Source organism: Salmo salar, chromosome ssa10 (genome assembly GCF_905237065.1).
Source record: "Salmo salar chromosome ssa10, Ssal_v3.1, whole genome shotgun sequence".
NCBI lineage: Eukaryota > Metazoa > Chordata > Actinopteri > Salmoniformes > Salmonidae > Salmo > Salmo salar.
The window spans coordinates 106050351-106122439 of NC_059451.1; the positions used below are offsets into that span (position 1 = coordinate 106050351).

A 72089-nucleotide genomic window follows, 5' to 3' on the forward strand; every position below is an offset into this window, starting at 1 on the left:
AGCTTGGTTGCAAATGGGTCTTCCAAATGGACAATGACCCGAAGCATACTTCCAAAGTTGTGGCAAAATGGCTTAAGGACAACAAAGTCAAGGTATTGGAGTGGCCATCACAAAGCCCTGACCTCAATCCCATAGAAAATTTGTAGGCATAACTGAAAAAGCGTGTGCGAGCAAGGAGGCCTACAAACCTGACTCAGTTACACCAGCTCTGTCAGGAGGAATGGGCCAAAATTCACACAACTTATTGTGGGAAGCTTGTGGAAGGCTACCCGAAACGTTTGACCCAAGTTAAACAATTTAAAGGCAATGCTACCAAATACTAATTGAGTGCATGTAAACTTCTGACCCACTGGGAATGTGATGAAAGAAATAAAAGCTGAAATAAATCATTCAATCTACTATTATTCTGACATTTCACATTCTTAAAATAAAGTGGTGATCCTAACTGACCTAAGACAGAGAATGTTTACTAGGATTAAATGTCAGGAATTGTGAAAAACTGAGTTTAAATGTATTTGGCTAAGGTGTATGTAAACTTCCGACTTCAACTGCATTGTGCTATAGATCCTTGAGTTCCTAAGGACCGGAGGTTAAAATGTACAGTGAACATCTGAACAGGTACACATGAGTACACTATGGTGTTGTGAAGGCAGTAACTAATAGCCATTTTGTTGCTAGCAGCAGGACCTCTTCTTCTGTGAAGGGCTGTTCACCAGATGGATCGTCTTCTCTTTCTCTCTGTCCTCCTGCTCTTTCAGAATTCTAGAAGACACAGCAGAAGAGATTTCACTCAGAAATGCGCCAGTCACACACATACTTTAGGTTAATTGTTTATTATTGAGAGTAAGAACTCAACCTCTATTACAGTGACTTGACTAGAGAGAAATTGCACACAATATAAGATTCTGACCCTATTATTGAAGTTCTAGGATAAAGTTATGTACTACGTGTCTAAAGTGTATATTTAGGAATGATAAGATTGGTCATTGTTTTCTTAATCTTGCCGTGACACATTTGGCTTAATGTGAGTCACTGCAGACCTCATAAAGCCCAGTTTGGACTATGTCCAAGCAGACAGTTATTACATGTTTGGCCTGACAGTATTACATTTGTTTCCCGTCATATATAGCCTTGTTAATTAATGGCCTAAATTAAAATGACAAATAGTGTTAAGACAATAGTAATGTAGGAATTATGTCCTGTTAAAAATCCCTCACAGCACTTTACTCAACTCACCTTGCCAAATGTACCATTGAGTCTACCACGTTTTGTCCAGAGCAAGCACTGCACTCGTAGAAAATCAACTGGCAGTCCTGCAAAGGAGATTTGATAAGTCTTTACCGGATGACAAACATGAAGTCAATGGTATGTACAGTACAGCGCTGTGATTGGAAGCGGCTGTAGAAGGTCTATCAGTCTCCTCTCCCACACAGTCATCTCCTAGTACTCAGGACTCTTTAGTAGCATTAAGGTAAACATCGTCTGGACTAATGGCCATAGGAGCAAAATGAAAAAGAAGAGCAGCTCTTGACTGATCTGAGGCACTTAGCAATTATCTATCACCATAGAAACTACAGACCCAAAGAAAGGAAAAAGAAAACAGATGAAATAAGGATGTAGGAAGTAGAAAAAAATCCTGGGCCTATTAATAAGATCACACACACGTCTCGTTAAAGAGCCTAATTTTGTTGCTTTTACTTATTCAATGAGAAGATCTGTGAATCCTGTGGGTTGAAGACTGGACCATTAACAACGCCCAGGGAATGGCTGATAGACAGACCTTGGCAAATTTTTCGCCCACTCTTGTCTGAACCTTCCGCTCACTCCCCTTGTCCATTTTGTTCCCCAGCAGCATGATAGGAATGTCCTCGCCAGCCCCCTCCTGTGAAGAGAGACAGAGATGATGGACACAGAAGCATTACATTGGGGCTAGATCTCGCTCTCTCAGGTAGTACTGAGAGCTGGCTTTATCAGTATAGTGGACATGATGTACTCTGAACTGTGTCACCGAATGCGTAACGATATTGAATGGTAACATGTATCGTGCCTCTACAGAGATCCAGTATGAATTACAATAAGTAGTGCATTTGATCTGGTATTGTATATCAATGTTATGTAGGCATACAGTGAATGTGCTATGGAGGAGGCCCTCGGTGCAATCTACATTTCTATGAGCTACAGTGGCAAGAAAAAGTACGTGAACCCTTTGGAAATACCTGGATTTCTGCATTAATTGGTCATAAAATGTGTGTGTTATTGCTTAAACTAATAACACACAAACAATTATACGTTTTCATGTCTTTATTGAACACACCATGTAAACATTCACAGTGCAGGGTGGGAAAAGTATGTGAACCCTTGGATTTAATAACTCCTTTGGCAGCAATAACATCAACCAACTGTTTTCTGTAGTTGCGGATCAGACCTGCATAACTGTCAGGAGGAATTTTGAACCATTCCTCTTTACAAAACTGTTCCAGTTCAGCAATATTCTTGGGATGTCTGGTGTGAACTCTCTTGATGTCATGCCACAGCATCTCAATCGGGTTGAGGTCAGTACTCTGACTGAGCCACTCCAGAAGGCGTATTTTCTTCTGTTGAAGCCATTCTGTTGTTGATTTACTTCTGTGTTTTGGGTCGTTGTCCTGTTGCATCACCCAACTTCTGTTGAGCTTCAATTGGCGGACAGATAGCCTAACATTCTCCTGCAAAATGTCTTGATAAACTTAGGAATTCATTTTTCTGTCGATGATAGCAAGCTGTCTAGGCCCTGAGGCAGCCCCAAACCATGATGCTCCCTCCACCATACTTTACAGTTGGGATGGGGTTTTGATGTTGGTGTGCTGTGCCTTTTTTCTCCACACATAGTGTTGTGTGTTCCTTCTAAACAACTCAACTGTAGTATCATCTGTCCACAGAATATTTTGCCAGTAGCGCTGTGGAACATCCAGGTGCACTTTTGCAAACTTCAGACGTACAGCAATGTTTTTTTTGGACAGCAGTGGCTTCTTCCGTGGTGTCCTCCCATGAACACCATTCTTGTTTAGTGTTTTACGTATCGTAGACTCGTCAACAGAGATGTTAGCATGTTCCAGGGATTTCTGTAAGTCTTTAGCTGACACTCTAGGATTCTTCTTAACCTCATTGAGCATTCTGTGCTGTGCTCTTGCAGTCATCTTTGCAGGACAGCCACTCCTAGGGAGAGTAGCAACAGTGCTGAACTTTATCCATTTATATACAATTTGTCTTACCGTAGACAGATGAACAGCAAGGCTTTTCGAGATACTTTTGTAACCCTTTCCAGCTTTATGCAAGTCAACAATTCTTAGTCTTAGGTCTTGTGAGATCTCTTTTGTTCGAGCCATGGTTCACATCAGGCAATGATTCTTGTGAATAGCAAACTCAAATGTTGTGAGTGTTTTTTATAGGGCAGGGCAGCTCTAACCAACATCTCCAATCTCATCTCATTGATTGGACTCCAGGTTAGCTGACTCCTGACTCCAATTAGCTTTTGGAGAAGTCATTAGCCTAGGGGTTCACATACTTTTTCCAACCTACACTGTGAATGTTTAAATGCTGTATTCAATATAGACAAGAAAAATACCATTTGTGTGTTAGTGTGCTTAAACAAATATGTTTGTCTATTGTTGTGACTTAGATGAAGATCCGATCAAATTTGATGACCAATTTATGCAGAAATCCAGGTAATTCCAAAGGGTTCACATACTTTTTCTTGCCACTGTATGTATGTCAAAGGTGAGCAGTAAAGTGTTTGGGCACTTCCTACCTGTACACTGGTCAGCCACTGCCTCACCGCGGTAAAACTCTGCTCAGCAGTGATGTCATACATGACTACCACACCATCAGCCTTGCGAAAGAACTGCTTGGTGATGCTGCGATACCTGAAATCAAATAAAATAGTATTCGTCATAATGCTTCTTAGACTAAGACTGAAATTCTTACTAACGGGCCCTTTCCAACAATAAAGACAGAAAGAAAATAGAGAAATAAAAGTAAATACACAAAGAGTAATGATAACTTAGCTATATATACCATCTGACACCCCAGTACCAATATGGAGTCGATGTGCAGCGGTAAGAGGTAATTGAGGTAGATATGTACACTACCCTTCAAAAGTTTGGGGTCACTTAGAAATGTACTTGAAAGAAAAGCACATTTTTTGGTCCATTAAAATAACATCAAATTGATCAGAAATACAGCGTAGACATTGTAAATGTCGTAAATGACTATTGTAGCTGGAAACGGAAGATTTTTTTAATGGAATATCTACATAGGGGTACAGATGCCCATTATCAGAAACCATCACTCCTGTGTTCCAATGGCACGTTGTGTTAGCTAATCCAAGTTTATCATTTTAAAAGGCTGATTGATCATTAGGCAGGGAGCTCAGCCCAGTGATGCACTGGTCAGTACGCACTACCCTCTGTAATGCCTTGCGGTCAGATGTCAAGCAGTTGCCATTCCAAGCAGTGATGCAGCCAATCAACATGCTGTCCATGGTGCAGCTGAGGGCCCATGCCAAATCTTTTCAGCCTCCCAAGGGGGAAGAGGCGTTGTTGTGCCCTCTTCACGACTGTGTTGGTGTGTGTGGACCATGAGAGATCCTTAGTGGACACCAAGGAACTTGAAGGTTTTAACCCACTCCACTACAGCCCCGTCGATTTGAATGCGGGTGTGCTCATCCCTCCGTTTCCTGTAGTCCTCGATTAGCTCCTTTGTCTTGCTGAAGTTGAGGGACAGGTTGTTGTCATGGCACCACACTGCCAGGTCTCTGACCTCCTCCCTATAGGCTGTCTCTTCGTCATCGGTGATCAGGCCTACCACCGTTGTGTCGTCTGCAAACTTAATGATGGTTTTGGAGTCGTGCACGGCCACACAGTTGTGGGTGAACAGGGCGTACAGGAGGGGACTAAGCACGTGTTGAGGGTCTGCATGGCGGATGTGTTGTTGCCTAACCTCACCACCTAGGGTTGGTCCGTCAGGAAGTCCAGAACCCAGTGCACAGGGCAGAGTTCAGAACCAGGGCCCTGAGCTTAGTGATGAGCTTGGAGGGTACTATGGTTTTGAAAGCTGAGCTGTATTCAATGGAATGCATTCTTACACAGGTATTCCTCTTGTCCAGATGGGATAGGGCAGTGTGGAGTGCAATTGAGACTGCGTCATCTGAGGATTTGTTGGGGCGGTATGTGAATTGGAGTGGGTCCAGGGTGTCAAGATATGATGTGAGCCATGACCAGCCTTTCAAAGCATTTCATGGCTACAGATGTGAGTGCTACGGTGCACAAGTCATCTAGACAGGTTACTTTGGCGTTCTGGGGCACAGGGACTATGGTGGCTGCTTGAAACATGTAGATATTACAGACTGGGTCAGGGAGAGGTTGAAAATCTCATTGAAAACGCTTGCCTGTTTAAAGGTCTTACTCACATCGGCTACAGTGAGCGTGATCACACAGTCATCTGGAACGGCTGGTGCTCTCATGCATGGATCAGTGTTGCTTGCCTCGAAGTGAGCATAGAAGGCATTCAGCTCATCTGGTAGGCTTGCATCACTGGGCAGCTCGTGGCTGGGTTTCCCTTTGTAATCCGTGATAGTTTGCAAGCCCTGCCACATCCGACGAACGTCTGAGCTGATGTAGTAGGATTCGATCTTAGTCCTGTATTGACTCTTTGCCTGTTTGATGGCTCGTCGATGTCGTCGATGCACATATTAATGAAGCCGGTGACTGATGTGGTACCATCCTCAATGCCATCAGATGAATGGCGGAACATATTCCACTCTGTGTTAGTGAAACAGTCCTGTATCTTAGCATCTGCTTCATTGGACCACTTCTGTATTGGACCACTTCTGGTACTTCATTTGAGTTTTTGCTTGTTAGCATGAATCAGGAGGATAGAGTTATGGTGAGGGAGAGCTTTATATGCGTTTTTGTGTGTGGAGTAAAGATGATCTATAGTTTTTTCACCTCTCGTTGCACAGGTGACATGCTGGTAGAAATGAGGTTGGACGGATTTCAGTTTTCCTGCATTAAAATCACAGGCCACTAGGAGCGCCGCTTCTGGATGAACATTTTTCTGTTTGCTTATGGCCCCTATACAGCTCATTGAGTGCAGTCTTAGTGCCAGCATCGGTTTGTGATTCTAAAAAGACTGCTATGAAAAATATAGATTAAAACTATCTTGGTAAATAGTATGGTCTATATATAGCTTATCATTAGGTAAGCTAACTCAGGCGAGCAGAACCTCGAGATTGCACACCAGCTGTTGTTAACAAAGAGACACCTCCCCTCTCGAGATTACCTGACGCTGCTGTTCTGTCCTGCCGATGCATGGAAAAACCAGCTAGATGTACACAACATTAGGAACACCTTCTCTTTCCATGACTGACCAGGTGAAAGCTACGATCCCTTATTGATGTCACCTTTTAAATCCACTTCAATCAGTGTAAATGAAGGGTAGGATTTTTAAGCTTTGAGACATGGATTGTGTGTGTGCCGTTTAGAGCGTGAATGGGCAAGACAAAAGATTTAAGTGCCTTTGAACTGGGTATGGTAGTAGGTGCCAGGTGCACTGGTTTGAGTGTGTCAAGAACTGCAATGCTACTGGGTTTTCCACGCTCAACAGTTTCCTGTGTGTATCAAGAATGGTCCCCCACCCAAAGGACATCCAGCCAACTGTGGGAAGCATTGGAGTCAACATGGGCAGCATCCATGTGGAACGCTGTCGACACCTTGTAGAGTCCATGCCCCAATGAATTGAGGATGTTCTGAGGGCAAAAGGGTTTTGTACACTCAGTGTATACTACCCTTGTCCTTGTTCAGCCACAACTCTGAGAAACATAAGATATTACAGTTCTTCAGGTCCCGTTGATAGGATAGTCTTGAACAGAGCTCGTCCAGTTTGTTCTCTATTGATTGTAGAGGCGGTTTATGTACTCGCCAATTTTGTCAGGGTGCCCACATGCCAGCCTCTCTTTTCTCTGGGATTAGGGTCTGGTCCGGGATGAGCAGTATGTCCTGTGCCTACGACTTGTTGAAGTAGAAATCTTCATCCAAATCAAATCAAATTCTGGGGTCCAGAAGCCCTTTTCGATCATAGGAAACGATGGCAGAAACATTATGTACAAAAAAAGTTACGATCAACACAAAAAAACACTAAATAGTAGAATTGTTCAGGAGCCTGTAAAACGTCTGCTATCTATAGCAGGACGATTCTGAGTCATCTCCAGAAGTGGTGATGAAGGGAGCAATCGTAAGACTGAGAATTCCCCCATTTGTACTTTATCCTCATGCACAACATTACATGTCATTTGATCTTTTAAAACTTTTGTCTCATTATTAAAATATGTAAATACTGACATTTAACCATAGTAGCAGTAGTGTGCCATATAGCCTAATTGCATGTAGCGAAACAAAAGCTGCTGAGGCAAAAGGTTGAACATGTGTAAATCCACCTAGTAGAGTTCCCACCTCTCCTGTCCTGCTGTATCCCACATCTGCAGCGCCACCTGGCTGTTGTCCACCAGTATCGTCTTCACACTGTAGTCTATGCCTGTTGATGATGCAGGACGGACAAGATATCATTAATGTCACTTATGGTCATTTACTATCTTTTGCCTTACAATACTATTTTGTTCCTGTAATTGTTTTTATCCATATTCATTTTCAAAAGCAAACCAATTTTCAGAAATGATGGGCACGTAATAAGATACAAAAATTATGAAAGGTACCAACAATTGATTTCCGGGCTAAATCTGGATAAAACGTAGAACTTTATATGGCAATGTCCTTCTCTGAGTTTCTGAAATGTTACTTATCCATTGATGATTCCAATCGACTACATTTGTCCCCAGTGCTCAAATAGAAACGGAGGAACAACATGTTTTTTTGTCAATGCTTGCGTCAACAGGAGTTAATCGGATATTGTATATTGTTCTAAAGGGACCACACAATTCAAAATCCATCTGACTTTCTCAACAAAAATACATTCTCAGAATCGTATGACTATTTTGAGAATCAAATGCTTCCAAACAGGGCCTAAATAGAGAGGATATTAAGAAATCTGGAGCTGTTTGTACCAGGCTGCAGAATGACAGGAGAGGAACACTGTGACTTCACAAGCTGTTTCATGTGGCGCTGTTTGGTCTGCCCAGCTCTACTGGTTTAAAACTACAAGATCCCCAATACACTTACAGTGCACTTGATTCATGTGTACAGAATGGTGCACTGACTTACGATGGGGTTGCACAGCACTGTATGACTGAAAAAAATTAATTTAATTAAACCAATATAAAATGGTATGGTGAGTCAGTTGAGTGGTGACATAATTGAGTATGCTCTCAGTCACACACAGAACAAACTCATTTTGGGTGTACAACATTAACCTATAGTACAACAGAAAGGCCAGTGGGAAGAATACAAGTCATGGTCGGTGTGAGTCAAGTCAGTCAATATAAAGCACCACAATATGGTTTCTCTGCTTATTAGGCTGTAGAGGGAGGGTGAGGTCAACCAGCCACAGGACTGGGGCTCGGCTCTGGGTCTGAAGAGGCCTCTGGCCTTTCTGTTGTACTATAGGTTAATGTTGGGCACAACGTAGCGCACAACGTAGTGCACACCGTAGCGAAACATTTTTCAATGTAAAATAAAATGAGAGATTCTTATACAACAATTCCAGGTAGTTCCTGTTTCAGTCGGTTTGCTCCGTTGGTGCCTAATGAACACAACCCTGCTCTGCTGTAGAAAAGGAAGCCTGGAAAGGCCACTCACCGACGGTGGCAGAGGTGCCTGGGTAAAAGCAGTCATCACAGAACCTCCTGAGGAGGGAGGTCTTCCCCACACTAGAGTTGCCCACCAGGACAATCTTAAACAGGCGGTCTGGGGACAACGCTGCACCCTCCTCCTGGAAACACTACACAGAGTGATAGAGGGATGTGTGTGTTAAGAGTTCATATTATAAGTTCATCCAACTCTTCCAAACTCACTATGTACTCAAGTCTACTTTTCCTCAAGTAATTACCTCGACAACTACTATGATTATTATTATTTGACCATGCTGGTCATTTATGAACATTTTAACATTTTAACATCTTGACCATGTTCTGTTATAATATCCACCCTGCACAGCCAGAAGAGGACTGGCCACCCCTCATAGCCTGGTTCCTCTCTAGGTTTCTTCCTAGGTTTTTGGCCTTTCTAGGGAGTTTTTCCTAGCCACCGTGCTTCTTTCACATGCTTTGCTTGCTGTTTGGGGTTTTAGGCTGGGTTTCTGTACAGCACTTTGAGAATATCAGCTGATGTACGAAGGGCTATATAAATACATTTGATTTGATTTGATTTGACATTTCAGATTGCAAGTATCCAATTCGATATATACTGGGAGAGAGTACACTACAAACAATGACATGGCAACAAATATTTGAGCATTGAGCAGCATATTTGAACATATTATGAACACTGCATAGAATCTCCACAACTATTATCCTAGTATATTATTCTGTTATAGTAAAACAAAGTTGCACAAAGTTCTTGAAATAGTCATTTTCTAAAATTGACAGTAAATCATGGAAACACTCAACAAACACTAATACAAGTAACTAATCCTGTTTGCGAGGTTCACTGCGGGGTCAACTCACTCAAAGTGAGAAACCCAACACCTGTAACTGTTTTGTTCCTATCTCAGGTCTGGTGTGTTGGAAAAACAGGGCTTTGAACACACTGTGCTGTATATCCACCTGCACTCCTCCCCCACACCTCTCTTTACGGGGTCAGGAGAACAAACAAAAACCTGGTGACCTACAAACGACCCTGGAGGGAACAAAGTGAAAATGCTGAACAATCTCTTTCACTTCAAATGGAGGATAATTATGCCAAGCCAACTGAATCCTTCTAGTCTATTCAGTAGACGGACGACAATGTCTCTCCACATAATTTCATACCAACACTGATGTTGTGTCTCTATCTGAGCCCTGGTCCTACATGCTTACATTCCCCATAGTCTCCTTTCCGACAGGCTGGCCCCTGGGGGATGTAGGCATCTCTGTCTCTCTGGTGTCAACTGGCTGCTGCTCCATCGTTGGAGAACTGGGAGGATTTATAGAGGTCATCTGTAGCTCTATGTGCTCTTCCTCCTCAGCCTCCTCATGCCACTCCCAGAGCTGAGTCTGGTAGTTATCCTGTAGGAGCTGGGGTAGGTGGTCCTCCTCTATGGAGATGATCCTCTGGAGGGGTCTGTGGAGGGGTCTGGAATCCACCACATCCTCCAGGCTGTAGCCATTCACTCCACCTGGACTCTTCCTCTTAGAGTGGGGGAGCACTACCTCCTCATCCTCACTGGAGAGACAGGGATGAGATGGAAATTGATGGGGAAATTGGCTCACAAATGCTTTTTTTGGAGTACAATGGCATGGATGTCGAATGTGAATTGACTTACAGGCGTTTGCATATATTAAGAACAATGTAAATACTGTACAGACACGTTCTACACAGAGCTAAAACTGCAGCCCTATTGAGCAGCTTTCTGTCCAACATGTCAATTCTGTTTCATGTGCTTTGTTTGACTTTTTGCAATGCCACCTACTTAGAAAATATGAATCATTCACTATTAATAACTATTCAAACAGCAGTCATATTCATACTGAACAAGAGTGTATTGTAGGTGAATTGAACGTTTGTATCAATTAAGGCTTCCGTGACAGCACCAGGCACTATCCATTCAATTTGTATTAAAAGCCTTTCTAAGCAAATAGTATACCTAAAGGCCTTTCTGTCAAAGGGATTCAGAGTATTTGATCCAGGCCTCAGGTTGCAAGCAGGATTTTTAACAGTATTCCTCAGTTTCTGCAAAAAAAACAAAACAAAAACAAATGAATCTGCAATTTGATTGAAAATGTTTTCTAGATTCCATGCTTTTCAAAGAATCATGTTTTTAGGTTAGTATCTATCAAACTTGATAGAGACAGACAGACAGATACTGTAGATAGATAGAAGGGGATTTCACGAAAAGAGAATGATTAATACATTGCACATGTGTATACTTACTTGATAAGAGCACATGTCTCGCTCATCTCGTAAGTGCTTGTTCATTTCCCTGAAGATAATATAACAAGGAAGGGGTTCATTGCAACAGAAATACATACTTTCTAAGCACTATTATAAACTGGATGGTTCGAGCACTGAATGCTGATTGGCTGAAAGCCATGGTATACGAGACTGTATACCACAGGTATGGCAAAATATTTAGTTTTACTGTTCTAATTACATTTGTAAGCAGTTTATAATAGCAATAATGCACCTCGGGGGTTTGTGGTATATGACTAATTTCCCACTGCTAAGAGCTGTTTCCAGGCACTCCGCATTGCGTCGTGGTTAAGAACAGCCCTTAGCTGTGGTATATTGGCCATGTACCACACCCCTCGTGCCTCATTGCTTTAGTATAAAACAGCTTGAGGAGTTTGCCTGAGGTCAATGTTATCTGTTGGATTGATGTGTGGCCTTGGTTTGTAGTGAATATAACATAACCTTCAGTATTGTACAGTATGATCATTGCTCCTTGATTTGGAGAGTAGTGGCTCTGAACTGATATACAGTAACCCACTGCCTTTCTCCTAGTGTGTGTGTGTGTGTTTGTCTGTTCCATCTCCACTTTTACCTCAGCAGGTCAAGTTGTTTCAGCAGGCTCGCTCGCTCCCTCTGCAATCCCTCTGTGACCCGGTACATCTCCCTGTGTTGGACAACAAATACACATATTCATGTTATCATATCAATGTTTCATTAGGATCCCAATTAGCTAGCAGCTGCTACTCTTCCTGGGGTCCAAACAGAACATAAAACATGATATAATACAGAACATTAACAGACAAGTACATCACAAGGACAGAACTACATCAACGTAAATTAGTTATAGAGGCTTTTATACATTTATGCCTTCAGTATCATGATTTATAGACGCTACTGAATGTTCCCAACTCCGGTCCTTGAGTACCCCAAACAGTACACATTTTTATTGTAGCCATGGACAAGCACACCTGATTCAACTAATTATCAGGCCCTCAATGAGTTGAATCAGGTATGCTTGTCCGGGGCTTTTGGGGTACTCAAGGAGCGGAGTTGGGAACCACTTGTCTAAGATGTGGACTCACAAGGAGAATGAAGCACCCAAACAGGATCCCAGACACAGCCAGCCATCCAGCCAGCCAGATAGACTTACATCTCCCTCTCCTGGTTCAGGTGTGAGGACTGCTCCTGCAGGAGGACCAGCTGCTCCTGGGCAAGGCTCAGCTCCTGACTGGTGTGCTCCAGCTCCTGGGCTAGCTCCTCATTGGTCTGCTTCAGCGCCACATTCTCCACCTTGGTCACGTGCTGCTCGCTGTGCAGCTCCTGGAACTGATGCTCCCACTGGGTAGGGGACATGGTCACACAGAGGTGACAAGCAGAGGTGACAACACACAAAACAACACTACAGCCTAAAGCAGACGCACTACAATAACCTGCACTTTCATTTCATTCATATCTGTGTTGAAGAATGGCAAGGCCAGTTGATCTGGGGTCACCATATCCCAGATGCTACTATGCAGTAACAATCATGGTCTGGGGTCTATGATTGGTAGAGTATGATCAATGTGCTATGATACACCAAGCACTAATGAATCAAAGGGTGAAACAAGTGATATCTTCTAAACACATACTGGTCTGGTCTGACACGCACGCATCCATTGAAGCCAGGGGTTGCATGAGGACACGCAGATAAGGCTATTGTCTGAATGCAGCCTCAAACACCACTATCACTGTTCTAAATATATAAGCCCAAGTGTCACAACGGATCCAACACAACATAACAGACGTTTTATCTAGCGACACTGTGATTAGGCTAGCCAGCATAGCGCCTGGATGCCTGCTCTACAGAGACGTGTTGGCACCATAGAAATAGAATATCTACAACGGACATTCCCAATCCAGTCAATGTTCTGCCATTCAATTTCTGGTTGGCAGAGAGGAATGTGGATGGTGCCAGGGAGGTCTGAGTGAAGGCTTTGGTGACTTGGACACAGTACGAATTATGGCCTTGTTTCCTTTTGTAAAGCAAATTAAGACGCATTGGTAAGACTCCTTTCCATTTGATTAATTTGTTTTAAAAGCTTCCGTGGAGTTCTGTTTTTGATAGTGTTATTGTTGCGTATTATTATCATTTAATTTCCATTTGAGAGTAAGCTGCAGACACTCAGGGACAGCTCTTAGGCTTCAAGTCTACTAAAAAGGCTGGTCACAATTCATTCCAGATCAATCAGAGTTGATATTTCACATTGTTCCAAACACTTTCAGGAAAATGTGATTTAACTTGTTATGGATAGGGGGCAGTATTTTCACGGCCGGATAAAAAACGTACCCGATTTAATCTGGTTATTACTCCTGCCCAGAAACTAGAATATGCATAGAATTATTAGCTTTGGATAGAAAACACTCCAAAGTTTCTAAAACTGTTTGAATGGTGTATGTGAGTATAACAGAACTCAAATGGCAGGCCAAAACCTGAGAAGATTCTGTACAGGAAGTACCCTGTCTGACCATTTCTTGGCCTTCTTTGCTATCTCAATCCAAAACAGGGGATCTCTGCTGTAACGTGACATTTTCTAATGCTCCCATAGGCTCTCAGAAGGCGGCAGAACATTGAATGATGACTCTGCTGTCTCTGGCTGAAAAACAGTAGCGCATTTGGTAAGTGGTCGATCTGAGAACAATGAGACGGGGGCGCGCGTGCACGAGACGACTCCATGTTTACATTTTCAGTCTTTGAACGAAAACAACGACTCCCGGTCGGAATATTATCGCTTTTTTACGAGAAAAATCGCATAAAAATTGATTTTAAACAGCGTTTGACATGCTTCGAAGTACGGTAATGGAATATTTAGAATTTTTTTGTCACGATATGCGCCGGGCGCGTCACCCTTCATTACCCTTCGGATAGTGTCTTGAACGCTATTAGGATATAACTATGGATTATTTGGAACCAAAACAACATTGGGTGATGAAGTAGAAGTCCTGGGAGTGCATTCTGACGAAGAACAGCAAAGGTAATCCAATTTTTCTTATAGTAAATCTGAGTTTGGCGAGTGCCAAACTTGGTGGGTGTCAAAATAGCTAGCCATGATGGCCGGGCTATCTACTCAGAATATTGCAAAATGTGCTTTCACCGAAAAGCTATTTTAAAATCGGACACCGCGATTGCATAAAGGAGTTCTGTATCTATAATTCTTAAAATAATTGTTATGTTTTTTGTGAACGTTTATCGTGAGTAATTTAGTAAATTCACCGGAAGTGTTCGGTGGGAATGCTAGTTCTGAACGTCACATGCTAATGTAAAAAGCTGGTTTTTGATATAAATATGAACTTGATTGAACAAAACATGCATGTATTGTATAACATAGTGTCCTAGGAGTGTCATCTGATGAAGATCAAAGGTTAGTGCTGCATTTAGCTGTGGTTTTGTTTTTTGTGACATTATATGCTAGCTTGAAAAATGGGTGTCTGATTATTTCTGGCTGGGTACTCTGCTGACATAATCTAATGTTTTGCTTTCGCTGTAAAGCCTTTTTGAAATCGGACAGTGTGGTTAGATAAAGGAGAGTCTTGTCTTTAAAATGGTGTAAAATAGTCATATGTTTGAAAAATTGAAGTTTTCGGATTTTCGAGGAGTTTGTATTTCGCGCCACGCCCGTCATTGGATATTGGAGCAGGTGTTCCGCTAGCGGAACGTCTAGATGTAAGAGGTTTTTAATAAATAATAATAATACGTTCTGTACAGTAGAATTCTATCCTTTACTGTGATGCCAGTGATGATCAATTTGGTGTCCCGACTCACCCTCCTCTGTTTCTGAAAGATCCGATCCAGCTCCCTTTCCTTACTGGACAGCTGATGCTCCAGATCCTGACTCCTAGACAGGAAGCGCTCAGAGTCCTGCAGTGGAGAGATAGATAGTGTGAGAGAAAGAGTGTGTGAGACGGAGAGTGTGAGACAGAGCGTGAGAGAAAGTGTGTGAGAGAGAAAGAGAGATCTCAGAAAACTGAAGTTACTAACAAGTGTGTTGTATTCAGTGGGGGATCTCTTTACCTGCAGTAAGATCCTGTCCTTCTCACTTTTGATTTGCTGTTCCATTTCTTCATATAAGCGATGGATCTCATCGTCATGTGTTACTGATTTTCTGTTCGGATTTAGAAATATTGTCATCTTGTTAATGCTAATACAGCATATTCTGTTAGTTTGGTGAATCACATGCATAGGCATAGAATCACATGCATAGGCATAGAATCACATGCACAGGCATAGAATCACATGCACAGGCATAGAATCACATGCACAGGCATAGAATCACATGCACAGGCATAGAATCACATGCACAGGCAGCACATAAATGCCGTACTTGAGATCTTACATGAGCTTCCAGTTTGCCATTTCAATCATACAGTAGGTATTTGTAACCTATTGTGATGCATTCCAAACAGGCACAGCAACAAATAGATTTTCAAGGGAGTACCATGAAAGAAGAACACTTATTATCAGTCTAGCATTACATGTAGTTCACATCTGAAGATAAAAGGGATAACTGTAATTACTGAACCATTCCACGCCTGACTACTCTGATCAGCTTTAATCAAACATCCCTGCGTGTCTACAGCTCAGAATACAGCAAGAAAGACATTGACAATACATTTTGAAACAGCTGCAAAGTGTGAGCCACATAGCAGCCTTATGCAACATTTGCATTCATTTCTGTCAGAAACAGCCCACCGAACTAGATGCTGTTCAACTATGTGAAACTGTGATAATGGACCACTGTGGTACAAAAGCTGTGCTCAGTTGAAACGTGACATAATAAACAAGTACTGTAGGTAGAGATTGTGGAGTAGTATTCCTTGTGTAAAATTGCCATACATATTGCCCAACATGATTTCAAGAAAGTTGGTGTTTAGGGAGAACATTCACAAACACTTAATATGGCTTTGGAACTGGAAGGTTGAGTAAATGTGTCTCTTGAAGTAAATGTTTGTTGCGCCCACACTGTAAAACTTTAACACTTCTACCCTCCCAAGGCAGGACTAACACTCAATGTGTGGAATTTAGCTGGCTTAACTAAGGACTACAAATCTGAAAGAAAAAGTGATGCTTTTAGTAATAGAATGAAAAAACGGGGAAAAAACAGATACATACCTGGGGACGACCATTCTGTAGATGCCCTCATGCCATAAAGGTCTAACTGGCACACATAGCAAGTACATGCAGTAGGCTACTTCACCCTTCATTACTCAGGCAATGAGGTTTTCTGTAAAGGAATATTTTGAGCTAGCCTGGTCCCAGATCTGTTGGTGCTGCCTTGCCAATGACCATAGGAGTTGGCAAGACAGCCCAAACAGATCTGGGACCAGGCAACAGTGGGCTGCGAATTGCCTAAATCCACAATGTGCACCAATATCTGATGAATGAAGTAGTAGGCTACTAACCTTTTAAGGGCGCTCTCCATCTCCATCCTCTCCTGGTTGGCCCCTGTGATCTGTAAAATTACCCTGGCCAGGAACTCCTCAAAGTTGGACAGGAGGTGCGGCTCGTCCCTCCTCAGCTGGGCCCAAAGACTACGCACCTCGCCAGGGCTGATGGGAAACGGGTCAGAACAAAGATTAGCCTGAATGACAGGACCTGGAATACAGTCTGTATACTGCAGTTAGATTTCTGTAGAAGAACTGTACTGAGGTTCTTCTTGGAGGAAAGAAATTGAATTATACTTGAAGTAGAATTATATGGAGACACGGACATAGAAATAGAGCCATGAATAGATTTTATTTTAAGACAAGGTCAATGTGAACAATTATGACAATGGGTGGCTATGGGCAGGCAGGCAGTGGGTGGCTGTAGGTAGGCAGTGGGTGGCTGTGAGCAGGCAGTGGGTGGCTGTGGGAAGGCAGGCAGTGGGTGGCTGTGGGCAGGCAGGCAGTGGGTGGCTGTGGGCAGGCAGGCAGTGGGTGGCTGTGGGCAGGCAGGCAGTGGGTGGCTGTGGACAGGCAGGCAGTGGGTGGCTGTGGACAGGCAGGCAGTGGGTGGCTGTGGGCTGCCTGCAACCATGCTTACATATTTGTTTAAAATGTACACTTGGACTAGATGATCTTGGCCTTGAAAATCCCCTTTCCGGTTAGTAGAAAACAACTATTTTGACAGTTTAAAGCCAACTTTGTCTGTGCCCAGGTATTCACGTCAGTGTTCAGATAACGACTGCTATTGAACATTGTATTGTAAAATGCAGGTGAATGTGTGGAAAGACAAAACAATCATCCTCCGCCATGCAATGCATATGTTTGATGGATCCGTTCATAGAAATGTGGACTTGTTGACTTGACTCGCAGACCTCTGGAAGACTCCTTACAGTAGACTTCTACGCCATGTCAACTTCAGGAAGACACACCAGAGGTTGGTGCACAAACCGATCTGATGTAAATGATCAGCATTCCTCTCTGGTTCTAACCCAGGTTTACACAGTCAACAGGATGTCCTTATCAAATGTACATCCTCCACTACTACTGTTTAACTTTATTGAGCTGTACTTGTTTGCTAAAGGTGAGTCTAGTCATGCGTTATACGAGGCCTGACATTTACTTCCATAGACATGAATGTCGTCGACTGTAATGATTTGTTGAAGGTTAAGCAAGCCAAATCAATTTTGATGAACTTTTCGTATGTCTGATGTTTTTGAGGAAGAAGACAGTACACTTCAGGATTTAATCTATGTTCTATGCTTGGTTGTTAAGCTCAGAATTTCCAGAGAAATATCAAAGCAAGTAGAATGAAACAGCAAGTAGAATGGCTAGCACTACTAAGGAGTGGCAACTTACAGTGCTTTTTGTTTTGCACAGCTGACCAATCTAATGGAATAGACAAATAGGTCATTTGAGGGCATTGTTGAGGGGTGGACAAAGGATTGCATAATATGGATGTCAAAGAGAAAAACAAACACTCACTCCTCAAAGACGTTGCTGTCTCCCAAGCTCCCCATTAGCATGCAGAAGTGCTTCTCCTCCTCATCCTCGCTGCCCACCAACCGCTCCTCCCACTGGGTCTGGTACAGGGAGTCTGAAGGGCCCTGAGTGGGTTCCTTGGCAATGGGGCTGGCCTCCCCCATCCCCTCTGTTGCAGAGTTCCTCTGGCCAAACAGGAACTCACCTAGAGAAACAAGAGTCCAGGAGATGATTCATAATATTCTTTACTCTCACTCTCCACTCTTTCCCTTCTCTTTCTCTCTACTTGCACCTGCACCTACGCTGAGCTACCATACTCCGTTTGCACGGTGCACTAGCACTGTTGATATTATTATGTGGAAATGGAAGACACTAAGATTGACATCAAAATGGAACAATCACAGCACATAAACATACAGTGGATAGTAGAAAGTGAGAAGGGAACATAGTCAACCTACTAAAGCCCAAGGAGAATTCCTCCAGGGTGAGGTATCCATTGCCGTCAGAGTCCAGGGTGTCAAAGACGTTCTCCAGCTCCTCGGCACTGAGGGGCAGCTCTCCATGGAGCCTCTGTGGAGCAGGACACACTGTCAGGTGCCATTGACACAACTGCGGACCTGAAGGATTCTGGAGTATTTACATTAACAATACAGTACATGGTACAACAGCTGCCAGCCAGGCATAAGCCCCTGGGAAAACACTCAACACTATGATTAGCATCAGAAGACATTTGTATCCAAGTACAGGACTTTGTAAGAACTTCATGTTCATAAGGAGTAGGATAGTGTATTATTTGCACTCACACAACTGATCTAATGGATGTAAACCTGTTCATGATGAAGGAATCGTAAATAACTACTCTATTTGTTTTATAAAATGTTTATATTAATGAACCTGTGACATCTTTATTCGGATTCAACCCAAACATTTTAGAAATTAACACGTCTGCCCAGTCAACAAAAACAGCAAAAAAAAGTAAACAACATAAACCTTAATCTTAATCTGTGTTAATACATAGCCCAAACCACCATGTACACACCAAGGCCAAGCAGAGTGTAAAAACTGTAAATAGACTTAAAACTGAAAATAAACAGTAAAGACCAGAATGATTCTGAAAAGCCAAATGCTGCCACACCTCTGTGAGCTGTGCATGTCAATGTTTACACTGAAACCACTTGTGAAATTCATAGTAGGAACTCTATGAGACCTAGTCTGCTGTCCACTGCTTGTACATTCTGTTATCTGGACTGAACACATCCCTTATGTCAGCAAACAGAGTTCACAGCCTGAGACACACCACTGCCAACCTTTAGGTCATGGTGTGAAAAGCATTGTACAGGCTGTACAGTATGTGCATCAGCACAAAATGCTACATGTGCACATCTATGGCAATGCTGGCATTTACTAGAATACGTTATGAAAGTAAATGAAACATATTTTAAAAAAGGGTTCTTGTGCCACTTAACCAGATTCTTAACCCTTGTGGATATTATCAGGCATAGTAAATGCCTGACTAAATCAAAATGACTTTCCTGTACCACCTGCTCTGGTTGTATATAGTGGATTCGGAAAGTATTCAGACCCCTTGACTTTTCCCACATTTTGTAAGGTTACAGCCTTATTCTAAAATGGATTAAGTAGTTTTTTTCCCTCGTCAATCTACACACAATGACAAAGCAAAAACAGGTTTTTGAAATTTTTGCAAATTTATTAAAAAAAAAACATCTATCACATTTACATAAGCATTCAGACCCTTTACTCAGTACTTTGTTGAAGCCCCTTTAGCAGCGATTAAAGCCTCGAGTCTTCTTGGGTATGACGACAAGCTTGGCACACCTGTTTTGGAAGTTTCTACAACTCTTCTTTGCAGATCATCTCAAGCTCTGTCAGGTTGGATGGGGAGCGTCGATGCACAGCTATTTTCAGGTCTTTCCAGAGATGTTTGATCGGGTTCAAGTCCGGGCTCTGGCTGGACCACTCAAGGACATTCAGAGACTTATCCCGAAGCCACTCCTACGTTGTCTTGGCTGTGTGCTTAGGGTCAGTCTGAGTTCCTGAGCACTCTGGAGCAGGTTTTCATCAAGGATCTCTCTGTACTTTGCTCCGTTCATCTTTCGCACAATCCTGAATAGTCAAATCAAACCACATGTGCTGAATACAACAGGTGTGTAGACCTTAAAGTGAAATGCTTACTTACGAGCCCCTAACCAACAATGCAGTTAAAAAAATACGGATAAGTACAAGAAATAAAAGTAACAAGTAATTAAAGAGCAGCAGTAAAATAACAATATCGAGACTATATACAGAGGGGTACCGGTACTGAGTCAATGTGCGGGGGCACCGGTTAGCTGAAGTAATATGTACATGTAGGTAGAGTTATTAAAGTGACTATGCGTAGATGATAACAACAGAGAGTAGCAGAGGTGTAAAAAAAAAGGGGGGGGTGGCAATCCAAATAGTCTGAGTAGCCATTTGATTAGGTGTTCAGAAGTCTTATGGCTTGGGGGTAGAAGCTGTTTAGAAGCCTCTTGGACCTAGACTTGGCACTTCGGTAACGCTTGCCATGCGGTAGCAGAGAGAACAGTCTATGACTGTTGTGGCTAGAGTCTTTGACAAGGGCTTTCCTCTGCCTGGTATAGAGGTCCTGGATGGCAGGAAGCTTGGCCCCAGTGATGTACTGGGCCGTTTGCACTACTTTCTGTAGTGCCTTGCGGTCGGAGGCCGAACAGTTGCCGTACCAGGCAGTGATGCAACCAGTCAGGATTCTCTCGATGGCGCAGCTTTAGAACCTTTTGAAGATCTGAGGACCCATGACAAATCTTTTCAGTCTCCTGAGGGGGAATAGGTTTTGTCGTGCCCTCTTCACGACTGTCTTGGTGTGCGTGGACCAAGTTAGTTTTTTGGTGCTGTGGACACCAAGGAACTTGGAGCTCTCAACCTGCTCCAATGCAGCCCTGTCGATGAGAATGGGGGCATGCTCGGTCCTCTTTTTCCTGTAGTTCACAATCATCTCCTTTGTCTTGATCACGATGAGGGAGAGGTTGTTGTCCTGGCACCACCTGGCCAGGTCTCTGTCCTCCTCCCTATAGGCTGTCTCGTCGTTGTCGGTGACCAGGCCTACCACTGTTGTGTCATCGGCAAACTTAATGGTGTTGGAGTCGTGCCTGGCCATGCAGTCATGAGTGAACAGGGAGTACAGGATGGGGCTGAGCAAGCACCCCTGAGGGGCCTCTGTGTTGAGGATCAGCGTGGCGGATGTGTTGTTACCTACCCTTACCACCTGGGGGTGGCCCGTCAGGAAGTCCAGGATCCAGTTGCAGAGGGAGGTGTTTAGTCCCAGGGTCCTTACCTTATTGATGAGCTTTGAGGACACTATGGTGTTGAACGCTGAGCTGTAGTCAATGAATAGCATTCTCACATAAGTGTTTCTTTTGTCCAGGTGGGAAAGGGCAGTGTGGAGAGCAATAGATTGCATCATCTGTGGATCTGTTGGGGCGGTATGCAAATTGGAGTGGGTCTAGGGTTTCTGGGATAATGGTGTTGATGTGAACCATGACCAGCCTTTCAAAGCACTTCATGGCTACAGACGTGAGTGCTATGGGTCGGTAGTCATTTAGGCAGGTTACCTTAGTGCTCTTGGGCATAGCGACTATGGTGGTCTGCTTAATACATGTTGGTATTACAGACTCAGACAGGGAGAGGTTGAAAATGTCAGTGAAGACACTTGCCAGTTGGTCAGCGCATGCTTGCAGTACACATCCTGGTAATCCGTCTGGCCCTACGGCCTTATGAATGTTGACCTGTTTAAAGGTCTTACTCACATCGGCTGCTGAGAGCGTGATCACACAGTCTTCCAGAAGAGCTGGTGCTGTCATGCATGTTTCAGTGCCATTTGCCTCGAAGCGAGCATAGAAGTAGTTTAGCTTATCCGGTATGCTCGTGTCACTGGGCAGCTCTCGGCTGTGCTTCCCTTTGTAGTCTGTAATGGTTTGCAAGCTCTGCCACATACGACGAGCGTCAGAGCCGGTGTTGTACGATTCAATCTTAGTCCTGTATTGACGCTTTGCCTGTTTGATGGTTCGTCGGAGGGCATAGCGGGATTTCTTATAAGCTTCTGGGATAGAGTCCCGCTCCTTGAAAGCGGCAGCTCTAGCCTTTAGCTCAGTGTGGATGTTGCCTATAATCCATGGCTTCTGGTTGGGGTATGTACGTATGGTCACTGTGGGGACGACTTCATCGATGCACTTATTGATGAAGCCAATGACTGATGTGGTGTACTCCTCAATGCCATCAGAGGAATCCCAGAACATATTCCAGTCTGTGCTAGCAAAACAGTCTTGTAGCTTAGCATCTGCTTCATCTGACCACTTTTTTATTGATTTAGCCACTGGTGCTTCCTGCTTTAATTTTTGCTTGTAAGCAGGAATCAGGAGGATAGAATTACGGTCAGATTTGCCAAATGGAGGGCGAGGGAGCGCTTTGTATGCGTCTCTGTGTGTGGAGTAAAGGTGGTCCTGGTTGCACATTTAACATGGTGATAGAAATTTGGTAAAACAGATTTGAGTTTCCCTGCATTAAAGTCCCTGGCTACTAAGAGTGCCGCCTCTGGGTGAGTGTTTTCTTGTTTGCTTATGGGTGGAATACAGCTCATTCAATGCTGTCTTAGTGCCAGCCTCTGACTGTGGTGGTATGTAAAACAGCTATGACAAATACAGATGAAAACTAAGTAGATAGTGTGGTCTACAGCTTATCATGATATACTCTACCTCAGGTGAGCAATAGCTCGAGACTTCCTTAGATATCGTGCACCAGCTGTTATATAGAAAAATACATAGCCCGCCGCCCCTTGTCTTACCAGACGCCGCTGTTCTATCCTGCCGGTACAGCGTATAACCAGCCAGCTGTATGTTGATAGTGTCGTCATTGAGCCACGACTCCGTGAAGCATAAGATATTACAGTTTTGAATGTCCCGTTGGTAGTTTAATCTTCCGCGTAGGTCATCTATTTTCTTCTCCAAAGATCGCACGTGTACTAGCAGAATGGAAGGAAGTGGGGGTTTATTGGATCGCCTACGAATTCTCATTAGGCAGCCCGCCCTTTGGCCCCTTTTTCTCCACCTCCTCTTCACGCAAACACAGGGATCTGGGCCTGTTCCCAAGAAAGCAGTATATCATTCGCGTCGGGCTTGTCAGACTCATTAAAGGAAAAAAGGATTCTGCTAGTCTGTGGTGAGTAATCGCAGTCCTGATGTCCAGAAGTTATTTTCGGTCATAAGAGACGGTAGCGGCAACATTATGTACAAAATAAGTAACAAAAAAACGCAAATAAACAAACAAAAAAACACAATCGGAAATGTTTTGGTACCCTCCCCAGATCTGTGCCTCGACACAATCCTGTCTCGGAGCTCTACAGACAATTCCTTTGACCTCATGGCTTTGTTTTTGCTCTGACAGGCACTGTCAACTGTGGGACATTATATAGACAGGTGTTTGCCTTTCCAAATCATGTCCAATCAACTGAATTCCAAGTTGTAGAAACATGATCAATGGAAACAGGATGCACCTGAGCTCAATTTCGAGTCTCATAGCAAAGGCTCTGAAAACGTATGGGTATAAGGTAATTTTCTATATATTCCCGTAAGCAATGATCAAAGGAACCCATCCATTCTATTGAGAGACCCTTGTCACGGTGTCGGCTCACAAGTGCTCCATCAAAATAATACTGCCATGGATGAATGTGAAAGGCTTCTGGATCTGCACAATAACGCAGCTGAAGGAGATGTATGACAAAGCGTGGATCCGCTTGGCTCTTTGCTGCTCGTAGGTGTTGTGGGTTCCTGGCACTCTTTTCACATACTCTCCTGAATTAGAATGATAGAGACTATGTCCTCAGAAACATCTCTAATGAGCACACCACAGAGATATAGAAGTGTTCTAGCTAATTCTAAGGAGCACACACAGTCTCTGTCCTCCATGTGCAGCCTAATGAAATTACCATATATTCGTCTCCAAATCTAACATAAACATCTATGGAGGATTTGTTGCAGTTGTTAGATTGCTATAATTTCCTCATTGTTTTGTGTATTCTATTGTTAACAGCAGTCATTCAGATGCCCTTACAAAAGCCTGAATGATAACAATAGTGAGATACGGGACCAGGTGTGTAGGCTAGAATACATCTACAGATATCCATCACAACTCCAACCAACCGACTACAACTCAGAATTATTTTGAACCTTCAGAGCGGCAAAACAACATTCAGCATGAATCACAGTTCAAAACAAAACGGTCATAACTTATTGCATTGTAAAAATCAGTATCAAAAGTTGGAGCTTTGAAATATTTGGTACTCTTGACATAACAGTAACATCGACACATGACTAGGTAACTACACAGTAGGGATTGGAACATACATAATGCATGTCTGGTGTAGCCTAAACATTTCAATAACTTCCCATGAGATGATTCTGTCAGACTCGGTGATCCCATATAGGTGATCTTACCTGCATGTCCCGGCGGGTGATGAAGCCCTTGTCCTCAATGTCACAGGTCTGGAAGAAGTCATGGGTCTTCTCCAGCATGGTGCAGTGTCCTCTAGACCTCTCGCTGCCTCCAGTGTCACAGTCCTTCCAGTCACACTCCGCTGGGCTCTCCTCCCTGAACCCGTGGCGTGGAGCACTCCCGGAACTCACTTTCGGGGTACTGGTGAAAGCTGCCATGGCGTGTGGTATGGCTCCGCTTTCTCTCTCTCTCCCCCTACTCCTTCACATGGGTCAGGTGCACTCAGGTCTAGATGGGGGTTGAGAGAAGAGACCCAGAGTAGAGATGCAGGTTCAGGCTGCAGCACATCAGAGGCTCTCAGCAGCGATGTCACTGCTTGTTATCTCTTAGCAACCGCCTCTTTAATTAGTAGATGAAGCCTAGTCTGAGAGAGATAGACAAGAAGGAAGCAGAGGTAAAATAGATCCCTTTAAATAACCCTCTCTGAATGAAGGAGCATGTCAGACTATTGTCTTTCTATACATAGCATTTTTATGTTGTTCATTTTCTCTAGATAACATAACCTAGATCTCATTAGAATATAATGACATGTAGCCTAACAATTAGTGATGAGGGCAAAAAAAATCGATACAGTTACATATCGGATATTATTTTTGACGATATATCGTATCATTTCGACAAAATCACAATATAATTTTTTCTCTAGTTGGCTGTACCGGCACCGAAACTCCAGTATTTTTCCTTCCTAGCTTGTTCTTCATCTTCTTTTTAAAAAGGGAGCCAATTGTTTTCAACACTTTTATATCCATGACTGATCAAAACAAATTTTCTCATGGCTCTCTGTCCCTCTGCTGCAGACATATGTTGAGCAATATGTTTGGAACATCGAATTGGAATAAAATCACAGTATCGAATCACAATACATATAGAATCGTGATAATCGCAATTAGGGTTGCACATTTTGGGGACTATTCAGAGGTGGAAACTTTCCGTGGAAATATATGGGAATTAACGGAAATATATGCAAATTAATACCATTTAAATGTAATGTTTTTTGCATTGTTATATTTATCATATCATATGGAGACAGAAACATAAACCTTTTACCTTATCATAAGTAGACATAATTGCAAATTATTAAATCCTTCCAATAGAAATTAAAAAAAACATTTAGTTACGAATTGAACTTTAATTAAATGAGTTGACTCTTCACATGGGATTACTTCACTGAACAACAAAAGAAAGGGAATATTGAATGATCCCCAACGATCAATTGCATCTCCCAAAAACGTTTTCAACATACATCTGTAAAAAGTCTAGAAACTAAAGCTTTGGTTGTGTTCCTCTCAGGCTTCCATGTCTTCTCCCTGGACCTCCTCAATGTCCACCTCTTGAACATCAGACTCTGAGGCCTATTCTTCACTGTCACTTTCCAACCTTGTTGAGGATGGCTTGTTGTCAGGCTCAAAAAGCCTCAAATTTGCCCAGATGGCCACCAATGTTTCAACCCTTGTATTGGTCAGCCTGTTGCGTGCTTTGGTGTGTGTGTGTTCCCAAACAAGGACCAGTTGCGCTCTGCGGTGGCTGATGTTGGTGGGATTTGGAGGATGATGGAGGCAACAGGGGAGAGCCTCAGATCCACAAATCCCTTCCACTAGGTTAGCTGATGAGATATGTTGGCACGACTGCCATTTTGCATCTCCATCCCAAAGCCCTTGCTTGGAAGTGTACTTCGCCAGACTGCCAAGAACCTTGCCCTCATCCAGGCCAAGGTGGCGAGACACCGTAGTGATAACACCATAGGCCTTGTTGATCTCTGCACCAGACAGGATGCTCTTGCCAGTATACTTGGGGTCCATCATGTACGCTGCGGCGTGTATGGGCTTCAGCCAGAAGTCTTCACGCTTTTTTATGTATTTCAGAACTGCAATTTCCTCTGCTTGGAGCAACAGTGAAGTGGGCAGGGCAGTACGGATTTCTTCTCTTACATCTGCAAGCAGAGTCTGAACATCAGACAGGATGGCATTGTCTCCCTCAAGCCGTACAATGGCTACTGCTATAGGTTTCAGGAGTTTCAAGCTGCTTACCACTCTCTCTCAAATACATCATCCAGGAGGATCCTCTTGATGGGGCAGTCCATATCGGCAGACTGTGAAATGGCCATTTCTTGGAGAGACTCCTCCCCTCCAGGAGACTGTCAAACATGATGACAACACCACCCCAATGGGTGTTGATGGGCAGCTTCAATGTGGTGCTCTTATTCTTCTCACTTTGCTTGGTGAGGTAGATTGCTGCTATAACTTGATGACCCTTCAGATACTTAACTATTTCTTTGGCTCTCTTGTAGAGTGTATCCATTGTTTTCAGTGCCATGATGTCCTTGAGGAGCAGATTCAATGCATGAGCAGCACAGCCAATGGGTGCCTGTTTGGCCCTGTCCGGGGGTATCATCGGATGGGGCCACAGTGTCTTCTGATCCCTCCTGTCTCAGCCTCCAGTATTTATGCTGCAGTAGTTTATGTGTCGGGGGGCTAGGGTCAGTCTGTTACATCTGGAGTATTTCTCTTGTCTTATCCGGTGTCCTGTGTGAATTTAAATATGCTCTCTCTAATTCTCTCTGTCTTTCTCTCGGAGGACCTGAGCCCTAGGACCATGCCTCAGGACTACCTGGCATGATGACTCCTTGCTGTCCCCAGTCCACCTGGCCGTGCTGCTGCTCCAGTTTCAACTGTTCTGCCTGCGGCTATGGAACCCTGACCTGTTCACCGGACGTGCTTGTTGCACCCTCAACAACTACTATGATTATTATTATTTGACCATGCTGGTCATTTAATGAACATCTTAACATCTTGACCATGTTCTGTTATAATATCCACCCTGCACAGACAGAAGAGGACTGGCCACCCCTCATAGCCTGGTTCCTCTCTAGGTTTCTTCCTAGGTTTTTGGCCTTTCTAGGGAGTTTTTCCTAGCGAGTTTTTCCTAGCCACCGTGCTTCTTTCACATGCATTGCTTGCTGTTTGGGGTTTTAGGCTGGGTTTCTGTACAGCACTTTGAGATATCAGCTGATGTACGAAGGGCTATATAAATAAATTTGATTTGATTTGAGGGTAGGACTCCTCCACTTTAGACCAAGCTGACTTCATGTTTGCAGCATTGTCTGTCACCAGTGCAAATACCTTCTGTGGTCCAAGGTCATTGATGACTTCCTTCAGCTCATCTGAAATGTATAGACCGGTGTGTCTGTTATCCCTTGTGTCTGTGCTCTTGCAGAATACCCGTTGAGGGGTGGAGATGATATAGTTAATTATTCCTTGGCCACGAGCATTCGACCACCCATCAGAGATGATTGCAATACAGTCTGCTTTATCTATGATTTGCTTGACCTTTACTTGAACTCTGTTGAACTCTGCATCTAGCAAATGAGTAGATAAAGCATGTCTGGTTGGAGGGGTGTATGTTGGGCGAAGAACATTCAGAAATCTCTTCCAATACACATTGCCTGTGAGCATCAGAGGTGAACCAGTTGCATACACAGCTCGAGCAAGACATTCATCAGCATTTATCTGATTCCAGGAGGGCCATGAGCTGTTGCTATCGATAAGGTGTCTGATTCATCATTTTCACCTCGAATAGAAGTAGAGGGACTTTTGTCAGAGGTTGCTTGCTGTGAGCGCTGAGGGAACTTTATGCACTTGGCCTGATGATTCTGCATCTTTGTTGCATTCTTCACATATAATTTGGCACAGTATTTGCAAATGTACACAGCTTTTCGTTCAACATTAGCTGCAGTGAAATGTCTCCACACATCAGATTTTCCTGGAAAGATTACATTTTTAAAATCAAATACAATTCCATGTACAGATAAATTTACATTTACATTTTAGTCATTTAGCAGACGCTCTTATCCAGAGCGACTTACAGTAGTGAATGCATACAATTTCATACATTTCATACATTTTTTTTTTTCTGTGCTGGCCCCCCGTGGGAATCGAACCCACAACCCTGGCGTTGCAAACACCATGCTCTACCAACTGAGCCACAGGGAAGGCTAAATAATAAATAGTTAAGCAGTTAGATTAAACAACTCCTTTGTAAGATAAAATGAAACATGTATAGAAACAGGTGAATTAACACTCCTCAGTTAGCAAGCTAAACCTACACGGTAGCAAAAACTAACTAGCAGAAATTGTTAACAAGTTATAACTGATTTAAAAATACTTTGCTGTTGGCTACTAAACTCAGCAAAAAAAGAAACGTCCACTCACTGTCAACTGCGTTTATTTTCAGCAAACTTAACGGGGTGGCAGGTAGCCAAGTGGTTTGAGCGTTGGGTCAGTAACCGAAAGGTTGCTAGATCGAATACCTAACTGACAAGGTAAAAATCTGTCATTCTGCCCCTGAACAAGGCAGTTAACCCACTGTTCCTAGGCTGTCATTGTAAATAAGAATTTGTTCTTAACCGACTTGCTTAGTTAAATAAAGGTAAAAAAAATAAAATGTGTAAATATGTGTATGAACATAACGTGATTCAACAACTGAGACACAAACTGAACAAGTTCCACAGAAATTGAATAATGTGTCCCTGAACAAGGGGGGAATCAAAATCAAAAATAACAGTCAGTATCTGGTGTGGCCAACAGCTGCATTTAAGTACTGCAGTGCACCTCCTCCTCATGGACTGCATCATCTTTGCCAGTTCTTGCTGTGAGATGTTGCCCCACTCTTCCACCAAGGCACCTGCAAGGGTGCCACATGAGGGAGGAGGATGTCTTCCCTGTAACGCACAGCGTTGAGATTGCCTGCAATGACAACAAGCTCAGTCCGATGATGCTGTGACACACCGCCCAGACCATGACGGACCCTCCACCTCGAAATCGATCCCGCTCCAGAGTACAGGCCTTGGTGTAACGCTCATTCCTTCGACGATAAACGCGAATCCGACCATCACCCCTGGTGAGACAAAACTACGACTTGTCAGAAAAGAGCACTTTTTGCCAGTCCTGTCTGGTCCAGAGATGGTGGGTTTGTGCCCATAGGCGACGTTGTTGCCAGTGATGTCTGGTGAGGACCTGCCTTACAACAGGCCTACAAGCCCTCAGTCCAGCCTCTCTCAGCCTATTGCAGACAGTCTGAGCACTGATGGAGGGATTGTGCGTTCCTGGTGTAACTCGGGCAGTTGTTGTTGTCATCCTGTACCTGTCCCGCAGGTGTGATGTTCGGATGTACCTATCCTGTGCAGGTGTTGTTACACGTGATCTGCCAATGCGAGGACGATCAGCTGTCCGTCCTGTCGCCCTGTAGTGCTGTCTTAGGCCTCTCACAGTACGGACATTGCAATTTATTGCCCTGGCCACATCTGCAGTCCTCATGCCTTCTTGTAGCATGCCTAAAGCACGTTCACGCAGATGAGCAGGCCCTCTGGGCATCTTTCTTTTGGTGTTTTTCAGAGTCAGTAGAAAGGCCTCTTTAGTGTTGTAAGTTTTCATAACTGTGACCTTATTTGCCTACCATCTGTAAGCTGTTAGTGTCTTAACGACCGTTCCACGGGTGCATGTTCATTAATTGTTCATGGTTCATTGAACAAGCATTGGAAACAGTGTTTAAACCCTTTACAATGAAGATCTGTGAAGTATTTAGATTTTTACAAATTATCTTTGAAAGACAGGGTCCTGAAAAAGGGACATATCTTTTTTGCTGAGTTTATTTACTAGTTAACAAAAGAATCATGTATGTCATATAAAATATATTCACCCCATCCAGTATTGTAATCAAAACTTACCAGAAAGCATATAGTTCTTGGCTCAGACAGTGTACTAGTGTGGGCTCAAGAGCATCCCATTACTGTGCAAGATCTTGAGATTCAGCTGTACATGTGATGGAAGAATGCACTGTGCATGCAGAGGGTTGCAATTCCATTGAATTGGGGATAGTTTAACCAAAATATGCCACGAGAACTAGAATTGCCTTATGTGTATCCCACAAAAAAAGGTATAATGTTATAACTAACTTTTTTTATGAATTTAAGCAACAACAACAAAAAATTCCCATGGAACATTTCTAGGAAAATGATGGAAGTATACCGGAAGGTTTCCGACCCTTTGCAACCCTAATCACAATAAATAACGTATCGGCACCTAAGTAGTGTGATAATCTCGTATCATGAGGTCCATGGAATTTCCCAGTCCTACTAACAATGTAAAAAACACACAGTTCAACAAGTCTAGAAGGACAGATGCAAAGCTCAAAGCTCACAAGGAGAAAGTTAGCCTACTTGAATACTATTTGAAAACATCAACAAAGGGACAAAGAGGAGCACAGAGATATGCGTGTAAAGATATATTAATTATAGAAAGCCATTCAGTACATTCACCGGAGCAGAAGGCAGATGTATGAGCTTAGTTCCTTTCCCTTTCAGTGGGAAGTATCATGTTCTCTCTATCACAGTTAGGTTGGCACTAGGCTTGGCCAATTCTAACTGGTTTCTCAGGGTAAAGAGGCTAACAGGAAAGATACTTATTATTCTGAATGAAGCATCCAGTCCACAGAGGCAAAAGCCTCAAATGCTACTAAATTCTTACAGAACAGTATCATGCAATGCAATAACATAGGACATTGTTGAAAACTCAATCCAACAAGGCCCACTGTGTGTTGTGCATCCACAAAAGACTACAGTAGTGCTGTTCGCTTGGTACGGTACACATCAAGACTACAGCAAGTATGAGTGATGGGTTTGATGATGGGCGACAAGTTGAGCCAGAGTTGGAGGAGTTCTTTGGACTGTCTGGAAGGGATTCTTGGAAATATTGACTGGTAAAGCCACACAGTGGTTAGTGGTTAGGCCTACATGGGCTCCTGTGTGCACTGGTATGGAAGACTGCATTCAAGGAGCTGTCCCCCTAGCCCGTAGGCTGCAGACTGAGTCACTGCAGGGCAGGCAGAGAACAGACAGAGCACCACCACACATGCATGCAGTCAGAGAGAGACACACACACACACACACACTCCCTATTCTTCCTCATGCTCCAACCAATCTCTGATGCTCCGCATTAGAATTTTTGGATGGTTATTTTGTTGGCAAAAAAATAGCTCACTCCAAAGTAAGGGAACAAACACCCTGTCGGCCAAACCCTGAAAGCTAACCAGGAAGATATCCTCAACACTACTGATGATCCAATTTGAAACACTTGATTGTGCATTTCACTCTAAAGTGCTAAAGTTGCACTGTTTTATTTTACAAAGGACCAGTAATCCTACCACTTTTCAGTTGACACAACACAACTACCCTCTCGCCTAGGCCAGGGGTTTTCAAACGTCTCCTCGGGGATGCCCAGCCTTTCCTTGAATATGAACTATTGCACCGCTAGCACACCTGTTTCAACTTGTCAACTAATCATCAAGCCGTTGACTAGGTGTATCAGGTAAGCTAGTTCAGGGCTACAACAAAATTGTGAAATGTCTGTGGGTCCCCGAGACAAGGTCTGAAAAACACAGGCCTATAGGCTATCATGAATTGGCCTAGTCAGTTTGAGAGCTTGACTGATAATCTCATTATCATGGATGTATCTCGAGCCAGGGATCGGACCAGTCTCAAAGACAATATTTGACACTTTGAAGTTGAAGACTGTGATGACAACTTATGTAATAGGCTTATAAAAATACACACAGCATGATGACACATCGCCAACTCAAAGACATAGGCTATTTATAATGCAATGACTGGACAGATGGTACACCCACTGTTGAATGCAAACAGAAACCTGTACGTCTTAACTATGACTCTATGACCTACAATGTCAGCTAATGAGAGAAGTAGAACAGCGTAGCCTAGGCCTGGTGCAGTTTCCATAACAATTGCATTTCAAACAGAGGCTACATTTCATTGGCTTGTTTCAACTGTCAACTTCGGAAAATAACCTGCTGTACTACTTTGCATACAGTTAGCTGACGTATCTTTCAAGTACAACAAAACAGCTACAGAGCCAACCAGCCTGTACTAGAGACAAAAAGTCACGTAGGGTTACTGGATTGTGGAAACAGGATAAATGTACAGTTGAAGTCGGAAGTTAACATAAACCTTAGCCAAATACATTTAAACTAATTTAAACCCGAGTAAACATTCCCTGTCTTAGGTCAGTTAGGTTCACCACTTTATTTTAAGAATGTGACATGTCAGAAAAATAGTAGAGAGAACTATTTATTTCAGCTTTTATTCCTTTCATCACATTCCCAGTGAGTCAGAAGTTTACATGCACTCAATTAGTATTTGGTAGCATTACCATTAAATTGTTTAACTTGGGTCAAACTTTTCGGGTAGCCTTCCACAAGCTTCCCACAATAAGTTGAGAGAAGTTTGGCCCATTCCTCCTGACAGAGCTGGTGTAACCGAGTCTTTGGAAACTTTGGAAGTATGCTTGGGGTCATTGTCCATTTGGAAGACCCATTTGCGACCAAGCTTTAACTTCCTGATTGATGTCTTGAGATGTTGCTTCAATATATCCACATAATTTTCCTTCCTCATGATGCCTGCCATCTATTTTGTGAAGTGTACCAGTCCCTCCTGCAGCAAAGCACCCCACAACATGATGCTGCCACCCCCATGCTTCACGTTTGGGATGGTGTTCCAAGGCTTGCAAGCCTCCCCCTTTTCCTCCAAACATAACGATGGTCATTATGGCCAAACAGTTCTATTTTCGGTTCATCAGACCAGAGGACATTTCTCCAAAAAGTACGATCTTTGTTCCCATGTGCAGTTGCAAACTGTAGTCTGTTTTTTTTTATGGCGGTTTTGGGGCAATGGCTTCTTCCTTGCTGAGTGGCCTTTCAGGTTATGTCGATATAGGACTCGTTTTACTGTTTCCTCCAGCATCTTCACATAGTCCTATGCTGTTGTTCTGGGATTGATTTGCACTTTTCGCACCAAAGTACGTTCATCTCTAGGAGACAGAACGCGTCTCCTTCCTGAGTGGTATGACGGCTGCGTGGTCCCATGGTGTTTATACTTGCGTACTATTGTTGATGGAAATTGCTTCCAAGGATGAACAAGACTTGTGGAGGTCTACAATTTTTTTTCTGTGGTCTTGGTGATTTCTTTTGATTTTCCCATGATGTCAAGCAAAGAGGCACTGAGTTTAAAGGTAGGCCTTGAAATACATTCACAGGTACACCTCCAATTGACTCAAATGATGTCAATTAGCCGATCAGAAGCTTTTAAAGCCACAACATAATTTTCTGGAATTTTCCAAACTGTTTAAATGCACAGTCAACTTAATGTATGTAAACCTCTGACCCACTGGAATTGTGATACAGTGAATTATAAGTGAAATAATCTGTCTGTAAACAATTGTTGGAAAAAATACTTGTCATGCATAAAGTAGATGTCCTAACCGACTTGCCAAAATTATAGTTTGTTAACAAGAAATTTGTGGAGTGGTTGAAAAACTAGTTTTAATGACTCCAACCTAAGTGTATGTAAACTTCCGACTCCAACTGTATACTAAATGTGATAACAAACAGAGCATTATTCTGCCTCCTACCATGCCAATTCATACACCAAGAGTGTGTGTGAGTAGACCCTTTTTTTTTTGTACATTGTTTTATATATATTTGTCCAGACAGCTATTAAGATTTGAAAATGTTTAAGATCTGAGAAAGACAGAAAACACTGTAAAATTACTCACTATCCAGTCTCCATTGACTTCCATTAGATTTGCTTATACTGCATGTACTCTAGAGGTGTGTGTGTGTGTGTGTGTAAGAGAGTGTGTGCATTCGGGAAGTATTCAGACCCCTTCACTTTTTCTACATTGTTACGTTACAGCATTATTCTAAAATTGATTCAATTGTTTTTTCCCCTCAATCTCAAATGGGTCAATGACTCATTGACCATTAATGTAGAAAATCAATCAACACAATGCCTAACACTATGAGACAGACAGATACCTTAATCTTCAATGGTTTACACTACTTATTTTAACAGATCATCAAGCCAAGGCATGTGAAACATTCAGTTCACAACACCTGAAACAAAATGTAACCGACACTTCCTGATCACGTCATACTTATAGGCGACGTAACTGACTTTCGTTACAAAAATAGAAAATGTTCTTCCTCCCTAAGAAAAACATATTTATATGTGTAAGGTAAAACCGCTGGCACCGCCTCAATGAAAGAGTTGCCGACATAAAGTTAATATCAAGTCAGGGTAATGATCCGTAAAATCCTTCTCAAGTTAACGTTAACTTACCCGCCACTATAGACAGTTGTACAGTCCAACTAGATTGAGTAGCCTAAAAAAGTAAGATAAAGTAAAGTAATACGTTACCATGTGAAGGCAGTAAAGATAGTCGTAGACGACTTCAAAAGTCTATCTTTGTCACAATTTGATAAAGCTGTATTTCCTCTGTTTACAATGTAACAGTGGAGGAATTTCACTGAACTGCCTGCGGGGGAGGAACTTTCAAGAAAGCTGACAAGACTCGCGCATCGTCTGTAGCTATAGTAACCTTTCCGCGCAGAAGTTACGTGGGACAACCTGGGGGAACAGGTCGGAAATTCCCCATGCCATAGCTGGACTTTCTCAAGACATAATGCAGTGTGCCAAATGTGGTTGAGACAAATAATTAATTCACTCCACTATCCAGAGAATAAAAAATAAATTGATATTTGTAATTAGCCTAGCTAGATCTTTTTACATCATAATTAGGCCTGGCTTTTACACTGTATATCTAAATTGGACCATTACCTCTGATTCTTATGCATGACATTTGCAGCTGAATCCCATTCACAGCCTGAAGCTAGCCCGGCCAGGGCTCCTGTGCTACCACCGAAGCCCACTCCTGGGTGTAACCGATGTGAAATGGCTAGTTAGTTAGCGGTGGTGCACGCTAATAGCGTTTCAATCAGTGACGTCACTCGCTCTGAGATCTGAAGTGGTTGTTCCGCTGCGTTGCAAGGGCCGCGGCTTTTGTGGCGCGATGGGTAACGATGCTTCGTGGGTGTCAGTTGTTGATGTGTGCAAGGGTCCCTGGTTCGAGCCCAGGTTGGGGCGAAGAGAGGGACGGAACCTATACTGCTACATTGATGCTGTTGACCCGGATCATTGGTTGCTGCGGAAAAGGAGGAGGTCAAAAGGGGGGTGAGTGTAACCGATGTGAAATGGCTAGTTAGTTAACGGTGGTGCGCACTAATAGTATTTCAATCAGTGACGTCACTCGCTCTGAGACTTGAAGTAGGGTTTCCGCTTGCGTTGCAAGGGCCGCGGCTTTTGTGGTGCGATGGGTAACGATGCTTCGTGGGTGTCAGTTGTTAATGTGTGCAAGGGTCCCTGGTTCGAGCCCAGGTTGGGGCGAAGAGAGGGACGGAACCTACACTGTTACATGGGCTACAATATCCTTCTACTGCTGATAAGGGGCACGGAACCCCACTGATCCTCTATGACTGGAATACTGACATAATCTGCCCGAGGATTCCAACAGGCGCCTCAGGCGCTACGTCCGCTGAAGGCCCATTCTGCTGACCGCGGCCTACTAGCTACCTAGAGCTACTTGGAACCCTACTAATTCCACGACTGGTTTATCGATGTCACCGCACGAAGAGGCAAAAACAGACTTACCCCCATCGCGACGTCCCCCAAAGGCTAACTTGCTAGCCTCAGTCTGCCAACTGCTTGCTAGCTAACCCGGTCTGCTAACTGCTAGCTTGCCAGCCCCGGTCTGCTAACTGCTAGCTTGTTTAGCCCCGGCCTACTAACTGTTAGCTTGTTAGCATCGGCCTGCAAACTGTCTGAATCGCCGTGTCCCCAGTCAGCCCAACCACTCACTGGACCCATATGTTCACTTGGCTACGCATGCCTCTCTCTAATATCAATATGCCTCATCCATTACTGTCCTGGTTAGTGATTACTGTCTTATTTCACTGTAGAGCCTCTAGCCCTGCTCAATATGCCTTAACCAACCATGTTGTTCCACCTCCTACATATGCGATGACATCACCTGGTTTGAACGTCTCTAGAGACTATATCTCTCTCATCATTACTCAATGCCTAGGTTTACCTCCAATGTACTCACATCCTACCTTACCTTTGTCTGTACACTATGCCTTGAATCTATGCTATCGTGCCCAGAAACCTGCTCCTTTTACTCTCTGTGTTCCGAACGTGCTAGACGGCCAGTTCGTATAGCCTTTAGCCGTACCCTTATCCTACTTCTCCTCTGTTCCTCTGGTGATGTGGAGGTTAATCCAGGTCCTGCAGTGCCTAGCTCCACTCCCACTCCCCAGTTGCTCTCATTTGTTGACTTCTGTAACCGTAAAAGCCTTGGTTTCATGCATGTTAACATTAGAAGCCTACTCCCTATGTTTGTTTTACTCACTACTTTAGCACACTCTGCCAACCCGAATGTCTTATCCGTGTCTGAATCCTGGCTTAGGAAAACCACCAAAAACCCTGAACTCTCCATCGCTAACTATAACATTTTCCGCCAAGATAGAACTGCCAAAGGGGGCGGTGTTGCAATCTACTGCAAAGATAGCCTACAGAGTTCTGTATTACTATCCAAGTCTGTACCCAAACAATTCGAGCTTCTACTTCTAAAAATTCACCTTTCCAGAAACAAGTCTCTCACTGTTGCCGCTTGCTATAGACCTCCCTCTGCCCCCAGCTGTGCCCTCGATACCATATGTGAATTGATTGCCCCCCATCTATCTTCTGAGCTCGTGCTACTAGGTGGCCTAAACTGGGACATGCTTAACACCCCGGCCATCCTACAATCTAAGCTTGATGCCCTCAATCTCACACAAATTATCAATGAACCTACCAGGTACAACCACAAATCCGTAAACACGGGCACCCTCATAGGTGTCATCCTAACTAACTCGCCCTCCAAATACACCTCTGCTGTTTTCAATCAAGATCTCAGCGATCACTGCCTCATTGCCTGCATCCGTAATGGGTCTGCGACCAAACAACCACACCTCATCACTGTCAAACGCTCCCTAAAACACTTCTGCGAGCAGGCCTTTCTAATCGACCTGGCCGGGGGGGCTTTGGTGACAAAACGGATGGCACTGTGATAGACTGCATCCAGTTTGTTGAGTAGAGTGTTGGAGGCTATTATATAGATGACATCACCGAAGTTGAGGATCGGTAGGATGGTCAGTTTTACGAGGGTATGTTTGGCAGCGTGAGTGAAGGACGCTTTGTTGCGATATAGGAAGCCAATTCTAGATTTAATTTTGGATTGGAGCTGCTTAATGTGAGTCTGGAAGGAGAGTTTACAGTCTAACCAGACACCCAGGTATCATTCCAGACACCCAAGTATCTGGAATGACATTGACATCATCCCGTCAGTAGATGATGCCTGGCTATTCTTTAAAAGTGCCTTCCTCACCATCTTAAATATGCATGCGCTACTTAAAAAAATTAGAACTAGGAATAGATATAGTCATTGGTTCACTCCAGACCTGTCTGCCCTTGACCAGCACAAAAACATCCTGTGGCGTTCAGCATTAGCATCAAATAGCCCCCGTGATATGCAACTTTTCAGGGAAGTTAGGAATAAATATACACAGGCAGTTAGAAAAGCCAAGGCTAGCTTTTTCAAACAGAAATTTGCATCCTGTAGTACTAACTCAAAAAAGTTCTGGGACACTGTAAAGTCCATGAAGAATAAGAGCACCTCCTCCCAGCTGCCCACTGCTCTGAGGCTAGGAAACACTGTTACCACCGATAAATCCACTATAATTGAGAATTTCAATAAGCATTTCTCTACGGCTGGCCATGCTTTCCACCTGGCTACCCCTACCCCAGTCAACTGCCCGGCACCCTCCACAGCAACCCGCCAAAGCCCCCACCATTATTCCTTCACCCAAATCCAGATAGCTGATGTTCTGAAAGAGCTGCAAAATCTGGACCCATCGAAATCAGCCGGGCTAGACAATCTGAACCCTCTCTTTCTAAAATTATCTGCCAAAATTGTTGCAACCCCTATTACTAGCCTGTTCAACCTCTCTTTCATATCGTCTGAGATTCCCAAAGATTGGAAAGCTGCCGCGGTCATTCCCCTCTTCAAAGGGGGAGACACTCTAGACCCAAACTGCTACAGACCTATATCTATCCTACCCTGTCTTTCTAAGGTCTTCGAAAGCCAAGTTAACAAACAGATTACCGACCATTTCGAATCCCACCCTACCTTCTCCGCTATGAAATCTGGTTTCAGAGCTGGTCATGGGTGCACCTCAGCCACGCTCAAGATCCTAAACGACATCATAACCGCCATTGATAAGAGACATTACTGTGCAGCCGTATTCATCGACCTGGCCAAGGCTTTCGACTCTGTCAATCACCACATTCTTATTGGCAGACTCGACAGCCTTGGTTTCTCAAATGATTGCCTCGCCTGGTTTACCAACTACTTCTCTGATAGAGTTCAATGTGTCAAATCGGAGGGCCTGTTGTCCGGACCTCTGGCAGTCTCTATGGGTGTGCCACAGGGTTCAATTCTCGGGCCGACTCTCTTTTCTGTATACATCAATGATGTTGCTCTCGCTGCTGGTGATTCTCTGATCCACCTCTACGCAGACGACACCATTCTGTATACTTCTGGCCCCTCTTTGGACACTGTGTTAACTAACCTCCAGACGAGCTTCAATGCCATACAACTCTCCTTCCGTGGCCTCCAACTGCTCTTAAACGCAAGTAAAACTAAATGCATGCTATTCAATCGATCACTGCCCGCACCTGCTCGCCCGTCCAGCATCACTACTCTGGACGGCTCTGACTTAGAATACGTGGACAACTACAAATACCTGGGTGTCTGGTTAGACTGTAAACTCTCCTTCCAGACTCACATTAAGCAGCTCCAATCCAAAATTAAATCTAGAATTGGCTTCCTATATCGCAACAAAGCGTCCTTCACTCACGCTGCCAAACATACCCTCGTAAAACTGACCATCCTACCGATCCTCAACTTCGGTGATGTCATCTATATAATAGCCTCCAACACTCTACTCAACAAACTGGATGCAGTCTATCACAGTGCCATCCGTTTTGTCACCAAAGCCCCATACACTACCCACCATTGCGACCTGTACGCTCTCGTTGGTTGGCCCTCGCTTCATACTCGTCGCCAAACCCACTGGCTACAGGTTATCTACAAGTCTCTGCTAGGTAAAGCCCCGCCTTATCTCAGCTCACTGGTCACCATAGCAGCACCCACTCGTAGCACGCGCTCCAGCAGGTATATCTCTCTGGTTACCCTCAAAGCCAATTCCTCCTTTGGTCGTCTTTCCTTCCAGTTCTCTGCTGCCAATGACTGGAACGAACTGCAAAAATCTCTGAAGCTGGAGACTCATATCTCCCTCACTTGCGTTAAGCACCAGCTGTCAGAGCAGCTCACAGATCACTGCACCTGTACATAGCCCATCTGTAAACAGCCTATCTATCTACCTACCTCATCCCCATACTGAATTTATTTATTTATCTTGCTCCTTTGCACCCCAGTATCTCTACTTGCACATTCATCTTCTACACATCTACCATTCCAGTGTTTAATTGCTATATTGTAATTACTTCGCCACCATGGCCTATTTATTGCCTTAACTTACCTCATTTGCACTCACTGTATATTGACTTTTTGTTTTCTTTTGCTCTACTGTATTATTGACTGTATGTTTTGTTTTGTTCATGTGTAACTCTTGTGTTGTTGTATGTGTCGAATTGCTATGCTTTATCTTGGCCAGGTCGCAGTTGTAAATGAGAACTTGTTCTCAACTAGCCTACCTGGTTAAATAAAGGTGAATTAAAATGAATATAAAGAGCTCTGACAACCCTGACAGTTTTCCACTTCAAAGCCATAGATAACTTTGAAATGCTTATTGACATCGGTAATAATTCCTGCTGGTTTACTCTTCTCTGCATTTGAGACCGTGCATTAGAAATTAATTAGTGTCTATGTTGATTATCAAAATACCTAAGTATGACGTAAAAAATTAAGACATTTAGGCTTACTCCTTCTCAAAATTTAGAGAAATGTCATTAACCAGAAAATTATTGAAAATAGGTTCTTGGCTTTTGTCTGTTTGTCAACTTTCTCCTTGGCATGCAGAGATGCTTCAAATGGGATGCAGATTCTTAGATGAAGGTGCCACCAAGTGGTGTCAAATGAAACAACACATCAATTTGATGGAACTCAAACAATGCAAAGCCATTAGTATAGTAGTTAGACCATGACAGAATAGGCTGCTCATAATAAAAAAAGGTTGGTTATAATGTCACTCTCAATGTTATTTTTTACAGAGTGGTATTTGTATGGTGACTGTAGAGATCAGATCAGAGGTATGACATTTGTAGTGTCAACAATATTCAGATAAGGGCGTTAGAGGAGCATGTACCATAGCCTGTAAAAAAATGTATGTACACTGGTGCTTTCAAGAATGAAGTACAAAACAGTATGGTAAAGGTGTGGTGGCCCTAAGGGGCAAACCAGCTTTCAAAATAGACGTGCAAAATATTTAAAATGGTTGCAAAATATTTCAATGGACAGCAAAATATATAAATGCTTGCAAAACATTTCAAAGGCCTTCCAAATATTTCAGTCCATTGAAATATTTTGCAGGCCTGTGAAATATTTGTCAGGTCTTTCAAATATTTTTTATGGGCTTTCAAATATTTTTCAGGCCTATGGAATATTTTGCTGTTTTTTTTACATATTTGCATCCTTTTTAAATATTCTGCAGGCCTGTGAAATATTTAGCAGGCCTTTGAAATATTCTGCAGGCCTTTGAAATCTTTTGATAGCCTTTGAAATATTTTGATGGCCTTTGAAATATGTAGCAGGTCTTTGAAATATTTCACGTGTTTGAAATATTTTGATGGCCTTTGAAATATTTAGCAGGTCTTAGGAATATTTTGCAATTCTTTGAAATATATTGATGACTTTGAAATATTTCACAGGGTTTTGGAATATTTTGCAGGCCTTTATTTACGACTTTTTGGTGAGTGTGTATGTACATGTGTGGGACTTCACAGGACATGACCATGACCCTCCACACACTCTTCTGTGGACAGCTAGCACTGCTAACCACATTGCTAATATTGCTACCTAGCATTGTAAGCTAGCGTCGGTAACAATGAAGCTGACTAGTTAGCGCTGCTGACGTTGTTGCTAACTTGTTATCACAACTACGGATTTAGATAGCTAACTTTGAAGGCAAAAATATTTCTCAGCATTTTAATGAACTTTACAGCCTGAAATATTTAGATAGCCTTTGAAATATTTTGATGGCCTTTCAAATATCTCACAGGTCTTTGAAATATTTTGATGGTCTTTGAAATATTTAGCAGGCCTTCAAAATATTTAGCAGTTCTTTGAAATATTTGGCAGGTCTTTGAAAATGTTTGGAGGCCTTACAATTTTTTTTCAGGTCTTTTCATGGCCTTTAAAATATTTTGCAGCGTTTTACCAAACTTCGCAGTCCAAAGTATATCGCTGGCCGAAATATTTCACAGGCCTTAGAAATATTTTTCCGATTTTTATAAAAATTCACAGCCTGAAATATTATGCTTTCCCAAAATATTTGCAGAGCTAAATATTTTGCAGGCCTTTGAAATATTTTCAGCTTTTTACCAAGCTTCACAGGCTGAAATATTTCACTGACCGAAATATTTCACCGTCCGAAATATTTCGCAGGCCTTTGAAATATTTTGCAGCCTATTACCAAACTTCGCATCCTAATATTTTGAAAGCTGGTTTGCATCTTAGGGCCAATGTATGAAGGCCTTTGTGACTAAGAAACTGAGATGTTATGCATCTTTTCTTCAAGGCATTGTTTTCGGAAAACTGAGGTTTGTGTCGAGCATCTGGAAACTGCATTAGTCTTTGATGAGGAAGAACACATTATCATGAAAACAGAATTACCCTCTAAAGTTAACTGGACCAAGTCTTTCATAGCCTTAATTGAGAATTAATTTGTCTTTGAGAGAATCAAAGACCAATAAATTAGAGTAAAGAATGGTTCCATGGTTTAGATGGCTTATGAAGCTGTATCTATAGAAATTCCTAAATTGGTCAAACTTAGCATTCAGTAGCAGCATCTCCAGGCTCAGCAACTGTATTTAGTCTGACAAACAAAGTCATTTAATTTACAGTAAAACTGGCATGCATCCATAAACAATGTGATCACATTTTTACTTGATACTTGACCGTTCTTTGATCATTCTTTAGTATGTGAATAAGCGAGTGACATGTTCATCAACCTGCCAAAAGTGCTCTTTTATACGTGGCTGTTTCAAACTTGTCTGCTCCATCTCACGGCATCCATAACTGTCACTGTCTCCCAGGTTTTGGACTTGACTAGGGCTTGTGAATGTTCCTCATATCTTGTGATGATTAAGGCTAGAGCTTTGTACATCTTCTAAAACAGCGATCATCAACTACATTCAGCCGTGGGCCAATTTGTTCCTGAGCAGATGGTCGGGGGGCGGAACATAATTGCAAATAATGTGTAGATTGCATATTGACCCCAACAAGCCCAAAGAGATATAATGTTTAACTAAAACATAATCATTTCAAACCGTGCTCACATTTGTATACGATCACGTGTCTCTCTATTATGAGTGGGAATACTTGGGAATAGATTTCTTACATCAAAATCACTTGGAGCTGATTTCCTAGTGTTTTACAATATTTTATGTCCAACAATGAAAAAATTCTACGCCCTTATATGCCAAATACATGTATTTGATTAAATTCATTGTCGTTTCTGAACTACAGCCGTTTCAGTATCATACTATACTTAGTCTTTGGACACATGGGGTTACTGTTTTTTGCACATTTCATGAAGCAGGTCATGTGAATACATGTTTAAATGATCAGGTCTTAATAATATTTGGTATATAGATTGTCCGGACCTACAGTACCAGTCAAAGGTTTGGACACACCTACTCATTAAAGGGTTTTATTTATTTGTACTATTTTCTACATTGTAGAATAATAGTGAAGACATCAAAACTATGAAATAACACACATGGAATCATGTAGTAACCAAAAAAGTGTTAAACAAATCAAAATATATTTTACATTTTAGATTCTTCAAACTAGCCACCCTTTGCCTTGATGACAGCTTTGCACACTCTTGGCATTCTCTCAACTAGCTTCACCTGGAATGCTTTTCCAATAGTCTTGAAGGAGTTCCCACATATGCTGAGCACTTGTTAGCTCCTTTTCCTTCACTCTGCGGTCCAATTCATCCCAAACCATCTCAATTGGGTTGAGGTCGGGTGATTGTGGAGGCCAGGGGCCTCATTTATAAAACTGTGCGGCGGATTCACGTCAAAAGATGGCGTATGGACGAAACACAGAAAGTGCTTACGCACAAAAATATTCTGATTTGTAACACAGTACGCACGCACGTCCCACGCCGGTTTCCATTTATAAATCACAATCAACTCGAAATTTGGCGCACGTGAGCGAGCGTCTTGTCCCACCCTTTTAACGCCAATAGTTGCCTATAAATAGTCAGTGAAGCGCTCCTAATTAATATTCATCCATACTGACTGCATGACGACAATGACGGCAAATCCCGACAGAAAGGCAAAATAAATAAAATTCACACAGTGTGAAATGGAAGTTCTTGTAGGGGAGGTTGAAGCAAGAAAAAATATATTGTGTGGGCATTACAAATGCCAAAAATGTGTTAGAGTGACAGCATGTGGCGGACGCTGTGAATGCTGCTGGCTCAGAAGGTCGGACCCTCTCAGAAATAAAAAATAAGTGTTCAGACATAAAAGTGGAGGCCAAAAGGCGCATAGTGTTTGTGCCACAGGCGGGGGAAAGGGGACACCGGAGCTCAACCCCCTTGATGAGCGACCTGCCGGTATTGTAGGGGAATCCTTCCTGAGTGGAGTAGTGACGGAGGTGGAGGGGGACACGGACATGCAAGACGCACCGGATGATCCAGGTATGTAATTAGTATTCCCGCGTTTGAAAAGAGTAAACCAAATGCATTCATGTTGTGTTTAAACATTTGTTTACACAAACAATTGTGACATTTTCTATTGTTTTTAGTCACTGCGTGTTCCAGTGGGGTCGGTGGTGCTGCAGCTGAGCAGGAGCTTAGTGCGCCCAGCCCCGGTGTCTCCACTGCAACTTGTGCGTCACAACCCTCTAGCGGCCGTGTCCTCACAGATGTAGTCCTGCAAATGCAAAGAGACACTATTGATGCTATTAACGAGGTTGCCAAGGAGTTGAAGTGGGACAGGCACGGTTTGGTTTCTGCGGGTGCTTCTCTGTAAAGCTGGGCCCACTACAGCACAGAGATCCAAGAGAACAGCTCTAGGTAATCGAAACTGGCTCATAAGCCACTCATCATCATTGGCCTGTAAATCTTGCTGGTCTCTGAAAATTCACTCTCTTCGAATTCTTCCATTCGCCAAATCTTCCAACAGTGCCAAATCAGCCATTGCGTGTCATTATGCATTGTAATTGCATGCCTTTTTATACCCACCCATTTGTTTGTCAAAGCTACCCAATTGCGTAACACCTTCAGGTGTGGAACTTACCCTGATTGTAACTGACAATGACAGGGCCATTATCACATTGACAGTTCTGCGCAACGAACGTGATAAAAATATATGAAACTGTGCACTCGTATCTGCCTGACTGAGGCATCGAAAACAGCTCAGTTTAAATGTAATTTGTCTTACTGTTCACCTTATTATTTATGAGCATAACATGCAAGTATTATTTAATAATTACTGATCCAATTAAATATGATTCCCGATTAAACTGTAAAACATATTTGAGGGGTTCTTTTGCAAAAACAGATCTCCATTTATATTTATTATCCTAAATCATGTTTTTTTGTGTGCACTTCATATATAATACGTGAGAGGTAAAATTTCAATTTATTTTACACAATGGTATCAATTTCAAAGTGTTTTTCAAGTTTCATCCATTCTCATTTCTCCAGTTTATGTGCGTACGTATGGGCCAAAGTGTCTGTGGAGAACCACACATTCTCCTGTCAAGTTTGTTTTTTATAAATCCAAAAGTTTGCTTAGAAAGTGGCGTACGTCTTCTTTTGTGCCTATGCAATGTTTATAAATGAGGCCCCTGGTCATCTGATGCAGCACTCCATCACTTTTCTTCTTGGTCAAATAGCCCTTACACAGCCTGGAAGTGTGTTTTGGGTCATTGTCCTGTTGAAAAACAAATGATTGTCCCACTAAGCCCAAACCAGATGGGATGGTGTATTGCTGCAGAATGCTGTGGTAGCCATGCTGGTTAAGTGTGCCTTGAATTCTAAATAAATCACAGACAGTGTCACCAGCAAAGAACCGCCACACTTCCTCCTCCATACTTCACGGTGGGAACCACACATGTAGAGATCATCTGTTCACCTACTCTGCGTCTCACAAAGACACGGCAGTTGGAAACAAAAATCTTAAATTTGGACTCATCAGATCAAAGGACAGATTTCCACCTGTCTAATGCCCATTGCTCATGTTTCTTGGCCCAAGCAAGTATCTTCTTCTTATTGGTGTCCTTTAGTAGTGCTTTCTTTGCAGCAATTCAACCATGAAGGCCTGATTCACCCAGTCCCCTCTGAACAGTTGATGTTGAGATGTGTCTGTTACTTGAACTCTGTGAAGCATTTATTTGGGCTGCAATCTGAGGTGCAGGTAACTAATGAACTTATCCTCTGCAGCAGAGGTAACTCTGGGTCTTCCTTTCCTGTGGTGGTCCTCATTTTTCTACTGCACTTGAAGAAACTTTCAAAGTTTTTGAAATTTTCCACCAGATTGTCTTAACACATTTTTGGTTACTACATGATTCCATGTGTTATTTCATAGTTTCGATGTCTTCACTATTATTCTACAATGTAGAAAATAGTTCAAATCAAGACTTGAATATGTAAGTGTATCCAAACCTTTGGTACTGTGTATATATATAGAAACATTGGGGGCCGCCAGCTGGGTAACCCTGTGCTAAAATGTTGTGTTGTGAGTCTGGTGCTGCTGACAGATACAGGTGGGATTCCAAATAAGATTCTAAAGCCAGATGCATGTACGGAGTTTTGATTTAAAAAAATGTGGATTGACAATGTTACTCCAATGTAAAGATCACAGGGAATATTTATTTCATGTTCATTAGGTAAATGATGTACAGCACTGATGAAGAGTGTGGTGGTGATTGCACTAGAAGAAAGGCTATATGCCTCCTCCTTATTGTGCTTACACAATCGATGGACTCTGGCTGTGGAGAGCACTGGTTTCCCCTGTCTTCCAAGGGCTCAAGGTTTACAGCTTTGACTCATCCATCCCTAACACCCTGGGAAGAGCCCAGGAGAGGAACAGGAAGCTCAAGAAGTCATCTGAAACATATCAAAGACTACTAGACCCCTGGGAACCATCTGATTTAGGGGAGAGGAAAAGCAGGCCGCATGAAGAGAGTAACAACGCCGCCAGGCCAGAGTCACACGGCACAGGTTTAAAGGGCGTGGAAGGACTGACATCACTCTTGGAGTGTCCCTCTACCTCGCTGAGAATGACCATGGCCTGAGAACCCACCCTGGTATTCCTGTTTCAGGATCCAGGAGAAAAGCCCACTGCTCCTTTAGTGTTACAACACAATAAATGCACTGAGAGATGGAGGAGTATGTTAAATGACATGGCTTACGGTTACGGCAGCCTCGCTTATTAAATCACATCTGATCTTTTCTGTTAAAAAGGAAGACAAGAGTCATCAAAACTTTATAATGAGCAACCCATGCCTTTTTTCCGTGTACCACTGTAGTCTCTGCACTGCAAATAAATAAATGTAAGGCTTTCAAGTAGGTCAGAGACACTTTGAAGGATTGCTTAATTTCTGGCATGAGGCCTCCAAATTTAGCCCCAGTGTGACAGCTATGATACAGTGAGTGTCCTCAGCCATGTACTTGGAGGGCCTTACTAACGCATCCTGGTTCTTTTTCACCGCTCTACTGTTTTGTTTCGTGTGATTGCCATCTGTTTTTTAGCAACTTTTGATAGTGTTCTTGGGTTTGATATATTTACTTTTATCAGCACTAAAACAAAACATAAGTAGGCAAGTTTTAGGTAGTGTAATGTAAATTGTTGAGTTGCAGTCCCCCCAGGAAAAGACAATAAAGCAAATAGATATTGAGGCATTTGAATCAGACAAACTATTGTTGAGCAGTGGCTGAATATCAATCAATCAATCATTGTGATGTTTTTAGGGCATGAAATGTGTCATTGAAGAGTGTTCCTGTGCATGTGAAACATTGGAAATATGAGAGCAGAAATATATTGGTATCATTTGCTTGGTGCGACCCCTAGGTGGCAATCTTTAGCAGTGATAATGATGTTGGGAGCAGAACATTGGGTTGAACACCTGTTTTGTTGCAAACACTGCCAAAGGCTTCCATGCACTTGAACCCTGACTCTCCCTTGCAAGAATATGTCACTTTAAGTTTTCTTCAATTTATTTTAGAGCAACATTTTATGACTTGAAGACAAACAAATATATTAAATTAATCAATCTAATACTACTATTACACTGTTTTGACTTTGTGGAGGTACAGTACTCAGCACATTGGCCAGTGTTACATACTGTAGTGTTGATTTTTCTGTGTAACATTTCTAGTGTTGATTCAGGGATTAAATTAACTCTGTAAAAGTGAAATTAACAGGCAGTGGTGTAAAATAACCCCAGCGTTGGTGTTAATAACCAGTGTTGAGTGTGAGTGTGAATATGTCAGTTTTACTCTGTGGAGAGTAAAACATTCCCATCAAACCATGCCCATCATTATCAGATTTCCCACCATGCTCTACTGCAGGTAGACATTTTTAGGATTGTTTTCACTATATTTGTTTTTGCATGAAGGCCTACAAAGATAAATAACGTAAATGTGTCTAAACTAATCCAATAATTTTGTTAGATTTATTGCAGCCGTTACTGAAATGGTTGTCCCAGTTTAAATGGTTTAGCTAGTCTCCTCACAATCTTTCTAATCCTGACAGTCATTCTGAATGCAGGTTGCAGGTGAATAAAAATGACCACTGTTGGATGTCCTAACTCCTGCTGGATTGCAATAGGAATTACACACCACTTTGTAAGCCAGCGTAATGTTACTTGCAGGCCTGATGTGGCCTCTGAACCAGGGAGGTTCCTAACACCACTGTGTTAAGGAAGAACTTGGCCCTTAAAGTAAGGTCTTATTATATATGTAATGTATTGTCCTAAAGAGTTTGATTTGAATGATAACATCCGCCTCCAGTAGGAATTTACATAGTGAAATCCACAGGATTGAAAATGACCGAATTCAACAACCATGTCTCTCTCACTAACAAAGCAGTCATGGGTGGTAACGTTACAATTCACTCGAAAAGGCAAGGCAAGGCTAATGTAGGCGTGGCTTAGTGGGGGAGTGGCTTTCAAGTCATTGTTTTTGGCCAGCCATGAGTGGAAGTGTTGTACTAGTTTAAGTGGTCTATGGTTATGTTAATTAAAGTTTGAGGTTGTCTGCTGCCAGTCCTAAAGTCTTTGGAAATCAGCACATAAGAGCATATGAAAATAAAGACTTGCAAATATTATTGTTATGTCCTTAATGCAACATGAGTTGGATCTCTTTGTGTAATGGTTAAAAATATTATATGGGGTGTTATTGCATAACACCATTGGTGTAAACTTTATGCACTTCCTAGTGTTAAATGCTAAAATGTTAATTCCCTAGCACTGACAAAGTGTAACAGTGTCAGCACTAAGCACAGTGTTAACTTAACACTGAAAATTGTGGACTCGTATAGACACTGGCCCAGTGTTAAATTTGCTTGCTGTGTAAGGGGCATATAGTTATATATACGTTGAATCAATGTGGAAAACTGATTGGATTTGTAAAAAGTCATCAACATACAGTAAGGGCAGTTTGTATTTTTTTTCACCCAAATTTAACCTAAATCCAATGACAATGGTGAAATGTATTTTTTGATTTCACATTGAAGGATGCAGTCATGGTTGGCCTGCAGTCATGCGACAACCTGGCTCCTAACTCTAGCCAAGTTAACGCTTAGGACTGCATGCAGAGTAGGCTGCTTTCCTTGCTGCTATCGCCTCTTATCACACACAGTCTTATTGTGCAAGACAAGCTATTACACACCCCATTTTCAGCCTGGCTGCAGATACGATGTGGAAGGTCAGAGTTGCCAGATTACTTTGTGATATGGAACAAAGCTGCCCATTACGGAGCATTATCAATCCAGCCACTTACACTGGATTCAATCTAGATTAGGATACTGCAATTACAGCTAATTGATTGGAAAGGCACCTGTATTTGTGCTCACCCTTACAGTATATGAATTAGCATTAGGGTTTTCCATCGCCTCTTGTAACTGGACTATGGCCATTAGACATGATTGTATGTAAGCAGCACTCCCCATAGGCCTCTCCCTTGAGAACATATGGTTCCCATTGCTTAGTGTGTTCCACCATTCAGTACAGTATTTTGGCCTCTCAGGCTTTCCAGTGTCTCATACGCCTCCACAGCTCTCCCTCTTTCTCTGTATTTATACCATAGACTAATTCCAGCCTCTGAGGTTAGTAGCACATTGCATGCTTAGTGTACCGAGTATCTAATCTAGTGTGAATCAACCACATTATCGCTTCATTACTTGTATGTTGTGCAGTGGCAATTGGTGAGTTGTAAATTACAGATTTTTGTTCGTTTATATAAAAAACAATAAAAATGCCAGGTCCCAACACATCGTAGCGAACGAGAAACAAACTCAGGCATCTGGCGTGAAAGGCAAATATCCTACGCATCACGCCAATAGGGTTAACCCACTGGGTAGGAATTGTAGCGTGGCTCATATATAGGGAGGATCACTAAACTATTGAATTATAATTGAGAGTTGAGGTGATCTAAAGGGTCAAATAGTGGTTGAGGGAATACTGCAAAGTGTTCCCCATGTCAGAAGAGAACATTTAAGCCCCGCGCCACTGTTTTTCCAGTTAGTTTCTAAGTGTGCAATTTCAAACATCTGTCTGAGTTTCTGCAATTCCTTTAATTTCAGCACCAACCATAACCTGGGCAAGTGAAAACATTATATTTGGATCTTTTATTTGGCTCAACCTCTCAAAAGTCCCTTTAAACAACCCACAGGAGTCAAAACCTCATACTCGAAGACAACTTTTTTGGCATGCACAGCTTCAAGATAAATGTTGCATGAAGAAATTAATTACAGGTGTTATTTCAATCATGTCACAACCCTGTTTTAAGATAAATAGTTTAAAATCCTACATCAGTCCCCTTTTTAGCTAATTTATCACCTGTTTTACCAAACGGCTCATCTCAGTTATTATTCCTGGTGTCCTCTGACATAGCACTTGTTCCTCAAGCAATGGGAGACCGCTGACATCACAAGGCACCATTAGACCAACTCCTTGAATGGCCTCCTTCATGAAGTTTGCGCTTGTGTCTACAAAAAACACTATTTTCCAACAAAAAAAACATGTTTTTTACCCTTAAGTGAGTGTACATTACTGTACTTAAACATGCCGTGGGATTTTTCAACAGGAATAGTTCAGAAATAGCTGGAGTGTGTCTTTGAGGCTTGTTAAACCAAACTAAACTTAGCTTATGATTTTTGGCTGTGCACGTCAAGCTAACCAGAGGAGAACCTGAACTGTAGCACCCCTCCCTTACACAGAAACAGGTCCTTGTAGTTCATGCGCTGTCCTCCTGTACCCACATTAAAATACAACCAGAAAAGCCTCAAGATGATCTAGAGCCATTGGAATTTCACATTTAAAATTCCCAATCATTTTGTTGTTAGTTCTACATTTTTCCCACCTCGGATTTGGATACATTGAAAACTCTACATTCGTCAAGGTGTGTGCCAAGTATTTGTTGTCCCTTAAACACTACACTACAGCATCGTAGCATGGTAAGATGTAACATGGCACATTTTTTGTTTGAAGAATGACAATTCCCACTGGATATGTTGGGAAAGTGGGGAGTGGTGTAAATGTGTTTACTTGACTGTACTAAAATGTTTCCCGACTGAAGTGGAAGGTCATAGGTAATGAGGTCATGCCTGGTGTGCCACTCATTTCGCACCGTGACACCATCAGTCCTCCCACATGACATCATACTCTCAACCTACAATGAGTCATGTCATTTTGCTGGGGTTTTTGACGTACACCATATTTCCACAGGTAGTCTGTTTTTTGTTCTACAACTGGTCCCTTGCCCAGTTTTGTGTGAAAAGGTGAGGGTGTTTGATGAGGTAGAGGATGGAATGGAGGGATGAGATCACTAGTTTTCCCTATATAAAAATACATCTCATAGATCCCCCCCAGTAGAGGAAATCTATCTATACATAAATAAATCTATACATCGGAAAAAAGCTAAAGAAAACTGCAAGACTGAAGAGGAGAAAAAACAAGCAACAAACAAAGAAGATAGGCTTTTGAAAAATAACTATTTTTCATAAAATTGTAGTTATCTTAGCTAGCTGAATTGTTTACCAGTTGCTAAGCAGTTGCTTGGGACTCTTTTGGAAGAAGCTAGCTAGCTAACGAAGAACAACAAAGAATATCTAGTTAACAGAAGAAAAGAAAGAGAAAATCAGGACAGAAGAAAAAGGATATCAAAGTGAAACAGCTCTCTAAAGACACAAGAGACAACACTTCTGTAGCTTGTCAACTATGTGTCTGTCTATCCCTGTTCTCTCCCCTCTGCACAGGCCATACAAACGCTTCACACCGCGTGGCCGCTGCCACTCTAACCTGGTGGTCCCAGCGCGCACGACCCACGTGGAGTTCCAGGTCTCCGGCAGCCTCTGGAACTGCCGGTCTGCAGCCAACAAGGCTGAGTTCATCTCAGCCTATGCTACCCTCCAGTCCCTAGACTTCCTGGCGCTGACGGAAACATGGATTACCACAGATAACACTGCTATTCCTACTGCTCTCTCTTCGTCTGCCCACGTGTTCTCGCATACCCCTAGAGCATCGAGCCAGCGGGGTGGTGGCACTGGAATCCTCATCTCTCCCAAGTGGACATTCTCTCTTTCTCCCCTGACCCATCTGTCTATCTCCTCATTTGAATTCCATGCTGTCACAGTTACCAGCCCTTTCAAGCTTAACATCCTTATCATTTATCGCCCTCCAGGTTCCCTTGGAGAGTTCATCAATGAGCTTGACGCCTTGATAAGTTCCTTTCCTGAAGATGGCTCACCTCTCACAGTTCTGGGTGACTTTAACCTCCCCACATCTACCTTTGACTCATTCCTCTCTGCCTCCTTCTTTCCACTCCTCTCCTCTTTTGACCTCACACTCTCACCTTCCCCCCCTATTCACAAGGCAGGCAATACGCTTGACCTCATCTTTACTAGATGCTGTTCTTCCACTAATCTCATTGCAACTCCCCTCCAAATCTCCGACCACTACCTTGTATCCTTTTCCCTCTTGCTCTCATCCAACACTTCTCACTCTGCCCCTACTCGGATGGTATTGCGCCGTCCCAACCTTCGCTCTCTCTCTCCCGCTACTCTCTCCTCTTCCATCCTATCATCTCTTCCCTCTGCTCAAACCTTCTCCAACCTATCTCCTGATTCTGCCTCCTCAACCCTCCTCTCCTCCCTTTCTGCATCCTTTGATTTTCTCTGTCCCCTATCCTCCAGGCTGGCTCGGTCCTCCCCTCCTGCTCCGTGGCTCGACGACTCACTACGAGCTCACAGAACAGGGCAGCCGAGCGGAAATGGAGGAAAACTCGCCTCCCTGCGGACCTGGCATCCTTTCACTCCCTCCTCTCTACATTCTCCTCTTCTGTCTCTGCTGCTAAAGCCACTTTCTACCACTCTAAATTGCAAGCATCTGCCTCTAACCCTAGGAAGCTCTTTGCTACCTTCTCCTCCCTCCTGAATCCTCCTCCCCCTCCCCCCCCCTCCTCCCTCTCTGCGGATGACTTCGTCAACCATTTTGAAAAGAGGGTTGACGATATCCGATCCTCGTTTGCTAAGTCAAACGACACCGCTGGTCCTGCTCACACTGCCCTACCCTGTGCTTTGACCTCTTTCTCCCCTCTCTCTCCAGATGAAATCTCGCGTCTTGTGACGGCCGGCCGCCCAACAACCTGCCCACTTGACCCTATCCCCTCCTCTCTTCTCCAGACCATTTCCGGAGACCTTCTCCCCTACCTCACCTCGCTCATCAACTCATCCTTGACCGCTGGCTACGTCCCTTCCGTCTTCAAGAGAGCGAGAGTTGCACCCCTTCTGAAAAAACCTACACTCGATCCCTCCGATGTCAACAACTACAGACTAGTATCCCTTCTTTCTTTTCTCTCCAAAACTCTTGAACGTGCCGTCCTTGGCCAGCTCTCCTGCTATCTCTCTCAGAATGACCTTCTTGATCCTAATCAGTCAGGTTTCAAGACTGGGCATTCAACTGAGACTGCTCTTCTCTGTGTCACGGAGGCTCTCCGCACTGCTAAAGCTAACTCTCTCTCCTCTGCTCTCATCCTTCTAGACCTATCTGCTGCCTTTGATACTGTGAACCATCAGATCCTCCTCTCCACCCTCTCCGAGTTGGGCATCTCCGGCGCGGCCCACGCTTGGATTGCGTCCTACCTGACAGGTCGCTCCTACCAGGTGGCGTGGCGAGAATCTGTCTCCGCACCATGCGCTCTCACCACTGGTGTCCCCCAGGGCTCTGTTCTAGGCCCTCTCCTATTCTCGCTATACACCAAGTCACTTGGCTCTGTCATATCCTCACATGGTCTCTCCTATCATTGCTATGCAGACGACACACAATTAATCTTCTCCTTTCCCCCTTCTGATAACCAGGCGGCGAATCGCATCTCTGCATGTCTGTCAGACATATCAGTGTGGATGACGGATCACCACCTCAAGCTGAACCTCGGCAAGACGGAGCTGCTCTTCCTCCCGGGGAAGGACTGCCCGTTCCATGATCTCGCCATCACGGTTGACAACTCCCTTGTGTCCTCCTCCCAGAGTGCTAAGAACCTTGGCGTGATCCTGGACAACACCCTGTCGTTCTCCACTAACATCAAGGCGGTGACCCGATCCTGTAGGTTCATGCTCTACAACATTCGCAGAGTACGACCCTGCCTCACACAGGAAGCGGCACAGGTCCTAATCCAGGCACTTGTCATCTCCCGTCTGGATTACTGCAACTCGCTGTTGGCTGGGCTCCCTGCCTGTGCCATTAAACCCCTACAACTCATCCAGAACGCCGCAGCCCGTCTGGTGTTCAACCTTCCCAAGTTCTCTCACGTCACCCCGCTCCTCCGCTCTCTCCACTGGCTTCCAGTTGATGCTCGCATCCGCTACAAGACCATGGTGATTGCCTACGGAGCTGTGAAGGGAACGGCACCTCCATACCTTCAGGCTCTGATCAGGCCCTACACCCAAACAAGGGCACTGCGTTCATCCACCTCTGGCCTGCTGGCCCCCCTACCTCTGAGGAAGCACAGTTCCCGCTCAGCCCAGTCAAAACTGTTCGCTGCTCTGGCACCCCAATGGTGGAACAAGCTCCCTCACGACGCCAGGACAGCGGAGTCAATCACCACCTTCCGGAGACACCTGAAACCCCACCTCTTTAAGGAATACCTAGGATAGGATAAAGTAATCCTTCTAACCCCCCCACCTTAAAAGATTTAGATGCACTATTGTAAAGTGGTTGTTCCACTGGATATCATAAGGTGAATGCACCAATTTGTAAGTCGCTCTGGATAAGAGCGTCTGCTAAATGACTTAAATGTAAATGTAAATGTAGAGGGCACTATAAGTTGTAGTGACTCTAAATTCAGCAAACACTTCCCACTGAGCAAAACTGGTTGAATCAACATTATTTCCATCTCATGTGATGACATTGAATAACGTGAAAAACTGATTGGATTTGCAAAAAGAAATCAACTTAATGGAATTTAGTTTCTTTTTTTGACATGGTGATTGTTTTTGTTGATTTCAGAGTGAATTCACGTTAGTTGACAACTCAACCAAATGTAAATCAAAATCTAGACGTTGAAATGACGTCTGTGCCCAGTGGGTTGGTTTTGCAAAACTGTCAAATGTATTGGCAGCAAAGCCAGCATGAAATGTGTAATTGTTGTTGTTTTTCAGAATAAATGTGTTTTACAGTCATGGTCAAATCAAATCAAACCAAATTTTATTTGTCACATACACGCGATTAGCAGATGTTATTGCGGGTGTAGCGAAATGCTTGTATCTAACAATACACACAATCTAAAGTAAAGGAATGGAATTAAGAATATATATATATTTGGACGAGCAATGACAGAGCGGCATTGACTAAGACACAGTAGAATAGGATAGAATACAGTATATACATATGAGATGAGTAATGCAAAATATGTAAACGTTATTAAAGTGACTAGTGTTACATTATTAAAGTGGCCAGTGATTTCAAGTCTATGTATATAGGGCAGCAGCATCTAATATGCTAGTGATGGCTATTTAACAGTCTGATGGCCTTGAGATAGAATATATTTTCAGTCTCTCTGTGAACAGGCAGTGGCTCGGGTGGATATTGCCCTTGATGATCTTTTTGGCCTATCTGTGACATCGGGTGCTGTAGGTGTCCTGGAGGGCAGGTAGTTTGCCCCTGGTGATGCGTTAGGCAGATCACACCACCCTCTGGAGAGCCCTGCGGTTGCGGATGGTGCAGTTGCCGTACCAGGCGGTGATACAGCCCGACAGGATGCTCTCGATTGTGCATCTGTAAAAGTTTGTGAGGGTTTTAGGTGCCAAGCCAACTTTCTTCAGCCTCCTGAGGTTGAAGAGGCACTGTTGTGCCTTCTTCAACACACTGTCTGTGTGGGTGGACCATTTCAGTTTGTCAGTGATGTGTACGCCGAGGAACTTGAAGCTTTCCACCTTCTCCACTGCGGTCCCGTAAATGTGGATAGGGGGTGCTCCCTCTGCTGTTTCCTGAAGTCCACGATTAGCACCTTTGTTTTGTTGACGTTGGGTGAGAGGTTATTGTCCTGGCACCACACTCCCAGGGCTCCTCCCTGTAGGCTGTCTCATCATTGTTGGTAATCAGGCCTACTACTGTTCTGTCGTTGGCAAACTTGAAGATTGAGTTGGAGGCGTGCATGGCCACGCAGACATGGGTGAACAGGGAGTACAGGAGGGAGCTGAGCACGCATCCTTGTGGGGCCCCAGTGTTGAGGATCAGCGAAGTGGAGGTGTTGTTTGCTACCTTCACCACCTGGGGGCGGCCTGTCAGGAAGTCCAGGACCCAGTTGCACAGGGTGGGGTTCAGACCCAGGGCCTCAAGCTTAATGATGAGCTTGGAGGGTACTATGGTGTTGAATGCTGAGCTATAGTCAATGAACAGCATTCTTACATAGGTATTCCTCTTGTCCAGATGGAATAGGGTAGTGTGCAGTGCGATTGCGATTGCATTGTCAGTGGACCTATTGAAGTGATATAATCCTTGACTAGTCTCTCAAAGCGCTTCATGATGACAGAAGTGAGTGCTGCGGGGCGATAGTCATTTAGTTCAGTTACCTTTGCTTTCTTGGGTACAGGAACAATGGTGGACATCTTGAAGTATGTGGGGACAACAGACTGGGATAGGGAGAGATTTAATATGTCCGGAAACACTCCAGCCAGCTGGCCTGCGCATGCTCTGAGGACGCGGCTAGAAATGCCATCTGGGCCGGCAGCCTTGCGAAGGTTAAAACGCTTAAACGTCTTACTCACATCGGCCACGGAGAAGGAGAGCCCACAGTCCTTGGTAGCGGGCCACGTTGGTGGCACTGTGTTATCCTCAAAGTGGGCGAAGAAGGTGTTTAGCTTGTCCAGAAGCAAGACGTTGGTGTCTGCGACGTGGCTGGTTTTCCCTTTGTAGTACGTGATTGTCTATAGACCCTACCACGTACATCTTGTGTCTGAGCCGTTGAATTGCGACTCCACTTTGTCTCTATACTGACGTTTTGCCTGTTTTATTGCCTTACGGAGAGAATAACTACACTGTTTGTATTCTGCCATATTCCCAGTCACCTTTCCATGGTTAAATGCGGTGGTTTGCACTTTCAGGTATCACATCTAAGAAGACGATAAGGATGAGTGTTATTTGGATGCATGTGAGGAAGAGCGCTGTATAACACTGAGTGATTGGAATGTAAAGCACTGTCCTGGAAACCAATATACAGCAATTCCACAAAAAATATATTTCTGTCTGGTTGTTGGTCGTTGGACACTACATCTGACACTACTGTCCCGTGTGGCTCAGTTGGTAGCGCATGGTGTTTGCAATGCCAGGGTTGGGGTTCGATCCCCACGGGGGACCAGTACGGAGAAAAAATCGATGAAATGTATGCGTTCACTACTGTAAGTCGCTCTGGATAAGAGCGTCTACTAAATGACTAAAATGTCATGTAAATCTGATGATGTCACTTACTGTTGACCGGGAGCAGCTGGGTACTCTCTGTTATTTCCTCAACTGTTCAAGACAACTTCCTTTAAGTCCCTTCTACATTTCAAAATGTACTCCTATGTAAAAAAGGAAATTCTTCACTATATTCTTTACAGGCCCAGCCATAAATAACTGATTGATTTATAACGCTGATAGCGAGCCAGATGAAATAGTCCCTGTTCCTTCTCGCAGATCGTACAGACTTTATATGTTATTTTAATTATATTCTGCCTCAGCTCGTTACTCCGTTCCGATGGGTCATATTTCCCATTTGACTGGTTAGAAGGACTTCCTGGGTCAGTGTATTCAGGTCGTTGTTAAATGCATTTTCAACTTCAAAAGGCATCTCAAAGTCAGATACCACTCTTTCTGCGATGTAGTGTAGTCAGCATTTTTACTCAGCACATAAAAGTGTTTTTTTCCCCTCTTAGAATCTTTTCATTTGCACAAGAGGGCACTTGTTCATATTTTATCAGACTTGGTTGAATTACTTTACATAGTCAGGTTAAATTCACAGCCTAAACTCACAACTTTTTTAGTATCTTGATCCATTTCATGCATACCTCTGTCATGATCAAAGTGTCAGTACATTTTTGCCATAAATTTCAATTTCAGACTAAAAAGAATGGAGCATCGCTATACCTCTGTTAATATACTTGTTATAGGCTACCATGAGATTTATTTTACGATCAAATAAGTGTATTTTCTGTATAAACACTGCTGAAAGCAGGACAAAAGCTCCACCTGACGGTATAAAGGTTTAGAGAGGGAACAACTATATTTCACTTTTCTATATTTAATGTACTGGAAGTAAAAGGCTCTTGTTATCTCAGACAATCCATGTGATATCTTTACTTTATTATAACTTGCAACATATCTAATTTAATTGTAACATATTAAATTAGATTTGAACACTTCATCTGGTAATCACCCCATGGTGCTGTATGAATGACTAGAACCAGATGTCTCAATGCTTGCATATCAACCTACTGTTCTGTCTCATAATTTTGGAGATATCTCACACCAATGTACTGTTATTCTCCCCGTTTCCATGATCTAACATTCCAGCCATGGCTTTGATTTATGAGGAGATAAACTTTGCAGGTGCACCAGAAACGATAGCCAACGTCATTTTGTAGATTGTGTGACCTGTCTGAATGCAGAGGCCATGATTAACATGGTGACTTGTGAATGACGTACCGTTGTGAACTTTTGACATGGAAATATTTTTATTGCCAACTATAATGTTTGATCGCTCACCCTCAATGTTCAAATACTGCTGTACCCTGGCACTGTCTGCTTGTTGACCTGACTTGGATTTGGAATATGTCCAGTTTAATAGGTCTGCAGACAGTGTCCCAACTCCCACAAAGTGCCCCTCAATGACATGCAGTTTGCCAGGATATACAGTATGCCAAGATGGATGACCTAAGAAGCCAGATGATCTATTGATGGCGTGTTTAGTGTGTATAAAATGGAAAATGCTGAAATCAAGGATAGATGAATGAGAACTAACTGTAGCTCTGTATCCCTCCTCCTGGACTATACAACTTGAAATGATTGTGTTTTTCCCTTGGAGTCAGCAGTATGTCAGTGTCTCTGTGCAGTTGACTTGGTTAACCAACCAAGATCTGAAAACCTCCCTCTTTAATAGGGTGTGGGTAAACACAGCTTTAAAAGCTTGTCATCTTTTGGTATTCAACGGTAAGAAATGAAAGGATGATTTATTCAACAGCCTTTAGCCCAAATAAATCGTTTATTTGTTCCCCCAGATCTCAGTCTAAAATGTCCTGGGAACAGAATGGAGTGAGCAGCGAAGCTTCGCTTCACTGTTCCTGTGTGAGTGTAAAACATTTCCAGCATCAAAAGTACTGATTAAATAGTTTCGCTGGAAATACTGCACATGTAGAATTCTGTATGTGGATTTATCCTGTGTCGAGGTCTCGGGTCGGCTTAGGTATGCTTGAGAGGCCACAGAACTATCCACTCAGAACAACATGTACTGATTTGAAATTGAGCTTGATTCAATTCACTCAAATGAAGACTGTGGAAAAAGCTACACAACAATTTCAAAATGGCTGTCGCATATGCTTACTGGTTCTTATTTGTTATAGCCACATAATCACATAATCTTCAGATTCAAAGGATAAGTATATTGGAGATCAAACTGCTTTCTGGCACTATAAATACTTCCTCCTGGAGCTATGGACCACCGTAACTCTCAAACACAGAGTTTTGTAACCAATTCCAAGTGTTTCAGTGTTCTTAACGACCTGGACTCTTTCTTTGCCTCACCATTCTTTTCATAATGGAACAGAGGAATGAATAGTAACTGCTGTTGAAGGAATCAATGCAGGGTAAGAGCACAAATGGTTATGAAAGCACCATTAGAAACTCTGGATTTACTCAGCCTTTAAGCCCTGTGGCTCCTTGTGGTGGAGGGGCCACAGACGACACTTATCCTCCACACAGGGTTTCAGGCTGCTTGCTCCACCGGTTCCTGTCTCTTAGGCTCCCTCCACACCAGGTGTTTACTTTCTCATTGGCAGTGGTTTCTCAGTTTCAACCTCACACTTACTGTAGGCTATTGACAATGACAGATTTGTTTATATAATGTAAATGATAAAGCTAACTCCTATACCATATGATGTTGGGAGAGGCCATATCTTATAGTGATAACAACTTCATTCATCTGTCATATGGGGGTGGGGAGGGTGAAACACTAAAGTAGTGATACAAGGCCATTGATACTGTTTTAAAAAAGAATGTTTGGGGATCTCCTGAATGTCTCATGTCTCTATAATGCATGAGTAAGTACAGGGTCAGGGAAGATGGCTTGTGCTGTTGAATTGTATACAATTACATAGATGATATGGTATCATGCTAAACAGGTATTTAGGCCTATGTTTTCTGATTTTAGAGAAGGCAGTCTATGTTGCCCTCAGCCTTGTTCTCTGGCTAGGCTGTATCATAAAAACGGTTGCTTGCTTTGTTGGTATGTTAACGTTAGCTTCATAAAAGGGTTATGATGCTTTAGTACATTATTCACCTGGTATACACTTCAAAATGGCATTGTATGTCCATTTCAAAGTGTAATCCACCTGTGGAGCTGCACAGGCCTGTCAAATGATAGGCAACAGACTGTAAATAACAGAAGGGTCTGTGGAAAATACTGTACATACCTTGAGTTGCACACTGAGATTTCTCTTTTAGTTTCCATGATCCAAGTTCTAAAAATGTAATCCGCCTCCTGTGACCAGCAACAGCAGAGATATCAGGGTATCAGAAGTTTAAAGGGTACTTTGGGTCAACGGTTTACTGTTTGGCTTGATAAGGGTTTCAGTTTCCATGGCAGTAGGGTTCAATGCAGTTCTGTATGCTACAGGCTGGGCAATTTTTGTAAAGTTCTAACAGCCAGAGACACCCTCTATAAAAAGATGGATGTAGGACCGTCATTTACTGTATGGTTGTTGTTACAACCCACTCACAATAGTTGTGCATGTCCCCAGTTCATATGCATTTTTTTTGTGTTGTCATTGACCTTCACAATTGTGAAGACAATTGATGAATTTCTTACTTTTCTTCCTCATGGCAACCTATTGATGCCATTTTCCTTCACTGGTAAATCCCACTTTTGTTCTCCTCATGGAGATATAAAATGTTAGCTGGATTCCTTTAAGTCACAATAGGTTTAGTATCAGGCTGAAAGCTATTAGAATGAGAGTATGGTGAGAACCATATCTCCCTCTGGGGAGCACAGGGCTTCGGTTCAGAACTACAGCTTCTTTTCTACAGCCAGCTTCAACTGATTATTTCCATTCCAACCCACAGTCACCACCTCTGCCAAAACACCAGCTTTTTCACATAGCGTATACTTACTGCACAGTGAATACTGCTCACATAGCATCCTCAGGGACCTTCAGTCTGTTGGAGGACAAAACAGCAATGTATTTAATGTTGGGGGTTGTTAGTTACTGGTATAGGGCTTATAGAGTGTAATGGTAAAGGCCTGTATAGAGTGCTTTTTGAAAGTCATTTTACAGAGTGATAGGCAATGTATCTCTCAACACATTTACTGTGGGCATAATGGGCAGCCCCAAACTGCTCTCGCAACCACGATTGTGCCCTGCTTGGGAAGAGAGACCACCCACTGGTACGCTGAGTGGGCATTGCTGTCTCTATGGGTGGCATCCCTTGTAAAAATCATTGACCTCACAGACAGGCAGACCCACGTAACCAGGCCAATACTGTGTTTTGGTTGGTTAAGGCTCATGAAGGCCGAGACATCAGTCAGACAGGAGCTTGAGAACACTCCCTATGATACAGTTCCAAACGAAATGGGAGGAGACCTAACCCAAGGCCAAATTGCTTAAAAGGTTGATGTACAGGACGGCATAATGAGGGAAGACAGGGCATTTTCAACACCCTGTGTTCTGTTGAAAGATGTGAGGGTGCATCATTTTCTTGTTGGGTCTGTCAGCATGGATTAATGGGAGAATGGAGCTTTGTCATGCTGTTTATAAAACAGCAGGGTCGTTCCACCAATTCGGTGCCTTTTGAGATGTGTAACTTGGTGAACACGTTTTAACATTCTGTCATAAAGAGCAAATGTTCAACAATAATAAAAAACATATCAAGAGGTTAAAAAAGATGACTATAGTAAGTGTCTGGGGGAATAGGTGTAATGGGGAAATGCTAGCTAGCTTTACCAACCTGTGCTAGTATATTTGACTAACTAATATGGTTATTGCTTTGAGTCTGAAATGGGGAATTGAATTTCAAGGGTTTGAATATGAATCTTAGTCAAATCCATTAGATTTGGGTATGTCATTTTAGGCGAAAATGGAAAAAAACGATTCCTAAAGAGTCTGATTCCTAAAGAATAGTCAAACTGAAAAAATGTATCTTGTCTCCTTTTTCTCCTGGTTAGCCTATTGTCTGCAAAGGTTGTCAGATTGTAACTACAAAGTAATTTAAATTTCACTTGATTTCACATTAAGTTGCTTGCTCCTGGGTAAGTACATTGTAAATACATGTATATCCCTTGTAACAACATTGTAATTACAGAGTTGGTTGAAAAAGATTGTTACATTGTAAGAACAATGTAACTAAAAGGTTTATACCTAATGTTGTCCTGTCTCATAATTTCTCCTCGTTAGCCTATTGTCTGCAAAAGTTGCTACATTGTAACTGCATAGTAATTACAAAGGTTATACCCTACTGGGTTTCACTTTATATTAAGTTGCTTGCTTCTGGGTAGGTACATGATAACTTCAAGTATCTCCTATGTAACTATATTGTTCTTACATTTGATTTGGTATAGCCTTTGAGCCAGGTCATAGCATAGTAATAAATTAATTGAAAATTTCTGGTAGTTAATGACAGGGTGTTCCTTGTTACAATTGTTGTTACCAGGAATGAGCCTATTTATAAACTCTGGTATTACATGTGGATTCAATGGTAGGTGCACCTTGTAGTAACATGTAACAAGGTCAGATTTTGGTTTGAGTTAATAACACGGTATTCACAGGTGACTTTATAATGTATAATTACAAAATATTATTTACATAGTAGAACAAGAAATATGTAACGTTCTGTCTCCTAGAGATGAATGTACTTTGGTGCGAAAAGTGCAAATCAATCCCAGAACAACAGCATAGGACCATGTGAAGATGCTAGAGGAAACAGGTACAAAAGTATCTATATCCACAGTAAAACGAGTCCTATATTGACATAACCTGAAAGGCCGCTCAGCAAGGAAGAAGCCACTGCTCCAAAACTGCCATAAAAAACCTAGACTACGGTTTGCAAATGCACATGGGGACAACGATCGTACATTTTGGAGAAATGTCCTCTGGTCTGATGAAACAAAAATAGAACTGTTTGGCCATAATGACCATCGTTATGTTTGGAGGAAAAAGGGGAGGCTTGCAAGCCAAAGAACACCATCCCAACCTTTTAGTACTGGGGTGGCAGCATCATGTTGTTGGGGTGCTTTGCTGCAGGAGGAACTTGTGCACTTCCTAAAATAGATGGCATCATGAGGGTGGAAAATTATGTGGAAATATTGAAGCAACATCTCAAGACATCAGTCAGGAAGTTAATGCTTGGTCGCAAATGGGTCTTTGAAATGGAAATTGACCCCAAGCATACTTCCAAAGTTGTGGTAAAATGGCTTAAGGAAAACAAAGTCAAGGTATTGGAGTGGCCATCACAAAGCCCTGACCTCAATCCTATGGAAAATTTGTGGGCAGAACTGAAAAAGCGCGTGCGAGCATAGAGGCCTTCAAACCTGACTCAGTTACACCAGCTCTGTCAGGAGGAATGGGCCAAAATTCATCCAACTTATTGTGGGAAGCTTGTGGAAGGCTACCCGAAACGTTTGACCCAAGTGAAAGAATTTAAAGGCAATGCTACCAAATACTAATTTAGTGCATTTAAACTTCTGACCCCTGGGAATGTGATTGTGACGATCGTAGTAAGGAGAAGACCAAGGTGCAGCGTAGTAAGTGTTCATATTTCAATTTTATTTAACTCAGAACACTAAATCAAAATAATAAACAATGAAAAACGAACATCACGTACTGCAGGCTTACTGAGCTGTACAAAAAAGAAGATCCCACACTGAAGGAGGGAAAAATGGCTGCCTAAGTATGATTCCCAATCAGAGACAACGATAGACAGCTGCCTCTGATTGGAAACCATGCTAGGCCAATCAAAGGAAAAAACAACATAGAAATATAACACAGAATGCCCACCCCACACCCTGACCTAACAAAATAGAGAAATGAAACGTCTCTCTCAGGTCAGGGCGTGACAGTACCCTCCCCCCCCTCCCCAAAGGTGCGGACTCCCGGCCGCAACCCTGAACCTATGGTGGACGGTCCGGGTGGGCATCTGCCCATGGTGGCGGCTCCCGTTCGGGGCGTAGCCCCCGCTCTGCCCACTGATCCCTCCGCTTTTGTGCCACCGGACTGTGGATCGTCATCGGAGGAACCGGACCATAGATCATTGCCGGAGGCTCTGGGCTGCGGGCCGCCGCTGGAGGCTCCGGGCTGCGGGCCGCCGCTGGAGGTTCCGGGCTGCGGGCCGTCGCTGGAGGTTCCGGGCTGCGGGCCGTCGCTGGAGGTTCCGGTCTGGGGGCCGTCGCTGGAGGTTCCGGACTGGGGGCCGTCTCAGGAGGTTGCGTACTGGGGGCCGTCTCAGGATGTTGCGGACTGTGGGCCATCTCAGGAGGTTCCGGACTGTGGGCCGTCGCTGCAGGCTCCATGTCATGGATCATCACTGCAGGCTCCGCGCCATGGATCACCACTGGAGGCTTTATGCCATGGATCATCACTGGAGGCTCCGGGCAATGGATTATCACTGGAGGCTTCGTGCCATGGTTCATCCCTACAGGCTCCAGGCCATGGATCTTCCCTACAGGCTTCTTGTCATGGGTTGTCACTGGAAGCTCCGGGCCATGGATTATCACTGGAGGCTTCGTGCCATGGATCATCACTACAGGCTCTGGGCCATGGATCATCACTTGAGGCTTCGTGCCATGGATCATCACTGGAGGCTTCTTACGTGGAGCCGGAACAGGTCTCACCGGACTGGGGAACGTTGCTGGAGGCTCTGGACTGGGAACTGTCGCCGGAAGCTCCGGACTGGGAACTGTCGCCGGAAGCTCCGGACTGGAAACTGTCGCCGGAAGCTCCGGACTGGGAATTGTCGCCGGAAGCTCCGGACTGGGAACTGTCGCCGGAAGCTCCGGACTGGGAACTGTCGCCGGAAGCTCCGGACTGGGAACTGTCGCCGGAAGCTCCGGACTGGGAACTGTCGCCGGAAGCTCTGGACTGGGAACTGTCGCCGGAGGCCTGATGCGTGGGGCTGGCACAGGTGGCACCAGACTGGTAACACGCACCTCAGGGCGAGTACGGGGAGCTGACTCAGGTGGCACCAAACTGATAACACGCTCCTTTGGGAAAAATCCATGCATCCTCCACCAACTCAACAACTCTCCCATATCTCTTTTCTCCTGGATTGGCTCTGGTTCCCTCCTCGGCTCCGCCGACTGCTCCATGTGCCCCCCCAAAACATTTGTTGGGGTTTCTGTGGCCTTCCTTCCCGACTTCGTAGCTGTCCCTCCTTCGCTGCTTTCGCCTGCTTCCGCCTGCTTCCCTGGCAGGCTCTTGTCTCCTGCCACTATTCCTTCCAAAGTCCAGGATATACTCCTCCTAATTTCCTCAAAAGTCCACTGGTCCATACCATGCTGCTTGGTCATATTGTGGTGGGATCTTCTGTGATGATCGTAGTAAGGAGAAGACCAAGGTGCAGCGTGGTAAGTGTTCATATTTCTATTTTATTTAACTCAGAACACTAAATCAAAATAATGAAAAACGAACATCACGTACTGCAGGCTTACTGAGCTGTACAAAAACAAGATCCCACACTGAAGGAGGGAAAAAGGGCTGCCTAAGTATGATTCCCAATCAGAGACAACGATAGACAGCTGCCTCTGATTGGAAACCATACTAGGCCAATCAAAGGAAAAAAACAACATAGAACTATAACACATAGAATGCCCACCCCACACCCTGACCTAACAAAATAGAGAAATAAAACATCTCTCTCAGGTCAGGGCGTGACAGTGATGAAAGAAATAAAAGCTGAAATAAATCATTCTCTCTACTATTATTCTGACATTTCACATTCTTAAAATAAAGTGGTGATCCTAGTAACTGACCTAAGACAGGGAGTTTTAACTAGGATTAAATGTCAGGAATTGTGAAAAACTGAGTTTAAATGTATTTGGCTAAGGTGTATGTAAACTTCCGACTTCAACTGTAAATAAGGTATTTCTGTAAAAGAAATTGCAATTTTGCTTTGTCATTATAGGGTATTGTGTGTGGATTAATGAGGGGATACAATAATTTTATACATTTTAGACTAAGGCTGTAACGTAACATAATTTGGAAAAGGGAAGGCGTCTGAATACTTTCCGAATTCACTGTGTATTAAAGGGCACTTCACTGAATATAACATGCTTTTAAAATTCAATACTGGTTCAAAATTTCTACTTAAAATATCAAAGGGACGCAAAAGACACTCATTTGGTGGAACGACCTAGCAGCTCAACCAGAAGATAAAGCCATTGTAATAATTCAATGCATTGAAAGAGTTTTCTAGATTTAAGCATGCATTCACGTATGTAACTGTGCTTCATATTTCAGAAGTAGATTTGATATCACTATGATGCATATACAGTATCTATCAACCTCAGCAGTCCATGATGTCCCTCTTTGCGGAAATGTCCTTCACCATGAACTTTCTCGTTTATAGAGGAGAGAATGGTACTGAATCCTACTCAGTTCTTACTGCGCCTTGGAGACACTTCTAATGTTATCACTGGCCATGAGATACTGGCTCTTCTCCTAGCTACCTTTGTGAGGGTACGGTAGTGGTTTGAGTTGCAAGTAGTAATGTAGTGATGCTGTAGGAATGCCAGAGGGTGGCATACTTTTACTCCTCACAATCAACTGCTTCTCTGCCCTAGAAATAAGTGATATCAGAGTGGATATTCTGTGTCTTTACCACTGGAAGAACTACAGTAGATTTTAATATCAACTTTATTTTGCTTATTTGGTTATTTTGGTATTCAAGTCAGGCAGCCTAATGTGGTAGCTGTAACCTATGAATACCTAGTTGGTTGGTTGGACTACACCCTTTGGTGGTGTTAATATCTTTGATGGTAAAAAAAAGATAAATATACTGTCACTAACTCTGTTAAATGGCTTTAGCTGGAGTTGCTGTTGGCTGCACGGCAGGATTACCAAACGGGCACGCAAGGCACGTGCCCCAGGGACCCTAACCTCCATGGGGCCCCCAACCCACCAAAAATATGTTTTTGTTTGATTTTGGGTTCGGGCCCCCCTGGAGGTCGGGGAGGCCCCAGATAGTATATGATAGCAAAATGTGTAGAATTGCAGGGATTTCACTTTAAAACTAATACATTTTCTCTCATGTTCATGGCAAAATGTGTAGAATAGCAGGAAATGACCTTTAAATCTGCTACATTTTCTCTCAGCCTCATGGCCAAATGTGAACAAAAGCATCAGATGAGCTATAAACGAGCAACAACCAAAATATCTGCCCCATGGCAAAAAGTGTAAATTGCAGGAAATTAGCTTTAAATCTGCAACATTTTCTCTTAGCCTCATGAAATAATCTTGAGAATAGCATTACAAAACACATTTTTCTCACTGCACCATGGCAAAATGTGTTGAAATGCAATAACTTAGCTGATTAGTCCAGACGTGGTTGGCTGAGGAGTGTAGTTATTGGCAGACATGAATATTAGGAATATAAAAGTGGCTGCCTTCGTGCCATGTAAGAGGCCATTCATGTACTGCTACACTTATTTGGAGTTACATTACTTCTGTGAGTTGTTTCGGCCTATCTAACTTTATCAGATTTTCTTATAAATGATGTATGCTTAAATGACTTGAGCTCTCAACATTGGGTGTCTCACTGCCATAATGAAAAAATGTATATGCCACAGCTAGGGTATTATGTTTGAAATTTGGTCAATCAAGATATTTTACTGTTCCAGACATGTCAGGAATGACCAATTGTGACTCTTGGTCAAAACATGAGAAGTGCAATGGGAACTGTCACAACTATATTTTTACAAACTAGGACACCAACCCTACATTTCAGTGTACCCAAACATAAATCTGTCCAAAGTGCCTAACAATGATGAGTATGTGGCATACTCATCATACTCAAGGTATACTCATGGTACTGGTTTTGGAGCATTTGCTGTATAGCATTACATAACTTCAGTGTTGCAAGTGCGACAAGACAGTGTAAACAGATTAGGATATTATGTTCCATATTTTTTCATAAGCACATTTCAGTTGTCAGTGTCACACTCAAATGCAACACATTGGGTTGAAACTCATTACAGTGTTTAGGATGCAGCCGAGTCTCCACTGTACAGTATGGATCTGAAATCACTCACACAGTGAACAATGAACATCTCTGACAATGACCTATTCATCAGCACAAATGTATAAATGTTTTCTGATTAATGAAACCATAGGGACTTGTTCAGTCAGGCTATAATAGATATGTTTTCGCTGCACAATATGTTTTTAAGAGAACCACATCATGCATTGGAGCCGTCCACCCAACAGTAAAAACAAAGCAGGGACTTTCAGCTTTGGTTTATATGGATGCTCTCTCTTGCATTCTGCGGAGCGTTGCAGCAAACACTTCTTGTTTAGCTTCAAAACAAGCTGCCACCATGTGTATATCATGAAGACCTACAACAACAACAAAAAAGATTACACTGGCTGGATGTTTAAAACACTGATTTGGACAGGCCACAGTTTATGTGATGTTGTCTTAAATATAGAGATCAAACTGTGATTACATTTGCCCTAAAAATCTCACAGGAATTTAATATCGTTAACCTTGTTTCAAAATGGCCTTATGCTACCACTCAGCAGCAGTGGCAGCTATGACATTTGCTTTGGTTAATTTGTTTGCCAATCCATCTGGTTCACTTATCCAGTGTTAGCAACAGCAAATTAAGTACATTAAGTACCGTAACTGAGTTACCGTATCACAGTCATCATCTGTTGCCAATTGCATTGCCATGATTTTCTACGGATTTTCTAAGGTTTCACCTGCAGTTTTGCTGATGCATTCCTTAACTTAAGCAACTGCTCCAGAGTCTAGAGTACGAAAGTAGGCATTTAAAAACATACATCTGACCTTGAAATTCTATTAATGGAGTGAATGTAATGAATGTACTTGGGCAACTCAAAGAAATATGACAGACTATGCATATGTAAGCGGCATGCACAACCTCCCAAGTAATCACCTTATATGAATTCAATTTTAATCCATGATGGATGACATGTTCTTGACCGCAATTTCTGGTCCAGAAGTTGTGTTAAGGGCAGAGATGTGTGAGCGTTCTCTCTGTGTATTAATCATGTTGAGTGCTGTATGGAACAGCCTTTAAACAGGCTCTAGTCTTGGCAAATGAAGCACAAACTCCACAAGGAAGTACATCACAAGCAAAGCTCTGTTATTGGAGCTGGTGCAGAAATACTTTTGGACTCAATCAGCAGAAATAGGCTGTTTATATCAGAATCTGACTCTGCCAGAGTGTTATTTGAAAAGCCACCATTACATCTTGGATGTGTGCAGGGTTCTGTCTTGGAATGTGCTGATGTTGAACTGACCAGCAACAGTACAGTGGTTTATATCTTATGCCTCATGCATTCCTTGAATTCCTCAGACATGGGCTTAGTGTACTCTGAGGCAGCACACTCTATTGTTCTCATTTATCTTCGTCACTGTTAACACTAACTGGACTTGTCCATTCATTCTCAATCTGATTGGTATTAGATCCTTGTTTTCTCTCTTAGCATCCCAGAAGGCCCTGATACTAATGTGTAGGGAAACAATGCTATTCCAAAGAGCATGTACTGTCTGTCTTAAGTTGAAAGCCAAATATTTGATAAAAATGTAAGCGGTAACATCCTTTTCCTGCTGGATCTAGATTTTAGTCAAGAGTGTTTTGTATCTGGCCTTGATGATACAAGCTAAGCTGTGAGTCGACATCCAAGACATAATACGTGTGGTCTCTCAGACTATGTGAGTGACCACATTCAAGCACTTACGTCTAAGTGTTTGCAGTTGGACAGACTTGAGACATTTTCTACAGGTTTTTATTTGCCAATGATGTCACCACACCTGTTAAACTTCCCATGAAACCCTCCAGGCCTGGAGCTCTGCACCTCACAAGTGGTATTTCCTGCCTGCCTCCGCATCACCATACATTCAGATGCCCCAGAGCAGAACAAAGCCTCCTCATATACTAAAACTTTCCATTTGCCTGTTTTAAAAGTTGTACCGTAAGCATCCAGATCTACTGGTCATTCAGGCTTCTTCTACAGTGTTGCTGATATTACATTTCTCTCCTTCGTCTTGCTTTAAGCGTCATATGCCTCGCCTCACCACCTCAATCATGGTAATGACTGTGCTGATTAAATTAAGAAAAGTACGTTTTAAAACAAATGCTCTTTGTGCTAGAGCTTGGAGAGCACAGGCCATCTTGGTCGTGTTCCAGCCCACCATATGCTTCCAGTCTTTATGTTTTTGTCTTCAGTTTTATAAAATGAGGAATTCTGTCGAAAAAGATAAGACCCATCAAGCGGACTGAATAATCATGAATCAAGTTTCCTCCTCTCTAAGGTAGAAATGTGCGTACCACATGGCCCATAACTTCCCCCTCTATGTACCTGGCTGGAGAGGCCTTGGGTGACCTTACCTTTCTGCTGTCTCCTAATCCTTCTTTCTCCAGAAGAACAGGACAGCTGCCTCCCAAAAATTGTGTACAATTGATTATTATTTCTTGAATGCTGTTTTTGTCCCTCGTTTTACATAATTCAGTATATTCATCTTGCACAATGCACAATGACAACACCCCCATGACCATACTATGCTTTATGTCTGGTAGTATTATCTTTGCCAGACATGATTTTGCCAGACATGACTCTTCCTATTGTAGAATCCTTTCTATGTTATGTGATGAGTGCTGATACAGCACATGACGCTGTACCATGCATAGAGGACAAAGCAAGTTTGTTATACCATGGCTCAAATCACCTCATTAATGTCTGGATGCTTTTGAAAGAACAAGTCACTATCCGTGTTGGTTTGCCAAGTTATTCAGTAAGTTAGTGAGGAAAAATCACTGATACAGTATGCTTCCCCAAATGAATGTCCACTTTGAATCTTTTTGAATCTCCTGCAGAGCGGTAATGGATTGGTCTTTATCACAACGCAAGTCATTTCAGAACTTTAAGCACTTCGGCCACATCTAGGATTGTCTTCCAAACGCACACTATCCAAACATTCTGACCCATCCCCACAATTTCTGCTTCTACTTTATTTTTGCCCAAAGTGACCTCACCCAAGTCTCATGTCTGGAACATATGTAGGGATGTAGTACCTCGCCAAACATGTGCAAACATTGCTCTCTGATACTGTTTTTATTTATTTCCAGAGACAACCCCCTGCTTTCTCCCCTGACTTCAGAAGTCCATTC

The 72089-nt window shown here is 43.0% G+C and overlaps 1 protein-coding gene across 2 annotated transcripts; it reads right to left on the reverse strand.

Moving 5' to 3' along the window:
- Nucleotides 1–319: 319 nt before the first annotated feature.
- On the reverse strand, nt 320–35168 carry LOC106561383 (EF-hand calcium-binding domain-containing protein 4B). Of its 2 annotated transcripts, none has more exons than XM_014125271.2 (18): nt 34840–35168; nt 24518–24939; nt 18473–18584; nt 18018–18219; nt 16512–16658; nt 15124–15214; nt 14875–14970; nt 12226–12413; nt 11668–11739; nt 11058–11106; nt 10771–10856; nt 10004–10349; nt 8787–8928; nt 7488–7569; nt 3788–3902; nt 1781–1882; nt 1237–1313; nt 320–762 (listed from the first exon to the last, which is right to left on the reverse strand). In XM_014125271.2, exons 2-18 carry the CDS (start codon nt 24731–24733, stop codon nt 675–677), a joined length of 2211 nt encoding a protein of 736 aa, XP_013980746.2. In that variant the 5' UTR covers nt 24734–24939; nt 34840–35168; the 3' UTR covers nt 320–674. The 2 variants fall into 2 exon arrangements, with proteins under 2 accessions (XP_013980746.2, XP_013980745.2); XM_014125270.2 differs by having other exon boundaries at nt 321–762; nt 24518–24803; nt 34840–35166.
- Nucleotides 35169–72089: the final 36921 nt, after the last annotated feature.

What these genes read in the sequence shown, in the direction of transcription:
- LOC106561383 (XM_014125271.2), bottom strand. Translation starts at nt 24,733, where the DNA reads ATGGCAGCTTTCACCAGTACCCCGAAAGTGAGTTCCGGGAGTGCTCCA. An exon ending in GGAATTCTCCTTGGGCTTTA is followed by an intron (nt 18,220 to 18,472) that starts GTAGGTTGACTA and finishes TTGTTTCTCTAG; the next exon opens with GTGAGTTCCTGTTTGGCCAG. An exon ending in AGGACAGGATCTTACTGCAG is followed by an intron (nt 14,971 to 15,123) that starts GTAAAGAGATCC and finishes TCTCCACTGCAG; the next exon opens with GACTCTGAGCGCTTCCTGTC.